The sequence below is a fragment of the Gopherus evgoodei genome, chromosome 9, assembly GCF_007399415.2.
Source record: "Gopherus evgoodei ecotype Sinaloan lineage chromosome 9, rGopEvg1_v1.p, whole genome shotgun sequence".
Classification (NCBI taxonomy): Eukaryota; Metazoa; Chordata; order Testudines; family Testudinidae; genus Gopherus; species Gopherus evgoodei.
In genome coordinates, this window is record NC_044330.1 from 6,879,367 (window position 1) to 6,940,314 (window position 60,948).

A 60,948-nucleotide genomic window follows, 5' to 3' on the forward strand; every position below is an offset into this window, starting at 1 on the left:
CGAAACACCAGTGTAGACAAGCCACAAAGAGTCCTGTGGCACCTTATAGACTAACAGGCGTATTGCAGCATAAGCTTTCGTGGGTGAATATCCACTTTGTCGCTTTTTACAGATCCAGACTAACACGGCTACCGCTCTGATACTAGTGTAGACAAGACAATTTGAATCCTGCTCAGAGCAGGTCTAGATGAAAAGGGTTAAAATCACCTGTGCTCTGTCTACATTAGGGCTGCCACTTCTGTTACTGTTCACTGCATCAGGGCTAGTGTGATGGTGGCAGATTTCAGAAAAGGCTCCACACACACACACACACACACACACACACACACACACACACACTCTCTTTCACAAGCACGCTCACACACTGTCTGGAGCAGAATAATGTGGAAAAACTGGCAGCCTGGCTTCCTGTCCTGATGCAGCCAGGAAGAACAGGAATTAAACTGGAACCATCTATCACTGCGGGGACTGAGCTGTGGATGGCTTCCTCATTGATAAGAATAAACTCGCTTTGCCCATCTGCAGCACCATTTGCCCAAGGAGCCCAAACTGCTTCGTATCCGTGCACCAGGCCTTGCCATGCACACAACCACATCTGCCCCTGAGGCCAGGACATGGGGTGGCTTCCTTTATTTCAGGACCGAGCATTGCATGAGAGGGTTCACCTTTTTTCCTGCTCCCCACTGTTACTGTAGATATTCGATCTTGGGAAAACGGAGGGCCCAGTCTAGCAGGCGAGAAGCTCTCTCTCAAATCCTGCCGGAGGGGAGTCATTTTACAGCTTGACTGACGTGCACAACTTGGGGATTCGTTCACAGGCATGTCACTGTATAATTATTGCTCTAATAGGGCATAATTCTCCTCTCCAGCGCACTGCAGTTAAGTCACATGGGCAAAACGTGTGGTCCTGGTTTTGTACTAAGATCACTTGTGTCAGATGTTAAAGAAAAATGAAGTCAAAGATCAGCCCTTCGGAACGTTCCCAAAGCAGCTGGGCCAGACAGAACTGGTGAGTGTCCATCTGTGGGACCCCTGGCCAGGACCCAACTCAACCAAAGCTTCTCATTGCTCGATTCAAGTGGGATTTGGGCTCACACCGCTCAGTCAGCTGATAAGGATGGGAGCAAGCTAGTTCAGGGCCGCCCAGAAGATTCAGGGGGCCTGGGGTCTTTGGTGGCGGGGAGCCCCTGCTTTGGCGGTAATTTGGCTGTGGGGAGTCCTTCTGCTGTGGAGCAGAAGGACCCCCCCACCACCAAATTGCCATCGAAGACCCAGAGAGGAAGAAGCTCCGGGGGCCCTGGCCCTGCAAGAGTTTTCTGGGGCCTCCGGAGCGAGTGAAGGACCCTGCTCCAGGGGCCCTGAAAAACTCTCGTGGAGGTCTGGGGCAAATTGCCCCACTTGCCGCCCCCCCCCCCCGACAGCCCTGAACTAGTTTGGAGACTGTGTTTTAGACCCAAAACAGGTTTTAAGCTTGGATCCATCCCTGACCTGGCGTGAAATTTCAGCAAACCTGGCTGGTTTGAAACTCAGTGTGGAGTGGACCTTTGTGCGCTGACAGGAAGCTGGGGGTTGATGGTGAACTAGGCATACGCACACTTATGCACACACACTTATCTTCTCCGTTCCTTGTCAGTTCTTTGCACAAAAATTGAAGCCACTCCCAAAGGAGCTGCTGCAGATCCAGGGGCTCACAGTTCACCTGCCATGTATGTGCGTATGTGCGGGGGGGGGTGCATATGTGTGTATGTGCACAGGCATATTGGGGTCTGAGTGGGTGTGGCTGTACATGCATGGGGGGGTGTATATGTATTTGTGTGTGTGCATGCACAGGGTCCAGTCCTTCTGTTGCCGGTTGCTTGGCTGGGTTGTCTTTGCCTGGCACTGTTTGACCACCAATGACCTTGCAGCAGCCTGTGTGTGTATAACCCATGCTCAGGTGTGCACATGCAGGCGTTTGCTTGTGAACCTGGAAACAGCTTCTCCTGGGCTTTCCTCCTGCTCTATTTAATTAGGCACCAGGGGACCGGGACAACAACCATCAATTAGATGAGCTGGATAAATGCCCTGGTTTCACAGCCTCTGTGCTCATAGGAGCCCTTAGAAATCTCTTTTCACTGAGACAGGAGAGGGTGGGGTGAGAGGAGAGATGGTTTGGGAAGAGATGGAAAGAAGCCACTGTCAGCTGGGAGAAGCAGGGCAGGGAAGGTCCTGTGGGTTAAATTGTCCTCAGTGGTGGTGGTCACAATCCAGAGCTACTCCCTTAATCTAGATTCACCCCCACGGCCCAGCCAGTAGAGTCTGGATCGCTGTATTTAACAGGCAGAAAATTCCTCCCACTATCCAGAGAGGAAAAGCCCCTCTCAAAACACAGCCATTGTCCCAGGGCAACAGTCACATGGGACAACATTCCCGAGCAAAGGCTCCAGGATTTCACCCAATAAAGCTGCAGCCTGTAAAGGGATTAAACCCATCTGGAAACTGATTGGCAGCTAGCTCTGAAGTCACTGTCCCTCCCCCCAGCAATGAGCTGTTCCCTCACTGTCCTGAAATCACACAGGGAGGGTGAAAAAGCCAGAGGGCTGGCCTTAAAAAAGGATCAGGTGAGGGTCCATTGGGCCAGGAGCGCCGCACGTTGCTTTGATAGGAAATAAGAGCAGTTCTGTGCTGTCTGTGCTACAAGGCAGATTCTGCCCCTTGTTCTGTACACCCAGCCCTGGGAGCAGCAAGGTCACATGGTGTGATGTTTGGACCCTATGGTGATCTTATGGCGTAACGCAAAGATCTGGATTCTGGGTTCAAATCCCAACTGACCTGGTGCATTGGGTGCCAAGCAGCTTCCTTGGGCAGCCACGCTGAAAACTGGAAACTTTCAGTTAGGAGTGGATTCACTCACCACTGCCCACGTGCTTTGCACTGGCATCAGGGCCACTGGCTTCTCCAATAAGAAATAGCCCAATGATCAGAACGTAAGAACGGCCAGACTGGGTCAGACCAAGGGTCCATCCAGCCCCGTATCCTGTCTGCCGACAGTGACCAATGCCAGGTGCCCCAGAGGGAGTGAACCTAACAGGTAATGATCAAGTGATCGTGCTAGTTATACAGACCGGCCCTGCGGGGGGACAGGTCTACACTGGCTTCCAGGCTGTTTCCATTGCCAGTTCCAGGGCTTGATCCTGCTCTCCAAGATCACCAATGGGGTCAGGACCCAGCTACATCAGCAACCAGTGCATGTACTCCCAAGACAGCTGCATGAGAGTCTGAAATAGATCTTGCTGGGTCAAGGACCCTCAGCTGTGGAATGAGCTTCCAGAGGAGATGCGACTGAGCCAGAGCACACATGGTCTGACCGCTTCAGCACTGTGGGGCTGGGAAGCAGTATGAGAACCTGGATACATACTCAGAAGACCTCATGATATGCTACTGCATAGGCCCAATTCCCCCCTCAGTTATATCTGAGCAACTCCACTGAAGCCAGCCTAGGCTGTAACTGAGAGGGTAACACTGCTTTAGAGATCCCTGTTACACAAAAGGACCGGCCTGCATCGCTTGGAATATGAGAAAATTGTCAGCATCCCATTGGAGCTACCAGTCAGCTGGGGCTGAAGAGCTGGAAGATTTTCCCCTCAACTCCTCACTGACTATCCAGCTGGGAAGGTCATTGCAGAGACAATAGAGGGGCTGTCAGTTAACGAAGATGCTGGGCAGTGATTGTAGGCTGAAATGGTGCTCAGTTAATGAGTAAAGCTGGAGTTTTCAAAGGATCTTATGGAAGTTTGGTGCCTAAATCGCATTGAAAGTCAATGGGAGTAGGACACCTAACTCCCCGTTAGAGCGGATCAGAAATTTTCCAATGAAACTTCGTTTTGTTGGGCAACGCCCATTGGCAGGACAAAACGTTCTGTCAAATCTAGTACAGAGGCAATGAAACTTCTGTCAAACACTGCTCCCCCCCGCCAGCTCCAGGGGGCAGAGAGGCACAGCGACTGGGCACCCTGTCTCCCCCCACCCACCAGCACCTCTCAGTCTCCCAGAGCTGGAGGGACAGTAAAGAGGCAGAGCATCCAGGTTCTCCACTACTGGGCTGAAAGGATGTCATTTTCACTGAAATTGACATGAACCTTCCCCAAGTGCAGACAGAAGCAGAAATATTCCATCTCAGCTCTTCTGAAATAAAATTTTTCTTTTCAATTTGGATTTTAATATTTCCTCCCCACTGTGGAATGAGACTTTTTCCCTTCAAAACTGTGAATATTTTTACAGGGAGGGATCCCTCCTTTTCAGCCAGCTCTGCTCTTGTGATGGCCCCATTGAAATTGGCAGCCTAAGTCTTGACAAGGCTGGGGACTCCGGCAGCACTCTCCATGTCTGGCAAAGTGAACGCTGCCAGGATTCTGGAGACGGGACCAACCAGGAGTGGTTCCTACCTGGGTCCCATTATCCCCAAATCCCCTTTGCTCAAGGTAATTTGAACAAATGCTCCCTATTCTGGCTCACCCCTCTCCCAGATTCAGCCCTATATTTCAGAGGCAACCCAGACAAGTAGCCTGTCAGGGTGAGAGCTGGGCCTTTAACAGAAGTTCAAGCCCCAGTTCTGATCTGTCTGTTCCCCTTCCCCACCCCATCAATGGAATTCTGGGACTTGTAGTATAGGCACCATTAGAATTGTGGGCTGGAAGCAAGGTATTCTGGGAAAGGAGGAAGTGGAATAAAAGGCAGGCCACTTTCCCAGTGGGGAGAGAAACCCGGGGAAAGCAGCCTAGGGAGTGTGCAGCTCAGGAAGCATTGACCCAAGAGGGTTCCCAGCTGCCTGGAGCCCCTGCAAACTAAGGGTACAACTTGAGAATCTCTGATACAAGGAAAGAAGAGCTGCACCTCTACCCCCATGTAACACTGTCCTTGGGAGCCGAAAAATCTTACCGTGTTATATCGAACTTGCTTTGATCCACCGGAGCACGCAGCCTCACCTCCCCACCCAGAGCACTGCTTTACCACGTTATAGCCAAATTCGTGTTATATGGGGTGGCGTTATATCGGGGTAGAGGTATATTTGTAAACAAGTAAGAAGCTGGGGAAGTCCAAGGAGAAGTTGCAGGCAGTTTCCTGTCCAAGTGTTCAGAGGTACTGTGTCTGGAAGGGAGAGTATGTCTGGAAGGATAGACATGCGTCTGACGAAGTGTGTATTCACCCACGAAAGCTCATGCTCCAATACTTCTGTTAGTCTATAAGGTGCCACAGGACTCTTTGTCGCTTTTTACAGATCCAGACTAACACGGCTACCCCTCTGATTTTGGCAGGATAGTTATTTTGTGTGTGTTTGCACCATACCCAGGAGGGAAACTGAGGCACAGCTGCACCTGGATGCCAGAAAGTGCCATGCCCCAAATGCCACTTCTTAAAAAGCTAAACCCAGCCATAGTAACTGCCTTTGCTGGGTCAAGATTCACCCTCCACAACCCCCCCCCACCTCCATCAAAGTAAACTTTACTCTAACTCCTGATGGGTGGGTCTGGGATAGCTGCACATTCAGCGGGCTCTTTCCTGACGCCCTTCACTCAGTTCTGCTCAGGCAGATGTTCTAAGGTCTGAGTTTGCTGTCCGGACGTTCGCAGGTGAATGCTAGAGCGTGTTCCCAGAAAGAACTCTGATCCACAGAATTCCTGCCAGAAACCTGATCCGAAGAGTTAACACTTCTCCAATCAATGAACAGAAGCAACAGAACATAGCCAAATGCAGCCAGTCATAATTCCTACTGGATTTCTGATCTCAATTCCTCAGAACAAGCTGCCTGCCAAGACCGAGAACGATCCAGTAGCGCTCAAATAACAAATACAGGGACATAAGCTAGTGGATTGGAACAATCCTCCCGATGCTGCTGCCGTGGATGGGCACGTTACACAGACCCCTCATTAGCAATCTTTGGATTGTCTCTGAGTAATGCAGCTTAAGTGGTGATCATGGCCAGAGGAGAGTGATGTGCTTCTTAGCTAGTGCTAGTGAACTCCAGAGGTTACTGGGCTAGGGAACGCACCCTCCCTCCCGAGGCGAGCCGGCAGCAGCCCATTCAAAAGAAAGAAGCCAAGGATCTGGACTCTGAGCAGGTGGAAACTCTAGGGTCTGAATCCTGTGATTGAACCGAAAAATAGGCCCCTCTAAAGCCAAGCAGAGCGTGTTGTGCCGCAGATTGTGACATCCCGGCCACCCGCTCATCACAACCCCTTAGGGATGTCCTTGCTGGAAGTAGCTGGTCAAGAAGTACCCTCAGGAGTCATTAGAAGCTGTCGCATGTGCATTGCTGTGACAGTCAGTGTGACGGACAAACCGTGCAGCTAGTAATGGAGAGGGAGTCCTCTCTCGCCACTGGGGACTGGGACTCTCAAACGTTTGTGCTTGGCTGAGACTGAGAGGGAACATGGCATGTTGGGACCTGCAGTCTCTTCTGTGGGCCACGGCTCTCTGATACCGATGAGCTGGGCAGGCTGGGACCTGCAGTCTATGCTGTGGGATGCACAGCGCTCAGGTCGAGAGGGAGCATTGCATACTGGGACTTGCACATGGAAGAGAGGCCGTCTAGGCCAGCATCCTGTCTCTGCCAATGGCCAGGTGCAAGGTGGGCCATTATGGAATAGCCAGCCCTTAAGGTAAGTTTTATTCCCAGCCCTTTCTGTGGCCCTGAAGCATGAGGGCTTAAATTCCACTTAACTTTTGTTTTTTCGCTAGTCATATAACGGGCTGATCCTTCGAAGCCCTTGACCTGTTCTCAAGTTGCTGGGAGTTCCACAGGTTAACCATGCCTTGCACAAGAGCTTATTTCCGTGTATTCATTTTAAACGTGTTGCCATTCAGTCTTGCTGAATAGCCCCTCATTCTTGTACCATGACTGATGGCCCTTTTAAAAGAGTTCTCCTAGCTCAGCCACAAGCTATGGACTGGATATAGGGGTCACTGGGTGCGGTTCTGCAGCCTGTGCAATGCAGCTCAGACTAGATGCTCAGAATGGTCCCTTCTGGCCTTGAAACCTGGGTATCTATGAAAACGAAGGAGGGGAAATATCCATGCCCCATGCACTTTTCCCAAGCGGTTCGTTATTCTGTGTCCCTCTGCTCTCTTCCCGTTATCCATCTCCTTGAGCTTTTCAGCCTCTCTTGAAAGTTCACCATGCAGAGGTGCCAACTTTCTAATGAACCGGGGGCTCAACACCCTCTCTGCTCCAGGCCCCGCCCCCACTCCACCCCTTCTCCCAAGGCCCCACCTCTGCCCTGTCTCTTCCCACCCTGTCTCGCCTTTTCCCGCCCTGTTCCACCCCCTCTCCAGAGCGCACCTCCCCCTCACTCCTCCCTGAGCTCACAGTGCCTCCTGCACACAGTGGAACAGCTGATTGGCAGCAGGTGGGAGGCGCTGGGAGGGAGGGCTGCCGGTGGGTGCTCAGCACCCAGGGAGTTGGCACCTATGTGGTCCTGTTCTGTCTCTTCCAGTCAGAGCAGTGGGATTGTTCACTGCCGTGGGGCAGATGGACCCCGTCACCTTCACTCAACCCCGTTCCCCGTTGGCTGGAAACATAGAGTCTTCGGGTGAACGCATGCATGGCACCATGCTTGGAATGGCAGGACGCTACTAAGTGTGTGATGCAAGAAACCTGTCAAGGCAGGGTATTGCCCCACGCCAAGACCTTGCCCCAGCCCAGCGCCACTGCCATCTGCCCTGCGGCTGCCCAGAGTGACTCGGGGTTTGGCGTGGCTGGTTCGAGATGCTGTAGACACCTTCTCAAACCGGCCCTGATCTCCTCCTCCCCCTACTCCGCTCTCTCTCCCTCACACACACACACACAAGAATCCCATTTGATCTTGCACATCAAAGGCAAGCGAATGCTGGACCTGCAGCTCTGGAAGGATTGGGCAGCACTGACTGGGCAGCATTTGCAAACCTGGTAGGGCAGGAGTTCTGCAGAGGAGACCTCGCTGCAGGAGGAAGCGTGGCTGGACACATTCTGGCGCAGAGGCACCTCTGTCACATGCCAGCCAAAGACAGATGTTTGTTCTCTTCTGCTAACGGGAATTCCTTATCCTCCTTGCCTTTGTGGGGCCCAACCAGGATGGCTCATTGTCCCCTGGGGCGGAGAGTCAGGGTGGGGACCCAGTGTCACCAAGTTTGGGCAACACCTGGTTTAGAGGAAGGCCCAGCAGTAGGTCAGCTGAACTTTGCCCGGCTCACTCCACGGCCCGTCCACACTGGTCCTGTTTGGCCACAGGGAGTCGCACCAGAGTGGGTGAGTTGCGATGAGGAGAGAAGCGAGGGAGAAGGGCCTGGAGGGAGTTGGCCAGTTGGAGGGAGCTGATGGGGACGGGGTGAAAGGGAGCGGCAGGCGCAGAGTGGTGGGAGGGAGCCAGGCAGTTCAGGGCCTGAGAGGTCAGGCCAGGGAGTCTGGGTGAGAAGGGAAGGGATGGGTGGTCAGCGGCACGGCAGTGGTATGGGGCAGAGAGGAACAGGCAGATTTGGGATGACGTAGGAGGGATCCTCACCCAGCAGGCTCAGACTGGCTGGGAGGCAGAGAGGGGCGTTGATGGTGATGCCAAAGGCACCAGCCCGGCGGACTGGCTCCTCCTAAACGTGCCAGGAGACCTCGGGCAACACAAGTGTCCAGGGCCTCCCTGGAGTGGGGCAGGTTTCCATTCAAGCACTGCTGGCGTTGCCCCAGCTCCCCCCTGCTGTTCACTGGGCATGTGGGGGAAGATGCAGGGCAGAGCCACCCTTGCTAGAGTCCATACCAGGAGGACCCAGGAATTCACACCACATTTTTCTCCACTTGACTGGGGGGCAGACAGAGGGCCAGGGCTGGAGCAGCTGGCTCGGGGTTCGCAAGCATGCCCCGATCCTGGAGCAGCGCTTTGTGCTGCTTGAGCTGGGTGCATGGTAACCAAGGGCCTTGCCTCACCACTGGCCTTTTCCAGCATCTCCTGCCCTCTCCGACACTCTTCTAGTCTGGTCCCCTGCTGAGTTCTTCCCTCCCCACCTAGTGCTCCGCTGACCCCTGCCCACAGCCCCTCCCCACACCCTCTTCACCTGCACATCTGCCTGTCCTGGAAATTCACCAGTGGAAATTAATTGGGCGACTCCTAACCTGGGCCCTGTGCAGACACCAGTGCGCAAACAGCCAGATGGATCTCTGTAATCAGGGCGGCCCAGGGCTGTGGTAGCAAGGGCTGGGGGGGCACTGGCAGAGCTGGGTGTGAGGAGTGCAGGGCTGGGCTAGCAGGGGGCTGTGGGTCAGGGTTGGGGGACCCAGGGCTGGGTAATGGGGGGCTGTGGATTGGGGCTGAGGGACACTGGCAGAGCTGTGGGTGGGGACCCCATGGCTAGAACAGCAGGGGCTGTGGGTTGGGACTGACAGGCACTGGCAGAGCCATGTAGGGAGCCCAGGGCTGGGTTAGCAGGGGCCACAGGGGACTGTGGATCGGGGCTGAGGGGCACTGGCAGAGCTGTGGGTGGGGAGCCCAAGGCTGGAGTAACGGGGCTGCGGGTCAGGGCTGGGGGGCACTGGTAGAGCTGTGGGTGGGGACCACAGGGCTGGGATAGCAGAGGCTATGGGTCGGGACTGATGGGCACTGGCAGAGCTGTGGGTGGGGACCTTGCCCAGCACCTGCTCACACTCTGCCTGCCTGCTCCTAGCCCCTCATTTCCCTTAGTCTCCAAACATATAAAATGAAGGAAAATCCGCAGCAGGGGGAGAGGAAGGGCAGCAGCAATGCCAGGAACACCAATACTGGGCAGCAGCCGGATGAGGAGAGAAGGGCGGCGGGGGTGGAGGGAGAGGAACACAGCTGGAAATGGGCCTGTCTGGGGGAGCACAAGACTTCTCACTAAAACCAAACCGAGTGGAGCCCTCTGCCTGTGACTGGCAATAGCTGGACCTGGGTGGAAGCACATCCTGCTGCCAGCAGGACTCGGGCCGCCTGGCTAGAGGGGAATGGACACCTAGCTAGGTCTTTATACCACCCTCGTCACCACGGTGCCCTGGGAACAGAGTTAAGGCCATCCCTGCACTATAGCCTACCGGCCTTCTCTTGCGCCCCTCACCCTGGTATCTGATCGCCCCTGGATCCTCTCGTACATTGCACCCATCAGTGTCTTGCAAAGGGATGTGATTGTCACCCAAGCTCTAGGAGGGTCCCCAGAGTTACATCCTCCTTTGCGCACCCCCTCCCCCCCGCACATACTGTAAAAGGGGATGGATCTGACCCCAGGAAGCTGCAAGTAACCGCCTGATTTCCTCTCTGGGAGTGTCATTGCTGTATTTCCCTGCAGAGAACAGGTAAATTCCATATGGATTTGGGCCCCAGTACTCTCAGACCTGCATCTCGTACTCGGTGCAGTACGGTAATGTGCTGCCCAGCGCCAGGTGCTTGGGGAGTAGCTCCTGCTGTATTAGCTGAGCCTAAGGAGGGAGCGTCTGAGGCGTGTGGGCAGACGGCTGATGAGCCCTGCGCTGGGATTGGGGACTTCCTAGGAGCCAGGTGATGGCTCATACAAGCTGCAGGCTGAGAGACCAGGGCACTGTTTTCAAATGGCAGCCGAACCCAGCATCTCCTGAAATGCCGGGGGATGAGTAGGGAGGGCAGGCGGTCAGGGGGAACCACCTGGGTACTAGGGCAGCTGCATTGCCCAGGCAGCCTCAGCAGGGCTCCAGTTGGACTGGGAACGGACCTCTACCAAGCGCGGGCAGTGAGAAGACAAAGGGCCCGGCCCTGTTTGTGAGTGCCTGGATCAGAGCTGGCGAGGACTCTGTGCCAGGCCGGGTGGGCGCCCGTGCTGTGAGATTCACTGCTGGCAGAGGCAAGGAGCTGCAGGAAAGGAGAACTTTCCTTGCCTGACCACAACTGGCACAAAATGGACATTGGGGAGAGCAAAGTGGTTTGAGCATTGGCCTGCTAAACCCAGGGTTGTGAGCTCAATCCTTGAGGGGGCCATTTGGGGATTTAGTGGGGATTGGTCCTGCTTGGAGCAGGGGGTGGGACTAGAGACCTCCTGAGGTCCCTTCCAACCCTGATATTCTATGATCTGGGGCCAGCAGCGCGGCGACTAGGATCGGCAAAGCCCGGCTGCGCCTTAGAGGCGAAGAAAGAAACCCCGCTCTGCTCTGCAGCACCGGCAGAAGCAGACCCTGGCAGGGCATTGCTGTGAGAGGAGCTCCTAGCTTGGGCACAACCTGCAGTGTCCGGGGAGGCTGCACGGAGCTCGTGAGTCTTCCCCCAGGTCAGCGCCCGCCCTCAGGTCCCTGCCTGTGCCGGGGAGGCTGCACGGAGCTCGTGAGTCTTCCCCCAGGTCAGCGCCCGCCCTCGGGTCCCTGCCTGTGCCGGGGAGGCTGCACGGAGCTCGTGAGTCTTCCCCCAGGTCAGCGCCCGCCCTCGGGTCCCTGCCTGTGCCGGGGAGGCTGCACGGAGCTCGTGAGTCTTCCCCCAGGTCAGCGCCCGCCCTCAGGTCCCTGCCTGTAGTTACAGGGATTGGTGGGGATGATGCCATAGGCGGCCCTGGCAGACTCAGTACCACCACTTGCTCAGGGACCAGTGCTGCTGGAGCTGCTTGGTCAGTGGTGGTGTGAAACTCCAATCGGTGTGGTTCTTAAAGAGCCCCTGGTGCTTGTTGTGAGTGACAATGTTAGCTCCGGCGCCTTGGCCAAGTGTCACCTTGTCTGAGTCCAACCGCCTCAGCTTCCCTTGGTAGTTTCAACTGCAGAGAATTGTGCTTAACTTCCTGTCCGTAACCCCCTCTCCCCCCGATGTGGATGTATTGCCATGGTGGAGGAAGTGATTTCTTTGTACTTGTGGCCTTGTTTACACAAAGAAGTTGCTTAGGTTTAACTTAAACCGGTTTTAAACTGAATCAGTTAAACTAGTGCAAAGAGCAGTGTGGACCCTCTTAATTCGGGTTAAAAGCATCTTAATTTGGTTCAGTTTAAGCCAACTCATAACCGACTGAAGCCGCACCAAAACAAACCTGCATGAAGCGGGCCCACGCAGCCTCTGGCACTGGTTTAACGAGATTGGTTTGCGCTCACACCTGGCGCTCGGCCTGGGTGGTGCTGTGTGTAGCGGTGCCTGAGTGTGTGTGCCAGTCGACCGCCCCAACTACTCTGGGACCCCGGGAAGGGAAAGGCACTAGAGACAGTAAATGGAAGATCGTTCTCATAACAGCCTCCTATTGCCAGAAATCGCCTGCCCAAACATGCAGCTCTCAACCCGCCAAAAGGCTCAATTTGCTAAAAGCATCAGCTAAAAGGTTCTTTCAGGAAGCACCGTGGGTTACGCGCGGATAGATGGACTCCAGCATCCGTGGGAGGGGTTGGTGCACTCAGCCTATTACTGTCCCTGGCCCTGCGCTGCTGGGGGGTGTCTGGCAGGCTGACCTATAGCCCTAGTAGTGGGGTGGATGGGTTAAGCCAACCCCAGGGAAGAGGCTGAGAGAAAGAAGCACAAAAAGGGAAACCTGGAGGTGGTGTTTTAACTACCAGTGTTCCCAAGCTGGGATGCAGGACGCCAGGCCCTCCTTTGTAGAATGGGGGGCACCCTGCCCCACAGCAGCCTGCCTCCCCACCCCACCAGCATCCTAACCACCTGCCTACAAATGCAACGGGGTGATAGCCTGCAGCCACTCCGCCCACCCCATGCCTGCTCTTGTCTTATCTTAGGTGAGCGAAAGGGTGTGGCCTGTCTCGCCCCTGGATAGGAGACTGCGGATCCCAGGGTGTGGGGGTGCACGTAGGTCTGATGCTCACACTGCAGGGGGTGCCCTCCTCCATGCTGGCATGAGGGTCCTCACAGCCGAGAGCTCCTGTCTGGCAAGGCAGAGACCCTACTCTTCAGCGGGAGTGTGCTTGTATGCCAGGGCTCCACGTGGGGTGACACATGGCATGCTGGGACCTGCGCTCTCCTGCAGCCAGCCCTTTGAATTAAGTTTTCATGCCACTTCACTGCAGCCTCACGCTCCCTGGGACCCTGGGGGTGTCATAGCTTGGACATCTCCACTGGCTACGTCATGCCAGTCAGGAGGGGATTCAGAGCCCCGAAGGCCATGGTCCATGTTAACAGTTAAAATAATTTCCTGACAGTCAGGACTGAGCCATTTGTCACCGAGAGATGCTCAGAGCCCGTGCCCAGGAATTACCTGCACCCCACCCCCCGGCCCAACTTCTGAGCAAACTGAGTTTAAGAGACAAAGAAAGAGACTCATGAAGATAAGTGTGTGACACTCAGCCTCTTCCATGGATGCCAGTTATAACAGCTGCAGTCTGAAAAGAGCCATGTTGATAACAGAGTGTGTGGAATAGATGCAAAGAGCTGGCTGCTCTGTGTGTCATAGGTCCTATACTGCAAGCAGTTTAGGGTGATTCTCTTTTAGCTCAGGCAATAGAAACCTATCTTCTTGCAGCTCCGAGCTCTAACCCTGCCGAAACCCTGAAGTTCTAGGAGGCAGCGGCATGCAGCAACCCTGGGAAATCCTGGGGCGTTGTGGTTTGTTGTGGCCTTAAGAATTGGCTTTAGGATGCTCAGAGAAACTGGAGCTGGCATGTCTACATTGCTTTGTTTAGCCCCATAGCGTAAGCCCTGTGAGCCCAAGTCACTGGAGCCAGGCTCTGAGAGTCGCTGCCGCGTGGGGGTTTTACAGTATAGATGCGCCTTATTGAAACACCGCTTGAGGGGATGTAAAAGGTGAATGGGGGGGAGTGACACGGGGCTAGTTATTGCCCCCTGGGCTTCTCTCCCTTCCTTGCACTGTAGCGTATCGGGACCAGAAAGACAAGAAAGCTGCATCTGTGGCCAGAGGATCTCAGAGCACTGAGCCAGTGTGACCCAGCACCCGGCGAATGGGGCCAGGTAACACCAGTGCCCCAGCCCAGGGAGAGTTACTTTGAAAAAGAGGCTTCGCACCAGAAGCGAGCACTCTCGGATCGGCTCCGTGAGTCAGGGTGGATGGTGTTAATGTCACTGCGGGGCCAAGCACCAGGCCAGGCCTTCTGTCCCTGCGTGGTTAGGAACAGAGGTGGTCATGGGTGGTGGGTGAACACCCTCTTCAGGGAGACTAGGCCCTAGCACCGCCCCTTCCCCCTGCTCTCCCTTTCCCCCTGCATGACCACTGGAGCCCCGAGCGCCCCCTCCACCGCCGCCGGAGGAGTCTCAGCCGAACCGCCCTGACCCACTGTCCTGAGCTGAGCTACCACCGACTTTGGGGACAGGGGGAGTCCCATCCATGGGGCAAAGTGTGGGAGGAACAATGGCCTGGGTTAGGGGAGGCTTAGGCCCCCCCCCCCCCGGCCTATGACACCCACCACCCTGGAGGTGATGAATGGCCTCAATACAGCCTGTGGATTGTCTATAAGCACCTGCCCTGCATTGCCGCACCCTGATTGGACTTGTTTCATGCACCCCAGTGCTGGGAACAGGCGGGGGGTCAGGATCACCATGGGATTAAGTGACACACACCAAAGAGAGACAGTAACTTGTGTCCTCCTGCTAGGTCTCCTCGAAAGCTACAAAAAGGAGCGGCGGGGGGGGGGGTGTCACTGCATAGTTGGAGGGTCTCTGAGTCAGCAGAGGGCACTCTTCTCTCTGTCATTACTCACCCTGACGCCCCAGCCTCGTGGAAGGGAGTGGAGAGGTGCTGCCTTTCAGATGAGATTCGCAGGTGAGTTCTTAACCACTTCTGGTCATGAAAGGTGCCGTGACCCTTTGTGCAAGGGGTGAAACCTTGGCCCTGCCGAAGGCAGTGGGAGTTTTGCCCCTCCCTTCAGTGGGATCAGGACATTTATCCAGGCCACGTGCCATTCTGTAGCTGCAACGGGGTCTTTCTGTCCTACATTGCTCTTGGAGACAAGGACTGTTGTGTCTTCTTCTGTGTTTGTGCAGCACCATGCACAGTCAGGACTGAGGCCTTCACTTGCTGCTGTCATATGTCACGGTCTTGTTGAGTGCGGTTAAATCGCTGCTGCACCTCACCACAGAGGTGGCTGCCTTGTTTCAGCAGGGGATGACACAATCCCTGTATATTGTTTGTGAAGGAGCCTGGGGAGGAAAGGCGCTATAGAAATCCTTTGTGTTATTAAAATCCCATTGGGGTGGATTCTGCAGCTCCAGGGAGTGGGTCTGCTCTGGGTACAGATTTACCCACTGAGCTGAGGGTCACGGGTGCCAGCCACCAGCCGGAGTTGGAGGGAACTGAGAGCTGCCCGGCAGGAGCCGCAGCACAGCACATGGGGAGCGCTGGAGGGCCATCGGTCCCACACAGGGCTGCTTGGCCAAGAAAAGAAAGAAGAGCATAAAAGGGCAAATAAAATGCCTCTTGAATGCTGGGGCTACTGTGTGGCGGATCCCTGCGCCTCAGGCTGCCAGCCAGCCTGAGGGGGCCCTGCAGTAAAATCAGGGCCGGCTGCTATCTGCATCACAATGGCATTGCTCTCTTCCTGTGCTGCCCGGTGTGAACACAGGAAGCCGCTCCGCTTTCCCCAATCCCCGCTGTGCCTGGGCCCAAGCAAGGAGCCCCGAGCGAGAGACACTCCAGGCACTGCCTGTCCCCCCTTCCCAAACTGCCTGGGAGTCACCCACCAGCTCAATCGCTGGGGCTGGCTGCCAGGTTGCCACGGCCCAGGAGGAAGGCCCCTCGCCAGGCCGGGGCTGGGAGGCAGGCCCAAGCCATGGTCCCTCGCCAGCTGCCTGCTGTCTCCATCTCCTTCCCCTCTGAAAAGAGTGCACAGCTGTAACCGCATGTTCCACGCCTGCACCCCGCCCCCCCAGCCCCCGGCCTGCATGCGGCGCAGCCCTGCTGCCATTACACGCTGCTCTGCCAGTCGTCTGAAGAGCTGGGCTTGACCTGAGCGTTGGAAACCCAGCCACCTGCTGCACAGCCCCTTCCCTTTCCTGCCGTGGGGGAGGGAACCACCTGCGGGCACCCTGGGCAGGGGGGGTTGATCTGGAGGCTCATTCCCCGCCCCCTTCTCTCCGCAGCATCTGTTAAGCACACTGCCCAAGGGCTCAGCCCAGGTCTGGAGTAGCCCCAGCGGAATCGGCAGGGTGGGGGACCCCAAATTGCCATGGGAAAAGTTTGCAGATCCGGGTGCAGGGAAGTTGCACAGGCCTCAGACCCGGAGCCAAGGGCCTGGGAGCAGGCTGAATGGAGGATTCCTTGTAAGAGGATGAATGTTTGTGGCCAGCGGGAGGGGACCCAGCGAAGACTGAGCCGACAGGGCTCCAAGCAGTTTGGCTAAGGATCAGTGATTCCTTCCTACCTGCTAAGCCAGGGAGAGGTAACCCCAGCCAAGACCACTCCGTGGTGACTCCGAGCAGCTTGGCTAGCGAGAGGCAACACCCAGCTGAGCCCAGCTCTGCAGGGATCCCTACCGAAGGGAAGCCCCTCTCTGGCTGACCCAGCCGAGCTGCTTCCTCCAGCCCACACATGGGTCTGCTGATGTCTCAGCTGCAGTAACTGGGTGCTGAGCACCAGCCGGCAGACATGACCCCACGGTGGTGTCAACAGGAGAGTCAAAGGCCCCTCTGCTGGAGGAAACACCCTCTGCCTCCAAACACTGTCCCATCAAACCGGTGCATGGCCCCATCAGCCCCAGGACACGGCCAGCGGGGCCATTACACTGCACAGCTGCTGATTGCAATGTGGGGACGAATGGAGGAAAGAATAGTGCTTAAGGAGGGAGACAACTAGCAAAGACTGCGTCAGAGGGGGCGGCTTGGTCAGCTCCCACTGAGACCCGGCAGCTCCACTCCTTGCTCCCGGCAAGGAATCCTTTCCATGTGAACACCATGCTTCGGGGGCTTTGCTGGAGCTTGTAGGGGAGAAGCAGGAGGCCAGCCAGACGGGGGCAGCGTGTTCGCATCCCAGGGCAGAATTCAGGCCCTGGGATGGGTGGGGGTATCTGGCCTGCGGTTCTGGGACACGTGAATAAAATTTAAGGCCAGAATATTCATTATAATCATCCAGTCTGGCTTCTTGCTGAATTCCACCCACTGAGCCCGTAACTCCCAGGTGAGCTGGAGCGTCTTCCTGGAGAGACGTTCTGCTGGGCTTCGTGCAGCATCAGACAGTAGCAGTGTTTCTGAAGCAGGGGAAACAACAGGCCCAAGCAGGGCTGTGCCGATCTCCCCCTGACAAAAGGGATCCTGTGTTGGGACGGATGTAAGGAGCTGGAGCTGGGAATTGCTTTGGGGAGGGGAACTTAGTGTGTTTTATTGAAAACCCAGAAAGCAAAGGAGCAATGACCAAGCTGTGCACCAAGCAGCACTCTGCCTAGATGGCGCATCCTGTTCCCCCAGTCTGTCCCTGTGTCGTACGGCCGGCTCTTTGGGGTGGAGACAGTGTTCAGAAGTGCCCAGTCCATGGTGGGTACTGCTGCATTTTAATTAACACAATTAGCATAATATACACAGACCACAGTGAGCAGCCAAACACAAGGCTGCGGTTTCCAGACGTGATGACGGATCTGACCTCCCTTCCAGAAGTCTGGTTTCTTCAGCAAGTGCTGAACACCCGCCTCTGAGGATCCGGCCCCTTCAGTATGTCTCAGCTTTGTCACCCAAAATCCCTCATCACGTCTTAAGGTCTTGGCCCGTGGACCTGATTCTTCAAACCTTTCCTCACTTGAGCAGCCCCATGAAGTCAGTGGAGCAACTCGTGTGCACAAGGACTACTCCTCTGAGTCAGGATCAGGTCCCCAAGAGCAAGAGAGGGCTGACGGGTCAGCTGAGTGCACCTTTAAATGTTTAAATAATAAGTATCTGTGGATATAGATTTCCTAGGCCTGATCCTGAGCTTGCTCACGCTAATGTAGATGAAGAGTAACTCCACGGAAGTCATAAGAGCAGCCATACTGGGTCAGACCAAAGGTCCATCTAGCCCAGTACCCTGTGTCCCAACAATGGCCAATGGGGAATGAACAGATGCCAGGGAATGAACAGAACAGATAATCATCAAGTGATCCATCTTGTGTCGCCCATTCACAGCTTCTGGCAAACAGAGGTGAGGGACACCATCCCTGTCCATCCTGGCTAATAGCCATTGATGGACCTGTCCTCCATGAACTTATCTAGCTCTTTTTTTAACCCTGTTATAGTCTTGGCCTTCACAGCATCCTCTGGTAAGGAGTTCCACAGGTTGTCTGTGTGTTGTGTGAAGAAATACTTCCTTTTGTTTGTTTTAAACTTGCTGCCTATTAAGTTCACTGGTGATCCCTAGTCCTTGTGTTACGAGAAGGAGTAAATAACACTTCCTTATTCACTTTCTCCACACCAGTCATGATTTTATAGACCTCTATCATATCCCCCCTTAGTCTCTTTTCCAAGCTGAAAAGTCCCAGTCTTTTTCATCTCTCCTCATATGGCAGCCATTCCAGACCCCTAATCATCATTGTTGCCTTTCTCTGTATCTTTTCCAATTCCAATATATCTTTTTTGAGATGGGGCGACCAGATCTGCTCGCAGTATTCAAGATGTGGGCGTATCATGGATTTATAAAGAGGCAATATGATATTTTCTGTCTTATTGTATATCTCTTTCCTAATGGTTCCTAATATTCTGTTTGCTTTTCTGACTGCCGCTGCACATTGAGGGGATGTTTTTCAGAGAACTACCCACAATGTCTCCAAGATCTCTTTCTTGCGTGGTAACATCTAATTCAGACCCCATCATTGTATATGTATAGTTGGGATTATGTTTTCCAGTGTGCATTACTTTGCATTTATTAACATTGAATTTCATCTGCCATTTTGTTGCCCAGTCACCCAGTTTTGATGGGTGATGATGTCTTGCTAGCAGGATGTGTTTCAGCCAGACCCTGTGCCCACTGGAGTTGTGAGCAAAACTCCCTCATAAAAATATATATATATACACATGCCTATCTCATAGAACTGGAAGATTATTGAGTCCAGCCCCCTGCCTTCACTAGCAGGGCCAAGTACTGATTTTGCCCCAGATCCCTAAGTGGCCTCCTCAAGGATTGAGCTCACAATCCTTGGTTTAGCAGGCCACTTCTCAAACCACTGAGCTATCCCTCCCACCAGTGGACTTTAGTAAAGCAGGAACAGGACTTTGAGCCCCAAAGGTGCCAGAAATGCCAATTCCAGGCTGACAGAGAAGCTGCTAATTGTATTGTGCTTTGGGAGTGTGTTCACTTATTCTGTGTTCTGAGGTAGTGCCCAGATGCAGCAATCGGGAGCCTGCCCCGCTGTGCTTGGGAAACTGAGGCACAGTGATTTGTCTAAGTTCAGCCAGCAGGGCAGTCCCAGACCTGGGACCAGAACTCAGGTCTCCAACTCAGGTGACCTGCCCTCTGGACCGTGTGGCCTCTCCAGGTAACCTGTGCTTTGGCATCACTCAACCCCTAGAATCATAGACTATCAGGGTTGGAAGGGACCTCAGCAGGTCATCTAGTCCCACCCCCTGCTCAAAGCAGGACCAATCCCCAGCTAAACCCTTGTAGCCCCGATGTCGTATTGACTCGTTCAGAGCCCTGGAGCAGTGACGAGGCGCTCCACTCTGCTCCTGCCCTGTGTGGGGAAGAGGCCACCAGCTGCTGGATGGCACTGTGCAACTTCTACTGGAGTCCTGTGGAGGACCGGCGTGACCTGCATCCAGCTGGTGGGCAGGAGACTGAAAACTGAGCTACAGCTTTGGCTCGAGAGCACCCCCTTCTGTCAGGGGGCCCTAACGGACACACTGCCCATACCCCAAAGCACAGTGCATCTGCAGGGTGATCAGATGGTACTATAGAAGCCTGGGTAATGGCTATTAATGTTGTTTTCCTCCACTCTGCTTTGCTTCAAGTGAATTACCTGGGGCTCCCTGGGAATTATCCTGCAATTACTGTGGCTCTCTGGGTAGCCGCCAATGATTTATTTAACATGGAGCAGCACAAGGAGCCAGGCCTGGCAAGATCTGCACAACCAAACAAGCCCTGGAAGACCCAGCAAAAGAGACGGAAGGCAGAAGAGAACCAGTGTAATGACAAGGAGGTCACTGCTGTCCCCTCCGCCAGAGAACCGATTGCCGCCCCAATGGCCGAGCAAGCAAACAGTTGAATGAAACCAAGCTTAATGACAGCATCTATCCTGATCTCCCTTTACCCAGCGGAGAGGGGGCCAACTACAGACCTAGCCAACACCAGTACAGTCACCCATGCACCAGTGGAGTCACACGCCCATCAAGTCTGAACCAGGCCCAGAAGGGTGAATTTAGTTTCTTTCTCCATCTAGCTCTGCGGTTTTAATACATCCATCTCCCTCTAGTCTTCAGTGTTAACATCCTCAATTGCCTGAGGGTGAATAACATTCCCGCCCCCAGAGTGTCCCAGCAATGCTGAGCATTGGGTGGCAGAAGGCCCGTCAAACCAGGCCAGGCAAAGCATTAGAAGAGCGTACGTGGGGTTACGGTCCTGCCTTGGGAGCCAGTTTAAATGGTACCTAGCTTCTTCACTGCTGATTTCACCTGTTCTGTGACTGCTTGGGCTGAGCCAAGGTCAAAGTGGAAAGAGAACAAGTGACTTCGGTCGCGTGGTTTTAGTGGATTGCAGGGCGTTTCCTGCAGCGTGTTTATACCTCACTGTGATCACGTAGGCTATGTCCACACTGCAGCTGGAGCCCGCCTGGCAGCCTGGGGGGACAGACTCATGCTAGTAGGAGCCTGCCTGACCCCCCAGGCTTCAGAGCCCAAGCTCCAGCCGGCACATCCACTCTGCTCTTTTTGGCGTGTTAGCTTGAGCGCCGCTACCGCAAGTCTGCCTGCCTGGTCCGGGAGGCTTGCTCCCAGCTGCAGTGTAGACACCCCCAGTGGAGCTCTGTCCGGGGAGCTGGGCGGGGTGACGGTCCAGGCGTTGGTGCATGAGACAGAGCAGCACATTGCCACGAATCTTTCAGAAGGGTAGCCATGTTAGTCTGGATCTGTAAAAGCAGCGAAGAATCCTGTGACACCGTATAGACTAACAGACGTTTTGGAGCATGAGCCTTGGTGGGTGAATTCCCCCGTGGTCGCTGGTGGCGTGGTCTGTTCGCCGTGAGTTCTTATACAACACCCATCACTCAGCTCCTTCCAGCCATACACTGAGCACTGTGGCTGAGGTCTGTCCCATCCTCGCCCCCCGGGAGAAGCGAGGGTCTTGTTATGGTATCGTCTCCGCTCCAGGGACCGTGCAGGGAGAGCCCGCAAACAGCCAGCACCAGCAGCTGGGAGGCTCCTGTGGGGTTCAGTGGCTACTGGCTAGGGGTTGTGCCAAGCACTCGTTCATGGCAACCCTGCAGTCTTACAAGGTGCTGCATCCACGCAGTCTGCTGTGCCGCTAGGGAGGAGAGGAAGGTTTTGTGGTGGCACTGAGGGAGGGGAAGTGTCTCTGTCTCTCTCTCTCCCTTCACCCAACCAGCCAAATTTCCACACCGCGCCCATCACCACAGGATGTGAGCACGTCCCAGCCTGGTGGTTTGAATTGAACAAATGGGGGAGCTCCATGTCCCCCAGCTGCCTTCTCCTCCCCCACCCCCCAGCAAGCCCCAAGCCTCCTTGGGAGGGCCAGCAGGGGCCTGTGAGGAGAGAGGTTTGCTGGCTTCCCTGACCTGAAGGCTCTTTGAGTAGGTCTCAGGGTCAGTGCAAATATTTGCCATGGCTTCAGTGACCCCCTCTGTGCAGAGTCCTGAGCAGGGGACAGAGACCAAAGTCAGAGAGTGTTTCAGGGCTTAAGCCACCCTCTGACTATGAGGGGGAGGAAGAAATGTCCCCTGGGGGCAGGTTACCCCATAACTGTCTTCTGTGGGGCCCCTTCCTCTAAAGCAGCTGATGCTGGCTAGCTTAAGAGACAAGATGCTGGGCTATATAGACGCTGGGTCGGATCATACTGGCATTTCCTTGGCACTATTGAGCAGGCTGCGGGTGAAAGCCCTCCACTTAGGAACCAGGCGTTAGAGAGGACAATGACAGTGGAGGACAGGGGCCTACTCTCCAGCTCCTGGACCAGAGACGAGCCAGGGTGGGTAACGGCAGGGAGTGATTAAGGCCTGTGAATAAGGCTCTCAGCTCAGAGGAGATCGAGGCCATGGAGGAATTCTGTCCCTGTTTCAAGGAGGTGACCCCAAGATCTCTGGCTCAGGGAGCAGGGGCAGGGCGAGTGGCTGCAGGAGGAGGGACTGGAACAGGATCAGGAGTCATTGAAGTATTTGGTGCCGTGGCCACAAGCTACAGGGATCCGGACAGGGTGAGAGCCTGAGACGAGGAAGTGAGAGAGAGGGCCTGGGGGAGGCAGAGCTGTCATGATCACTGGACCAGTGGGACATCCCAGAGGCAGACAACAAAGAGAGGAGGACAGAGCCTAGCACAGAGAGGGAGGAGAGTGCTGGAATCACCTGCTCCTGGAGGGCAGGATAAGCCACAGCCCAGCAACCACCAGGAGCTCAACTAGGACAGGCGGAGGAAGAGGCGTGTGGCCTTAACCTAGAAGCTGGTTGCCTACCCTCTGTGGACGGGTGGTCACAATGGGCTGGAGGGGTCAGCGCCAGGCTGCTAGCAGTGCAGGTGGCTGGGCTGGGAGAGGTGAGCAGAGATCTGTATCAGAGGGGTAGCCATGTTAGTCTGGATCTGTAAAAGCAGCAAAGAATCCTGTGGCACCTTATAGATTAACAGACGTTTTGGAGCATGAGCTTTCATGGGTGAATACCCACTTTGTCAGATGCATGTAGTGGAAATTTCCAGGGGCAGGTATATATATGCAAGCAAGCTAGAGATAACGAGGCATCCGATGAAGTGGGTATTCACCCATGAAAGCTCATGCTCCAAAACGTCTGTTAGTCAATAAGGTGCCACAGGACTCTTTGCTGCTTTTACAGAGGAGATCTGTCTCCAGGGCCTCGAGCAGGAAAGGGCGGCTGGTGCTGAGAGGATAGGGGAGCAAGAAGGGGCCACCCTTACGCCCAGTAACCCAGTGTCTGCAGCCCTCACATGGTGGGTGGGAGACCCACTTGGCCTGGTCTGGAGCAGGGATTAGACTCCCACATGAGCACCCAAGACACTGGGATAGTGGGGATAAGGGGGAAGGTTAGGATGACCAGATGTCCCGATTTTATAGGGACAGTCCTGTATTTGGGGCTTTTTCTAATATGGGCACCTATTACCCCCTACCCCGTGTCCCGATGTTTCATATTGCTGTCTGGTCACCCTAGGGGAAGGGAACACAACCTTCCCCGGCTGGCTCTGTGTGCTTTAGGCATACTCAGAGCACACCTACTGGCTTGGGTCCCACAGGCAAGACAGGCAGGGGAACGCCACCTCTGCTGGGGCTCGGGCATGAGCTAGGTGGTGTCAAGAAATGTAAGTGCCTGGGGGGGCTTTACTGCGGGAAACAGGGGCACCTGCAGGGCTGGGCAGCAGCTGAACACTGGTTCTGTGAATGCCCTGGTGCCTAAATGTTGGAGTTAGACGCCCAAGTCCCGCCTGTGACTCTAGCCCTGAGTGTGTTTGATTTCAGCAGATGAGAGGTGCTGGCAGCCATTTGGGGTGCTCAGAAGTGAGCCAGGGAGTGGAGATGGGGGCAGGCCGGTTTCCAGGGCAAGGAAACAACTGGGGCTGATGCCGGGATGTCAAATCTCCATACTTCTCAGTAGCACAGAGCCCAGCTGGGTCTGTTCTGTGGGTGAGGGATGAGCAGGGAGGCACTTCCTGCAGAACTTGGCAAGTGCCCCGTGGATTTTTGTCCCCATCACAAATCCATTCGGATATTCTCGAGAGCAGGTTGGGCTGGAGGATCAGGATTGAGGGACATGGAGAAAGCTGTATGTGTGGGGAGTCCAGGACTGGACTAGCAGGGCACTGTGGGTTGGGATTGATTGAGGACAATGGGCAGGGCAGAGCATGGGAAGCTGGCATGGCCTCTCCCTGCGCAGTGCCCCGCACTAGCCAGCACTTGTAACTCTTCGCTTTCATAAACACTAAATCCGTGGCCTGGGGGTTCCCAGCCGGGCGGTTGGGGAGGGTCCTCCCTTCCCCCACTTAGCAGCATCTAGACTTTGTCGCTTTAACCCCAGCGGCAGTGCCCGTCCCACTCCTCTCTGTGCGGCGCAGACAATGCAGCAGGCCGGGGCAGTAATGCAGCGTGAAGCCCACGGGAGGGGCGCTCAGAAAGAGCCCAGCCTGGGGAAACAAAGAGCCCCTGGAAGCGAATGAGAGAGCCTGTCCTGCAAAGCCGGAGCACTTTCCTCCAGGGGCTGGCTGGCCCAGCGCAGACACCACGGGGGAAAAACCTGCCTGGCAGGGCGCCCGTGGAGCGGTTACTGCCCCCGGGCCGCAGAGATCTCAGAGATGCCCAGGCGACCGGCAGCAGCCGACAAGCCAGACGCAGGCCCTGCCGGGTGCTCGCAGTCACACAGGGGGTGCCGTGCTCGGAGGGCCCCGGCCCCTCGACTGGCTTCATGGCAGGCTCAGCAGAACACTTCGGGCCACCCTGTTCTCGGGCAAAGGCCTGGCTTTGTGCGTGGGAGGCTGCCCTCTAGTGGCGAGCCCACAGACATGGCGTGGGACCCACAGCCGCTCCTCTGAGCCCCAGCGGCAGAGGCCTGTCCGCATGGAGCTGATAGATGAAAGTCATTCCCCCCTCTCACCCCTCACCCCCTGCAACCCGTGACGTGCTTGTGTCTGTGACAGGGTGACACACGCAGGCCCCGCTCCTGCATGGCTGTGACCCACCCACCCCAACCCTGATAGGCCCAGAGTTGTTGGGCGTTGGATGAGTCTGGTAGCTCCACACGCGGACCTGTCACCCCCTCCCCAGCACGCAGTCCCTTGGCCCTGTGGATGAGATCTGTCTTCAGTTGCTCTGGTGCAGCCATGGGCTGGGCAGCACCTGGAATGAAGATCCAGGTTTTGGAGCGTGTCTCAGCCACCTTCACTCCGTCAGGGGCAGCTCTAGACATTTCGCCGCCCCAAGCACGGCGTCATGCCGCGGGGGGCGCTCTGCCAGTCGCCGAACCCGCGGCTTCGGTGGACCTCCGAGTCGCGGGACCCGCAGACTCTCCTCAGGCATGCCGCCAAAGGAACCCTGCCTGCCGCCCTCCCAGTGGCCGGCAAAGCGCCCCCCACGGCTTGCCACGCCAAGCACGCGCTTGGCATGCTGGGGCCTGGAGCCGCCCCTGCACTCCGTCAAGGCCTTCCCCCACCTGAGACTGTCCGCAGTCCCCAGCATCTCTGCAGGATGGGGACACTGTTCAGTGCATGAGAGATGATAGGGCCAGGCCGCTGGGGAGGAGATGCAGGGGAGCAGATGGGGCCAGGGAGACGGTGTGGGGTGGGAAGAGGCGATGGAGCACAGGTCTGACCCCAGCTTGTGCCGCTCGTCATTAATCTCCCATAGAATTGGTTCCCATGTGTGCCAGGGGAAGGTAGCAGCTGATGGGGAAAATCCTCCCCTCAGCAGTTATTGTGCAAGTTGCAACATAGCTGATTTACAGCAAGGCCCAAGAGAGGCAGAAGCAGACAGGCCAGGTGGACGGAGCTACGTGGCAGTGAGGTTCACAGGCTTACCCCCTGATGTCCATCTCCTTCACACAGGGCCTGATGTACAGGAGAAGCTAATTAGTCAGTGAAGCTCCAGCCCCACGGACTGTACCTGGCCCAGCAGTGTGTGATGCTGCAAGTAAAGAAAAATCCCTTCCTGATCCCTGCAGTGACTGAGCAGCCAGTACCTTGGAGCATGAGGGTGGAGGTCACTAGTGCTAGCAGTGCACAGTAACTACAGGCGCTGTGTCCCACGGTGATGGGTCTGGGATGACAGACAGCAGTGGGGGTGAGAGGTGCAGCCCCTTGCTTTGAAAACAGGGAGCCAGGAACAGCAGAGTTCTGATACCAATGCACTGGGAGACATTGCACAAGTCGCTCCCTCACTGTGTGCCTCAGTTTCCCCTCCCACATCCCCATGGATCCTGAGCCCAGTGTGTCGTGGGGATCAGCCACTCAGTGTTTGCAAAGTGTAATTAATGCACTAAAAATTGTAGCCAGTACTCGTCCTCTCCCTCCTGCCTCATTGTGGCTTTTCCTCTGAGACTTGCTGGGTTGGGCAGGGAAAGGTCCAAGCAGTACAAGCCTAGCATGCACCATGTGGGGCTGTTTTACTGCCTCTTACTGCCAGTCGCTTTAGAGGAGCCAACGTGTACATGTGCCGAGCGCTGTCCTGATTACCAAGCTGTCTGGGGCCACCTGAAACCTAACATCTCCACCCAGCCAGGATCATACCAGCACACCCCACCACAAGCCACACATACCCCGTGATTTATACACCCCCACAATACACACACACACACACCACAATGCACCATGCTCCTCATGCACACACATATATACACCCCATGATACATATGACCCACCCACACACCACAATACACCGTGATCCTCCTCACACACACCCACGCTACAGACACACATACATACACCCCATGATGCATATGATCCATGCACACACCCCCTTGCTACACACTGTTTGTACACCGTGGGAGAAGGAGGTGCACTTCATGGTGCTACAAAGTTTTACAGCTCCGGAACCACCACATTACTCACCAGTCTGTTTTTAGTCTGTGTCCCCCGCCCCCCCATCTCAAGTACATTAGCAACTATGGAAACAATGATGTCATCGCTATGGGCGGAGCTTAGCAACATCCGCCAATACAGTATATAAAGTCCTGTGGCCAATTTCAGATCTCAGTTCCCCCGGCTTGAATGTGCAGCGAGTGTGTTGGAGGCAATGGGGTGACTCTGGATTTACGCTGGAGCCTGGTTTTCAGTGCTGGTCAGGGCTTGTGGATGGCTAGAGGGCCAGGGATGATCCAATTATCCCATATGTAGTATAAATAGAGCATATGGTGTGGATCTACTGTACACATGGAATAGATCTCATAAGTCTGTCCGGGGTGGCCGGGTTATTCTTCACCAGCAGGAGATGAGGACTCCGCAGTTGGTGAGCAGATAAATGGCCAGTCCACAGTGCACTTGATCACTCCTGGCTATTTAGACTGTGCTTGAAAGTGTCCTGGGAGCTGAAACCCAGGGGCTGCAGCTGCCTGTTCAGTGATTTATCTGCAAAAGTCAGAGGAGGGTGGAAGTCGCACAAAGGGCTCGAAGATGTAGCCGCAGCCAAGGGCATCTGGCGAAAAGCTGAGCGAATATTGGGCGAGATCCACGGTGCGCGTAGCGACACCCATCTGCTATTCCGGCCAGGAAATCAAACCCTGGAGAAAGAGGCAATGTTCATTCCTGGGTTTTATGAAACCTGTGAGGCCATAGTATCCAATGCTCAGCACCCACAATGGGGGCTGGATTTTCCCAGGGCTCAACACCTGCTGTGAGGGGCCAGATTTTCAAATAATGTCAGCTGAATAAGTTCTGACTTTTCAAAGTGCTCAGTCCCCAAAAGGGCGCACCATGGCCTCTCTAGCCAGCTTTTTGGATGGGCACAGCACACAGAATGCTGAGATCTCTGGAAAATCTGGCCCCCGATGGTGAGTTCTGAACCCTTTGGAAGAGCTGGCTTTGAGAAGCAGTGAACAGGGGAGGTGCATTGGGACGAGGGAGAGAGGAAATTTCTCAGCTTATAAATAAGACTGGTCTGGGCTAGGAATTAAAGGTGTGTCACTAGCCTGTGTTAGCTGACACATTCTAATGCTAGTGCAGACAAGGCAGCGTGTGCATGTTTCTGTTAGCTTGTGTGGGCCAATGTGGGCTAACAGCACAATTTAAATTCCAGCCTAGGCAAGGCCTCAGTCAGTGATTGCAGCCTTCAGACCTTGAGTGGAAGAAGAGAGAAAAAAAGAAGATCTGGAAAGAAGAGAAGTGATACGGGGAGATGAACAGGGGTCATGAGAGAGCTGCTAGCTGCACTGCGCTTCCATAGATCTAGGAGCAGAGATGCTGTGTTCACATTGTGTCTGTCTGATGACCAAAACCAATGTCACTGTAGCTAGAGCGATTCACACTGTAGAGTCAACCTTTGGAACTCACTGCTGCAAGAGGTCACAAAAACAGATTTTCTGGTGCGATTTTGAAATGGGGCTGGATGGTCTGACTTCTAATGACATTTTCAGCCATGTGTGTTAAAAGGATGGTCCCTCTTGTTTATATAGTGTCTTGCATTTCTCTAGTGCTTGTCCTCTTGAAAGAGCCTAGTCATTACTATGCTCCACAATGGGGCCAGTGAGAAGTTTGTAGAGGCAGCTGGATTAGAATTCAGATACTCTTCTCCAAAACAACAGGTCCCAGCCACTTGAGCTAAAGGAGAATCTCCATTAATAGTTAGCAGTATGGGACCCATGACACACAGTTGAATCATTCTGATTCTCTCTGATAGATGGCATTGCTGCACATACATAGTGGCCAGTTCATTACACTGTATACAGAGGTCACTTCATCAGTGAGATGCAGCCACCTCTGAAATGTGAAACATGGTAGCTGTCAAACAGTATAGAGCAAGTTACACACCAATTTAGCACACGGATATTTAAAAAAAAGACCCTCACCTGTGGGGCTGAGGAAGGAATCCTGCTTTCTCCCCTAACCCTACCCTACCACATACAGTATGGGGTAATGGGCCCAGTGCATTATGGGTCCTCTGCCACCTTCTTCTGTATCATCGGGTACTAGCTACTTCCAGAGGCAGGATGCAGGACTAGGTGAATCAGTGGTTTGTTCTAGTGTGGCAAAGTCTTTTAAGAACTGATCGGTTGATGCTTTTTTTACAGGGCAAAAGGGGATTCAGCTCACTGATCTTATGGCCAGAAGGGACCGTTATGACAATCTGTTCTGGTTTCCTGTGTAACACAGGCCAGAGGATCTCAGCCAGCGATCCCTGCCTGCAGCCCAACTCCTTGTGGTTGAGCACAAGCGTGTCTTTTAGAAAGAGGTGTCCAATCTTGATTTAAAGTCACCAAGCGATGGAAGAAACCACCATGTCCCTCACTAGGTTTTTCCAATGCTTAGTTTCCCTCCAAGCGCTGGAGAAGCTCCCATGCCCCATGGTAAATTGTCCCAATGGCTAGTTCCCCTCACTGTTAAAAATGTGCATCTTATTTGCTGCCAGCCACTGGATCTTAGTTGGCTTTTGTCTGATGGTTTAAAGAGCAGAGCAGGGACGCTAATGTACATGGCTGATTGTCTGGGGAAATGATCAGTACCTGGGCAGGCAGTTAACTGATGGAGTTACATTCCTAGGGCTCCTAAACACTGGAGGGCTGTAAAAATGAACCTGGTTCCACAGCAGATCGTAGCCATAAGAAGTGAATGATTATTCGAGTGTCTTGTTTCACTGAAGGATTTGAATGAGCCAGATACTGGATAAACCCACGCACTCAGCTTTTGGTTGGATCCTTTCCTTTGCAAGGTAGGATTAAGGATTATTAATTAATTACTTGTTATTTTTGTATCTGTATTACAGAAATCCCTGGAGTTTTAGACCCAGATCCAAAGCTGACCACAGTCAATACAAGTCTTTCCGGTGACTCTGGGGCTTTGGATCAGGCTCTGGGGCTTTTGGATCAGGCTCTGGGGCTTTTGGATCAGGCTTGGTTGTACAGTTCTTTGTGTTTCATTATTATACTTTAGCCGGACAGTTCCCACCATATTTCTTTTCCTGTTCCTGGGTGGGTGAGAATCAAACCATTTCTATTTCCAATAAGCCTGAACTTGCTCTCCATTTTCCCCCCATCCACCCCCGGTGCATTAACCCAAGAGGGCCCTGTCGAGATGGCGGCTGGCCGAGAAGCAAGCAGAGGTGACAGCAGCGCTTTAGGGCTCTGTGTGCAGCCTGAACGAGACTTGCTGCAGGGTGGGTAAAACAGTCCCCTGTGCAAAGGCCCATGCACCAGTTATGTCCCACCAGGGCCACGGGGTGTAATGGAGCATAAGTCTTGAGTCAGACCTCTGCACCAGAGTCAGTTTCATCCCAGAGGACTCATGACCCTGGTTTGACTGAGCTTAATTTCACTGCAAATTGTCAGTGACAAGGTGTTAAGCTGTGTATTCGGGGTCCCCATCACTCCCTCATGCTGTCTGTTGTTACCCTTCCACCTCTGCTCATGGCATGTGCATGCCTACATTCCCCCTGCCCTTTTGGCTGCTTGTGGAATTCTTCCCTGCTGTGTATGGTTGCTGGATGCTGGTAAACAGCCACTGTGGTCCACCCCAGAGGTAGCTGCAATTTCAGTGATTCTCTATGAACCCCTCACCTGCTTCCTGGGGATGTCACAAGGGTTAGTTAGATAATGAGAATGGAATGCGCTATAGCAGAACACACTGCAGAGATTGTGACCTTATGAGGGATCCCACCTAGGGACTAGCAGAGTGGGAGGTAGCTCTCAGCTCTGACCTCCTGCAGGTGCCCCTGAAGCAGGGCTGAGGAATGAAGGACTAGTCATGCACTCAGACTAGCAATTGCTGCACTAGCTCCTGTGTGGGATGGGTGGGGGGGGGGGAAGAGCCTGAACCAGCCCCCACCTCTTGACCCCCAACAAGAGGGAGCAGCCCAGCAGCCAGTAAACTTGCCTCCCAGCAGCTCTGCAAGTCCCATCTCTGTCATGCATTCAAACATTACGCTGCTTTCCAGTCGCCTGGGAAAACTGGCAGCCCCAGCTAAGATGCACTAGCATCACAGTAGAGTGTGAAATGGAGACAGGGAATATTTATTCTGGGGATGCTTGTTTCAGGCACGTATTCTTAGGGAGTCAATATTTATTGAACTCTTTAACATACCAGGATTAATCTCCTGAAGCTGATCTAGACTATGACAATCCCTTTAGCAGCATCTCTTACAACACTAATAGAGCTGTTGGGAGAGAACTTGTTGGAAAACCAAAGAGCTACAAATCCACTAGCCTTGGTGCTTTGCATCCTGGAGGGCTGGGGCCCCAATCCAGGAAGGCATGTCAACACGTGCTTAATTTCAAACATGAGAACAGTCCCACTGACGTCTGTGGAGCTACTAACATTAAAGTCGAGCACATGACATGCTTAAGTGCTTTGCTGGGGCAGGGACTATGGGAATGAACTCATGAAAGTGACAGTCATTTCTGAAAAATCCTGCATGATTGCACGGCGGGAAGAGATCAAAGGAAAACAAATGTGATATCAGCTTTCAAACAAGCCAAGCAAAGTGATCCTGGCAATTACTGTCGTATAAATCTAAATGTTGACCCTGATAAATAATGGAGCAAATACCGTGAGAGAAAAATTGCCAGCCATCTAGAGAATAATAGAAACATTCAGTGAATGGCCAGGGCTTTATAAATCTGGTGAGATGGTTATTTTTTGGTTTGCTTTTTTAGTATAGAATTTTAAAAATATGAGTGGGTAGTATGTTTGGAGCCTAGTAAAGAATTTGATACAGTGTTTCATACAATCTTACTCTGACAATTAATTCAGACCAGCTTGAGTATAAATACTGGGGCATGGATGGAACACTGGCTCAAAGGACGTAAATCCAAGGTAGCAAAAAGCAGCAAAGTGCTGAGTTGCGGAAGGAATGATTTGGTGTCACCGGGATTGGTATTAAGTCAGGGCAGCTTGTTTATTACCTTCTTAAATGAAAAAATGACAAAGTGAACGAGCTTGGAAAAGCACAGCTAATCCATTCGGCACCCTTGCAGCCTTGTCATTTACCGATATAACCGCTTAAATGTGGTTTGTGATGGTTCTCTATTCTGTGTACCAAACTGCACCATAGGATCTCTAGGGATAGAAATTCCACCCTTGAATAATAGGAGTACAGTGGTAGGAATGAGTGAATGACTGAAATGAATGAATCCCTTGAAGACCTGGACTTCGCAGATGATATCGCTCTCCTATCACATACCCAACACCATATCCAAGAAAAAACAACTCGACTCAATGCAGTCAGCCAGCAAATTGGACTGAAAATCAACCGCAGTAAGACAGTTATCATGACCTTTAACATTGCCTCACCATCAGCAGTACGGATAGAGGATCATGTTCTCACCAATGTAGAAACATTCACGTAGTTGGGTAGCACCATCAGCCAGGAGGTGGAGCAAGCCAGGACACCCGGAACAGAATCAGTAAAGCCAGGAACACCTTCAGAAGCTTAAATACAGTCTGGAAATCATCAACATACAATACCAAAACCAAACTCGAGATTGATCAGAGCTGCATACTTTCAACACTACTTTATAGTGTGCAGCATGCTGGGGAATGAGAAAGTCTGACATGTCCAAACTGTCTTCGTTCCATACAACCTGCCTCAGAAAAATCCTCCGTATCTTTTGGCCTAGAACAATCTCTAACCAAGATCCACTGGCACAGTGCAGCCAGGAGGATCTGGGCATGATCATTGCCAGGAGGTAGCAATAAGATGGACACTTGAAGGCAAGTGAAAACAAGGCCATCCGAAAACAACATGGCGAAGAGCTCTAGAAGCCAAGCTGAAAAACATGGGGCACAGCTGGGGAACCACTGAAAGACTTGCCAGAAACAGACAGGAGTGAAGAAGCTTCATCACTGCCCTAAACGCCAGAGGTGTAATAGGAACATGATGATGGTGATGAGTGGTAGGAATATGCTACTGACCACCTACCAGGATGGCGACAATGATTGTGAAATGCTCAGGCTGATTAGAGAGGCTACAAAACCAGAAAACTACCTCCATATTGACTGGGTACATGTCACCTCAGGATGGAACGCAGAGATAAAATTTCTAGACGCCATTAATGAATTCTTCTTGGAGCAGTTTGTCCTGGAACCCACAAGGGGAGAGGCAATTCTTGATTTAGTCCTAGGTGACACACAGGATCTGGTCCAAGAGATGAATATAGCTGAACCGCTTGGTAATAGTGACCATAATATAATTACATTTAACATCGCTGTAGAGGGGAAATACCAAAGAAACCCACCACTGTAGCATCTAACTTCAGAAAGGGAAACTACACAAAAATGAGGAGGCTATTTAAATGGAAATTAAAAGAAACAGTCACAAGAGTGAAATGTCTGCAAGCTGCATGGAATTTTTTTTTAAAACACTGTAATAGAGGCTCAATTTAAATGTACACCCCAAATAAAAATAAACAGTAAGAGGACCAAAAATATGCCACCATGGCTAAAGAACAGAATAAAAGAGTCAGTTAGAGAAAAAAAGACATCCTTTAAAAACTGGAAGTCAAATCCTACTGAGGAAAATGGAAAGGAGCATACCTGGCAAATAAAGCGTAAAAGTATAATGACGCTGGCCAATAAAGAATTTGAAGACGAACTAGCTAAAGATACAAAAACTAACAGCAAAAAGTTTTTTATGTACACCAGAAGCAGGAAGCCTGCCAAACAAACAGTGGGGCTACTGGACGATTAAGGTACTAAATCAAATCAAGGAAGATGAGGCCTTTGTGGAGAAGCTGAATGAATTCTTTTCATCAGTTATCACTGCAGAGGATGTGAGGGAGATTCCCAAACCTGAGCCATTCTTTTTAGGAGACAAATCTGAGAAACTGCCCCAGACTGAGATGTCAGTAGAGGAGATTTTGGAACAAACTGATAAATTAAACAGTACAAAGTCCCCAGGACCAGATGGTATTCACCCAAGAGTTCTGAAGGCACTCAAATATGAAATTGCAAAACTACTAACTGTGGTATGTAACCTACTGCTTAAATAAACCTCTGTACCAGAAGATTGGAGGGTAGCTAATGTAACGCTCATTTTTTTAAAAGGCTCCAGAGGTGATCCTGGCAATTACAGGCCAATAAGAAAAACTTCAGTACCAGGCAAATTGATTAAAACTATAGTAAAGAACAGAATGATCAGACGAACACATAGACACATAGACGAACATGATATACTGGGGAAGAGTCAACACAGCTTTTGTAAAGGAAAATCATGCCTCACTACTCTATTAGAATTCTCTGAGGGGGGTCAACAAACATGGAAACGGGGGATCCAGTGGATTTAGTGTATTTAGATTTTCAGAAAGCCTTTGACAAGGTTCCTTACCAAAGGCTCTTAAGAAAAGTAGGCCATCATGGGATAAAAGGGAAGGGTCTCTCATGGATTAAAGTTAAAAGATAGGGAAAAAAGGGTAAGACTACATAAATTTCACAATGGAGAGAGGTAAATAGTAGAGTTCCCCAGGGATCTGTACTGGGACCAGGGCTGTTGAACATATTCACAAGAAAGGGGTAAACACTGAGGTGGAAACATTTGCAGACAATACAAAATTACTCAAGATAGTTAAGTCTAAAGCTGACTGCAAAGAGTTACAAAGGGATCTCACAAAACTGGGTGACGGGGCAACAACATGGCAGATGAAAGTCAGTGCTGATAAATGCAAAGTAATGCACACTGGAAAACATAATCCCAACGGTAAATGCAAAATGATGGGGTTTAAATTAGCTGTTACCACTCAAGAAAGAGATCTTGGAGTCACTGTGGATCATTCTCTGAAAATATCTGCTCAATGCACAGTGGCAGGCGAAAATGTAAACAGAATGTTAGAAACCATTAGGAAAGGAATGATAAGCTAGAAAATATCATGGTGCCACTGTATAAATCCATGGTACACCCACACCTTGAATATTGCAAGCAGTTCTGGTCACCCCATTTCAAACAAGGTAAGCTAGAATTGGAAACAGTTTAGAGAAGGGCAAGAAAGATGATTGGGGTATGGAACAGCTTTATAGGAGAGATTAAAAAGACTGGGACTTTTTATCTTAGGAAAGAGATGACTAATGGGGGATATGATAGAGGTCTGTGAAATCAGGAATGGTGTGGAGAAAGTGAATAGAGAAAAGTTATTTACCCCCTTCATAGAACACAAGATGGGGTCACCCAATGAAATGAATAGGCCACAGGTTTAAAACAAACGTAAGGAAGTACTTCATCACACACCACACAGTCAGCCTGTGGAACTCATTGCCCGGGGATGCTGTGAAGGCCAAAAGCATAACTAGATCCAAAAAAGAACTAGACAGGTTCATGGAGGACAGGTCCATCAATGTCTATTAGGCAAGATGGTCAGGAACCACCCCCATGCTCTGGGTGTCCTTAAGCCTCTGACTGCCAGAAGCTGGAACTGGACGGCAGGGGATGGATCACTCAATAAATTGCCCTGTTCTATTCATTCCCTCTGGGGCACCTGGCATGGGCCATTGTCAGAAGAGAGGATACTGGGCTAGATGGATCATTGGTCTGACCTTGTCTGACCATTCTTATGTGGACAGGAATTATGGTAAGTGCCATAAATAATGGTCAAAGTGGTAAATGGCAGGTCTGCATCTTCACCCGTAATCATCTGAAATGTGGTGGGCTGAAGGGTCTTGGAAAGCAGCAATGGCTGAAAGGGACCCATGGACAGCCAATGCAACGTACGTCTGCTGTGGGAGGAGGCGGCTGCGCCGAGGCATCACATCATGGAACAGGCAGGCAATAGAACACTTTCTAGGCATAATACTGTTGCCAGTCGGATTGCATCTAGCACACGGTATGCAGCCTGGAGAAAAGCTGGGGCAAACTGCAGCCAGAGAAGCCATTTGCACAAGTTTTATGGTGTTACAACCCCCAGCATCTATGCTGCATATTCTTCAGCGCCATCTACTGGCACTTTATCTACTAACTACCTATCTCCAGAGAGAGCGGAGCACTGCTGGACCAGGCACCTCCTCAGCAGAGGGATATTGACAAACCCGAGGGGCTTATTAAGAGAAGAATGACAGTAATGAACAAGGAGCTGGAGAGACTGAATTATGAGAGGAGACTAAGGATTTTCAAATAAGTCTAAAGGAGCTAGGCGCCCAGCTGCCGCTCAATTTCAAGCACCCTCCTTTGAATCCCCAATCCTGCAAAGGCTTATGCACATTCTTAATTTTAAGCATGCTGGTAAATATTTGCAGGACCAGGGCCTAACAGAGCTTGGCGAAGACATGATAATACTATGCAAGTATTCAAAGCATGTTAACAGCAAGGAAGGGGATGAATTATTTTGGATGTAGAAGTATAACTACAAGTGGTGGGAAGAAATCAAGAAGGGGAAAAATTTAGGCTTACTACTGGCTGTGGACAGAGGCAACGCGAGGGGAGGGTGTCAGGCAGGGTCACATGCCCCCCCCCTTCCAGATTTCTGCCAGGGTTTATATGCCCTGCCCTGAACCCTGCTGCATACTACCAGAATCTGTAAATTATGCCTCCCCACTATCAACAATCAGGCTTGTCCCTGGCTGTGGGGAGAGAAGGGACAGCTTCTTAAAATATTTGAAGCAGTGAAATGACATAAGCCATGTTAGTTAAAAACACACTGGGCCAAACAGTGGGAAAAAATGTGCCAGCCTCTAGAACAATCCTGCCCCCAGAGACTGGACTAGGAGCTGGATTCCCCTCTTCCATCCCTGCAGATCAGGAATATCTCCACTGAAGTCATGCCAGCATAGAACAGGTGTGAGTAGAAGGAGAACCCAGACTGCTCATTTCTGTTCATCTCTCACATCTTGGTAATTACTGGAGCTGGCCAAACAGAACCAGCAAACTGCCACCAATCTGAGTTTCCATTTGGTATTTGCTGTGGCCACCAGCAAGCTCCTTTTGCCTCTGCTTTGCACAGGCGTTCGTGTGGTTGAGTTTCACTGGTGGCAGCCTCTGCAGGGAGTGTGTTGCAAGATCACCAATGGGAGTGTTGTGTTTGCACAAAATGAATCGTACATGGGAGGGCCCAAGCATTCGCCTGCTCTTCCAGTGAAGGGAAGCTGTCCAATCTGCACATTATAACTGTGCAAAATCCCATGTTTGGTGAGGAAAGCAGGCGAGAGTTCTCTGTTTGCTTGAAGCTACCGGGAGGTTTGGAATGCTAGAAATAGGGCCAGCAGAGATGAATTGATGGGCAGAGTGCAGGTGAGGCAGTCAAAGGTGCATGCTAAACTATTAATCATTATTCTTTGTATTGCTTTCTCGACACTGACCCAAAACACGATGATACAGTCCCTGGCCTGAACAGCTCGTGCAGTTTATCAGCTGGATATCAACAACCCGTGAGTGTGTGGTGTGTATTATTATTCATTATTATTATTACTGGATGTTCTCCATCTGTCTATTAACAAGCGCTGCGTTGTGTTGATCACTAAACATGGACCCAGTGTGAGAAACTTTCCAAGTTATATTTTCATGACCTCCGTCGCTGGAAAGGCTTTTCTCCCCAGCTTCAAGCACTTTCAAGTGTTTCATCTGGAGCAGGTGGGGGGAAATGAATAACTAGTTTTCTGAAAAATGTTGATTTTTTATTGTTTTGGTCATTCAGAGGCTCCAAACTGAGCCAATTTTTTTGCAGATTTTTTTTGTAAATAAATGTTTGGGAACTATTGACGCTTATCAAAATTACTAATTTGTTGGAACTGCAGGTTTTGGTAGATGAAAAATGTCAATAATACAAATAATAAACATCAGCCTTTATTTGCAGACAGCAAGAAGTTTTGACAAAATCAACAATTTTTCATTCTTTTTAGAGAGTATTTTTTGTCACGACAAACATCTTCTTAAAAGTGGAATCAAATATTTACTCTATTTTAGGTAACAATATAAAAGACAGATTAAATACTGAAAAGAAAAACACATCTAATGTGGGAAGATGTGCTATATTGCAGCCTTAAAAAGTGATTGGACTGGAATATCTCTTCCTCAACACTATCTTTCTCTCATTGGCCTCCTCCCTCCACCAATCATATCTTCTAGTGGCCCTGCCTCCTGGTGGATGTCCTTCATGCACCACGTTCTTAATGTCCCACATGGAGCTCTGAAGACCATTCTCTTCTCCCTTAATGCTCTGTGCAGGCCCCTAGGAAGTCCCATGTCACAGCCCCAGCCATGGAAGAGTGGGTGGGACTCATATCAGCACTGCTCCTTTAACTTGGATGTGGATCACTTGGTGAAGTCCAGTTCGCTTTCAAGGTCTACTGCTGGCATTTAAAATATCTGCATTGGCCCCAATGCCTCACACTTGGGTTTCTTATCACTGTATATGATGCAGCCATCCACCAGAAGGCATATCGTACAGGAGTCCTCCAGCATGTCACAGAAGCCAAACCACGCCCGGTAGAACCCGTATGCTAGGGTGATGCCAAGTGTGTTTGGTTATTCAGAAGTCTGACTATGCAGGGGAGAGGTGAGACATACTGGTAGCACATCAAAAAAATGTGTGTTTATTTGTGCATTTGGGGTTCTCGCTCATTTCTCGAGTGGTCCTCATGGCAATTCTGTAGGACTTTGTGGCCCTCAGTTACTGAACTGCCTCCAGCCACATGGCCTTCAGCCCTGAGTGCTGTCCTTGCATATGACCTTCTGCTCCAAACCTATGACCCCTTACTACTGGAGGTCAGGCATGTGCAGATAAATTAGGACATGTCTCTTGTATTGGCTGCAGCCACTAGAGGGTGACGTAAAACACACATTGGAACACGTCTGGCACTCTGTCCAGTAGTGGGCAGTGCTCTTGCTCACACGCTCCCTACATTCATTGCAACCTGCAACACCAAGAGATACCCGGCGCAAGGTGTTGCAATGCTGATGGTTCTGGGATGACAGCATTGGACGGAGAGAGAGGTGGCTTCTATTTCTATCTCTGCCATACACTTCCTGTGTGACCGTGGGCAAGTCATTTAACCCCTTTGTGCCTCGGTTTCCACATCTGCAAAATGGAGCCAACCGCTTCAGGGGGGCGTTGGGAGGAGTATTTCATTGGTCTGTGAGGTGCCCAAGCACTATAGTGATGGTGAAAACCCATATATGGCATTAAATTGGTACAGTATAGAGCTCCCAGCTACACTAGATGTTCTTGTGCGCATTGAATGTATATCGAATGATCATTGTTAAAATTAACGAAGGCTAGTTGGACCCTTTTCTTACCCCGTGGGCCCAATCTTGCCACCCTCTGCACTTTCAAGCTAAAGCCATGAGGCACGATGGGACCTGTGCGCTGTTGCAATAATGACAGGCTGCAGCAAGTTGTGAAGCAGAAGGCTGGAGCCATGCGGGTGTGTCATTGTTACACAATAAACAACACACGCCCTAGAGCATCCCATTGTAATTACAGGGGGGCCTGGTTGTGTGAAAAGGGAAAAGGAAAGGAAAACGTCTTTCAAATGAGGCGCCTTTTCGTAGGAAAATAATTCAGGGAAGAACAGATCCGTATCTTTCCAATGACAGTGTCTGAATCGCTGCCCCAGGCCTGGAGTTCCCACAAGATCTAAAAGGCTGTCAAGTGGGAATATTAATTAAATAATTAAACTTCTTAGATAATTAGTAAGATTAGTTTTCCCTCTTGTGGGCGTATTGATATGGCATGTGGAGACATAGGTGCTGACTCTGTGGGTGCTCCAAAAATAGTGGGTGCTTAGCACCCGCCAGCGGGCCCCACCAGTCAGCCCTCCCCACCCCCAGTGCCCCTCACCCACCGTGGATCAGCTGTTCAGTGGCCTATAGGAGGCACTGGGGGAAGGAGGCAGAGCGAGGGTGGGCACACTTGAGGGAGGGGGTGAAATGTGGCAGGAAGCGGCAAGCGGGGACAGGAAGAGGCCTTGGGGGAAGGAGTGGAGTGGGTTCGAGCACCTCCAGGGAAATGGGAAAAACGGTGCCTGCGTGCGGAGATGTGATTAAAGAGTTTCAAGCCCTGGCACTACCATCCAATAAGAACACTGCTCATAACGTTCATCGGCCAATCAGCTAGGTCAAATGGAAACAGCTTGGGACTTAAGGGTCAGGAGACCTGGGCCTGATTCCCTGCACTGCCATTTACTTGCAGTGTGACTTTCTGTACATCACTGCCTTTTGTGTGCCTCAGTTTCCCCATCTCTTACCTTGGAATATAAGCGCTACAGGCTGATCACCTTGTTGTCCACGCCACGGTAGGTGTTTGTGCATGTTCTGCTGGCACATTTGGAGCCCCTGCTGCATCGGAAGATAGGCTTTATGTGGAACAGGTCCACATTAGATGCCATTTCGGCCCTCCGCTCATTTTCGGAGATACACAGTGAGTTCAAGAAGCCCCTGCATGTGGTGTAGGTCAATCTCAAGGCTACGTTTGATTCATTGACTGAGTCACGCTATGGAAGGCCTTAAAGGATGTAGGTGTCCCAGCCATTCTGCTGGACTTGATTAGCAAGCTGCATAACGGAACCACTGCTCGTTTACCTCTCGGGAATCAGATGTCGGCACCTTTTAAATCAGTATCTGATGTCAGGAAGGGCTGGGCCCCTGCGGTCTTTTGTCAGGCAGTGGATTTCCTAAGGCAGCATTCCATCAGGTCCATAGGCATTAAGATCAGTGATCTCTCGCTCTTAGACCTTGACTATGCTGATGACGTTGTTCTAGTACAGAGCCATGACAGGTTTCCTGCAGCGTTCCGGCAAATGGAGGAGGAGTCAGCCAAGGTCGGCCTCCATGTTTGGTGGCCAAAGACAAAGCTGCAAAAGCTAGAACCAGGGCCCCCTGCGACTCCAATCTCCTTGAATAATGAAAGTGTCAAAGCAGTCTCCAGCTGTTACTATTTGAGTTCTATACTCATCAGTCCCTCCAGCTCTCACATGGGGATTCGTCACCAGATTGGCGTCACAGCGTCTGCCATGGGTCATTCGCAACGAATATGCAATCAACCTCATCTCGGCACGACAACCCAGTTCAGGAGCCGTACGATTGTGAAACGTGGACACTCAAACTGGGCAAAGCTGGAGGCTTTCCACACAAAATGCCAACGTCGTATAATGGGGCATAAAATGGAACGACATCATTCATAATCCAGACGTTTACGGTCGCTCTGACCTACAGGCTCCCAGGGTCACTGTCCACAGAGGACACCTTATGCATTTTAGACACGTCGCCAGAATGCCGCGACACGTTCCCGCGAACGCCATTCTCCGGGTGGCTTGTAACATCTGCGATAAAATTCCAGAGGGGTGGAGGTGACCCAGAGGCAGACCTGATTACATAGGTGCATCAGGTCTGTCCTGACGTTGGACTCTTGGCCCGTCAAGCCCTTGCAGCTGCACAGGAACAGACCAAATGGCAAACGATCACTATGGCTGACCATTTGGCCAAGTGTTGGAGAAGTTTCCCCATCTGTAAAATGGAGATAGTGGTATTGCCCAGCCTTGCGAGGGTGTAGTGACGGCTGATGTGGGAGGAGAGAGACTGTAACCTCCCATCCTTTAATATTTTTGTTGAGTGTGTGCATCATTTTAGTCCTGGTGAAAGGTACTGGAACAACAGCCCTGGGAAATGAAAGCACCTCTCCAGTTGCAGAACAGGCATAGCACAGGGAATAATGGCTCATCGAGTGAAATCCGCTGGTCGCTATATATTACACCCTCTCACCCCATGCAGATCCACAGAGGATGTGACTCCGTTACAGCTCTTGCACTGTAGAGACTCATGCCTGTAGCTCTGGAGGTCCTTGGTTCCGTGCCTGGTGTGTCAGTCAAGATGGTGGCCAGTGCTCAAATGTCCCCCTTCCAGCTCCTCCTAGAGGGCTGCTCAGTCTCCATGGCATCTCTGCTAAGATGGGTGGCAGGGATAGTTCGGTGGTTTGAGCATCAGCCTACTAAACCCAGGGTTGTGAGCTCAATCCTTGAGGGGACCATTGAGGGATTTTAAAAAAAAAAATCTGGGGTAGGGGGGTGGAGTAGATGATGTCATGAGATGCCTTCTAACCCCTGATATTCTATGATTCTAAGACTGCCAACCAGGAGGCCAGTTCTGAGCAGCATCTTTCCAGTTGCCAACTTCTGTCCACTGGAGGTAAATGCTACTGAGCCAAGCAGATACTTTTCTCTAGATAAAGTTCTTCTCCTAGTGCTTCTGTTTTGAGACCTCGTCAGGCAGTTGAGATTGGGGAACATTAGTAGAAGAGGGTCGTGTCCTGGTTTGGGGCATCATCGGGCTTTCTGCAAAGCCGGAGTCTAGCAGCGTGTCTGTGACATCGCTGGGAAGAGGAGAGCAACTCTGGTATCTGTACACTGATGCAAGTATTAATTTTAATATCGACAAGCTGGATTTCTGCTGGGCTGAGACATTTCAGGGACTCATAAAAACGGCGCTGTAACCCGGCGGACGTAATTCTACCTAGAGCAGTGGTTTTCAAACTGCGGGTTGCAACCCAGTACTGGGTCACGGAACGTAAGGCATGGGTTGTAGCAGCTCTGGTCAGCATCGCCGACCAGGCCATTAAAAGTCCCATTGGTGTTGCTGCCTGGCTAAGGCAGGCTAGTGACTACCTGTTCTGACACCGCGCTCCGCCCTGGAAGCGGCCAGCAGCAGGTCCGGCTCCTAGGTGTGGGGGTGAGGGGGTGAATCACGGGGTTCCGCACGTTGCCCCCACCCCCAGCACCGGCTCCGCATTCCCATTGGCCAGGAAACGGCCAATGGGAGCTGGGGGGGGTGCCTGCGGGTGAGAGCCACGTGGAGCCACTTGCGCGCCTCTGTCTAGGAGCCAGACCTACTGCTGCCTGCTTCCAGGGAGCAACGTGGTCTGCGGTGCCAGGACAGAGGGGAAGCCTGCCTTAGCACCCCAGCTGCAATGCTGACCCGAAGCTGACAGAGGTAAGCCCACGCCCCGATCCCCTGACCCAGCCCTGAGCCACTCCAAACCTGAAGTCCCTCATGCACCTCAAACCCCTCATGCCCAGGTCCACCCCACAGCCTGCACCCCTAGCCCAGAACCCTGACCTCCTCCTGCACCCCAACCCTCTGCTCCAGCCCAGAGCCCCCTCCCACACCCTGAACCCCTCATTCCCAGCCCCACCCCACAGCCCTCATCCCCACACCCCAAACCCCTCAATCCCAGCTTCGTTGGGTCACAGGCATCAATAATTTTCTTCAACTGGGTCCCCAGGAAAAAAAGTTTGAAAACCACTGACCTAGAGTGCATGTAGGAAAACAGCTGGTGATTGGAGAACGCAGGGCCCCTTCCTGGGATCTGCAGTACGACTAGGGAATTGACAGCTGCCTGCCCATCACCCTTGGTTTCTGTTTATACTATGAGCGCTGGTGGAAGGAGCTGGACTGAGATCCTCAAAGAATGGGGGCTTCTCTGTGCCTGCAGGATGGGGAGCAGGCCAACCAGCGCATCTCAGAGCTGTCCTAGAGGGGACGCTACCTGGGGCCGGAAACGGGCCAGGGTGGATAAAATCAATGATTTTTTTATTTTTTTTTTAATTTTTAAGGATTTTTTTTATTTAAATCGGATTTTTTTGATAAAATGCTCTTTGAGGAAAAAAACTATCTAAAGATAAATTATAGCTCAAAAATATCTCATCATAGAATAGGGATTACCAATTCTAATTCTATGGTATGAGACAATCTATTCATGTCATGTGTAAGAAAAGTTCCAATAGTCATGGATTAGGGACCCAATTTTATGGGGTTCCAGGGGCTTCTGTATAGATTATTTGGGTTAATCTTTCTATCTACCCAAGGGGACTCAGTGCTCAGTCTAGAAGATACCATCAGAGATGCTTAGTTTTGCAGTTCTCAGACTGGATTTGTGTCTCCAGAGATAACATGCTTGTTAACAGCAAAAATGTTTTTAAATAAATAATATATAGAGCTGAGAAATAACAGACCTTAACCCTATTGTCCTTATGTACACACAGTCAGTCCCTTAACACTCTCTAAAAGTGCAAAGTTTCAAAAAGTTCAGTGAATAGAAGATTGTTGGGGGTGGATAGATCTGGACAAGGAGAAGGCTGGAGATAAATGTGAGGAGGGAGGGACAGGCCGTAGAAACAAAAGTGAAACTCTTTGAGCAGCATATTCCAAAAGTCTTGAGGTCTTTGAGTGTAGCCTTCATTGATTTGAGACCTACCATTCTCTCACTAGAAGGGAAAACCTATAATAGCAGCAGGCCGCAAAAGAGACCCAGTTTGGGTCTCATCTATCTCTGAGTTGTGCAGAATATGTATTAAGGTTATAACAACCAACAAGACGGCACTTTTCTGTAGAAATCCATGATTAAATCTAGTCTTCCTGACCCACCGTTCCTTCACCTCTGTGCTGCGGCTGCGCCATGTTGCAGTGGGAAGTGGACAGCAGGCTGGGAGCCAGCCATTCGTTTCAGAGGTGTGAGAGATGGCCCCTCCTAACCTGGCTTGGATGTGAGCTGGTGATGTAGAGGTGAAAGGCTCCATCTCCGATTGCCAGCCAGTCATTCTCCACCGCCCCCGCCATTATCAGACTAGTCGCTCTAGAGCCGTTAGCCATTCAAGAATCGAAACAAAGAACGTGGATGTATTAGTCCACAGCTCCGTTACCTTCGCTAGGCTATTTTTAAACACCTGGGTTTGCTTCCCCCCCCCATCACCATGGAAATAATTCCATTGTTTTACATGTTCCGTTCAGCACATTCAGGGCAAGGGAATCAGTTCACTGCATGTTCCAGATTGATTTTTGCATTGAAACTGCCACTCCCCCCCCCCGCTCCCTTTTACAACCCAGGCCAACACTCCAAAGAGAAGCAAAGCAGAGACCGGACACCCATAGCACACCCGTCCCGCAGGGAGGCAGGAGCTGCCATGGCCAGAATGTTGCCTCTGCCGGCTTCAAGTCCCACCCCACCAGGCTGACCTAGAAACAGTAACACAGCTCATGCACTGGAGCCCGGGGATGCTCAAGGCTCATCCCTCTGTTTTCCAGAGCGGCTGAGTGACAGTCGCCCCTCCCCGGCCGCTCCAAAGACCGTAATGAGAATTTCCTCCTCGAAGCAGCTCATTGCCATGGAATAATCGCTCTAGCAGCAGGATCTTTGCCGAGGATTAGAGAAACGCCAACTTGCTGAGCTAGTGAAACGCTCCCCCCCTACACACCATCCTTTGCTGGAGAGGAGGTGAAACGCCTACTGCCTCCTTTGCCTCCTTAATTAATTTGCCAAATTTATCGCCTACCATGGAAGAGAGCAGCCCTGCCGTCGCTCAGCAGTTCCAAGCAAAGTTCAGCCCTATAAACTTCTGTTTTGAAGTTCCCCTTCTTCTGCACACACTCCTACCCCCTCTCCGTCATCCTCATTCCTCTCTGTCACTCGCCTCTCCTGGCGCAGGCTAGATAGAGGGGTGGGGAAGCGGTAAAAGAGCAGCTGCCTTTTACAGGCAACAGTTTTGTTGTTGTTGTTCCTCTTTGGACTGCTGAGGCATAAAATGTCAAGCTCCGTCTGTTTCTCTTTGACACACATGGGTCAAGTCATCCCACTGAGTTGAGCGACTGTAACTAAAGGACGTGAAACACAGGTGGGCTTCTCACTTGGCTTGTTCTAAGGTGGCCTTCGTTTTAGTCATCAGTCCCACACGGTGGTTGTTGTTTTTTTTAAAGTGTCCTGGTGGGAATGTCATTTGCAATTTCAAATTTTTCTTTTCCAAATAGCCAAAGTTCCGATTTTACTCTCTCTCTCTCTGTGTGTGTTCTTCAGACATAGACGTTTCATCCTGAAAGAGCCTCCCCTGCCTGAGAAGGAGACCTGCATGAAATGTTAACATGAAGTTCAGCAAAGGAGCTTTATTTTTTTCAGTGTATTTGGAGCATCACCAGAGGCAATCTCTGGACTTTGCTACTGCAGAAGGCACTCAGAATTCCAGCTGCATTGACACCCTGCCGCAAACCCAAAACCACAGTTCACTGCCGTGATCGGAACCGACCGCTCCTCTTGGAATGTAAAAGAGGCAGCTTGTGGAGACCACAGATCCTTGTATGCGCTGCTCCATCTAGATCCAACGTGAGGCCCATAGAGACAGCTGCACCTGCTCTGCAGTGCTCCTGATCCAAGCGGTCACACTTTGCAACATCCTCTGCTCAGATCAATATGAAACATCACTTTCTGGGATCTGTTTTCTGAACAGGCTACTCATAGTTAACTCTTTGTACAACAGTCACCCCTAGAAGCTGAGAGCACAGTGCCATTGTGTGAGACACCGTATGTACACACAGTGATATCTCCAATTATTAATTAATTAATTTAATTAGCACACAACCTAAATAGACAAAGTGTGAGTGGGGAATCCAGGCACAGGCACAGAGAGATGAAGTGTTCACTAGGTCAGGGGTTCTCAACTCTTTTCTTTCTGTGACACCCCCCAGCATGCTATAAAAACTCCACGGCCCACGGCTATAAAAACTCCCTGTGCCACAACAACTGTTTTTCTCCATATAAAAGTCAAGACCGGCATTAGGGGGTAATAAACAGGGCAACTGCCCACGGCCCCACGCGGCCCCTCAAAGCTGAGTTCCTCAGGCTTCATCTTCAGCCCTGGGTAGTGGGGCTCAGGGCCCCAGTCTTCAGTCCATTCGGCTTTCTGCCCTGCACCCCATTAACTCTAATGCCAGACCCCCTGAAACCTGATCACGGCCCCCCAGGTGGCCCCAGACCCCTGGTTGAGAACCATTGCACTAGGTCACACAACAGTAACAGAGCTTAAAAGAGAATCCAGGTCTCTTGACTCCCAGTCCAGCGCCCTGCCCATTAGATCACACTGCCTTCTCTAAGGCCACCTCCTTATTCAAGGTGAGACAACCATGGTGCAGTGGGCTGATCCCCACTGGGGATCCTTTGCCCACCCTATTTTAACAGTCTGTTGTACCTAACCCCAGCGTTGAACATTCGAGTCCCACAGGCACGATAAACCAAAGTGGAGATGAGCACATTTCCAGCTAGAGGTGAAGATGCTAGGAATCCGGGGCACTTTTGAATCTTGTTGTGAATCTGCCCTCAGGTCATCAATGGAGCTAGTTTGGGGAATGTTCTCCTGAAACAGACACTCCTTTCCAGCCCCAAATTCAAAGCGAGTTGTTGAAATATTTAAACTTAAAACATTGTTTAGAAGTTGGCTGGTGTGTAGGCTGCATAGCGATGGGTATATCGGAAAGCCAAAGATCCATGTTAAAATAGCTTCTTTAGCAAATTTAACAGCGACAAGGACACTGGAGGAAAAGTGCTAAAAAATCCCATGCCATTGTTTTTCTTCTTAAGCAGCTTTGCTGAAGTTCAGGCAGAGATGTGTGTCAGGGTCTAACAGCAGCAATCATGGAAATGCAGGGCTGGATGGGACCTCGAGAAGTCAGCAAGCACGGCCCCCTGCGCTGTTGTAACCGGCTAGCTGCAAAAACTCGATTAACAGGGCTACCTGGTTCCTTTTCCCTCTTCTCTGTACAGCCGCTGAGTCCATTCCACACTTCTACTGTGATCTTATATCCGGGTTTTCGCAACCACTCTATCGAAGACGGACAGGAGCGTCGCTCAATAAGAGGGCGCAAAGCGTCAACATAGCGTTCGCTCGGGGTTGGTAGCCAATCCGAGTCGCCTGAGTTCTATATCCCGCCTTCCGAGGCGAGACTCTGCCCCGGCCCAACGGCCATGTTGAGTGTGGCAGAAGCACTGCTCCGCCCGGGGCTGCCCCTCCGCTGGCTCCGATCGCCCCATTCTTGCAACAGGCACCGGGAATTGCCTTATGAAGGTGCTGCGGTGGCGGCTGGGCCGGATCCGGCCTTCTAGAGCCCCTGGCTGGGAGGGAGAGCCGAATGGTTGCCCCATGAAGGGCTGCGGGCGCCATTTTGAGTGTGGCATGTTCCTCTACCCACCCCCCCTTCGCTGCTCAGCTGCCTCCATTGAGCTTGAAACGGGACTTTCTGCCGGTTCGACTGCCCCCGGCCCAGCTGGGAGGGGGCCGGCGTGTGGGACAGACGCAGCTTCGTGCAAAACGTGGGGAGTGCAAAAAAAATTGGGCGATTTTCAAACAAAAAATTGCAATGTGGCTTTTAAAAAAATGCAAAAAAAAAATTTCGATTTCCCCCGTCTCCGTCCAATTTGATTTATTCCACTGTGTGATATTAAGGCTGGGGGATTCTCTCTCTCTTTCCCCTTCCCACCCCATTTGCAAAGTTACGGGGGGGGGAGGTAGGGCTCTAGCAAAAGAGGAAAAAATCCTCCATGCGGGGGTATTTTTTTAAATTCTTCACAGATTAATTTGTGTAAATTTCTTGCTTTCGGGGAAAATAAGTTTGGGGTTTTAAATGAGCTTTAACAGGGTAATGCGGGGTGAGAGCGTTTATACCCAGCTGGGAAAGAGTCTAGATTCCTCCCCCCCAAAAGAAGTGTGAAATTGGGGGGAAATCGGAACTGTATTTTTTTTAACTGTAATTTCCTGGTTTTTTGGGGGGGTGGGGGTCTGTTAATGGTGTGGCTGGATCGTAAAAGGTTCAATCACCGCTAAGATAAAGGGAGTGTGTGGAGCGGGGAGGGATTGCTTATTCGGTCGCGGCTTGTGGATTGAAACCCCGACCTCCTCTCCCTTGAGTTGGAAAGTCCCAGCCCTAGCCCCGTGTGAGGTTTTTCCTAGGGACTAACGCTGCTCTTGGGTTTTAATCAGCCAAAGGCGGAATAAAGCTCCCCCCGCCGCTGGCACGGGTGTAAAACGCGCAGCTGCTCTTTGCAGGGGGGCGCTTAAGGCAGAAGCGGATTTCATTTGCATCAACTTTTTCAACCCCCCCGCCCCTTGCAGAGTGGGGGTTGCTGCCCTCATGGCAGTGTCGACATGCAGAAGCCGGCGGCGGCACCGCGGCTGCAGGAGAGAGACGGGGGAGGGGGGGCGTTTCTGCTCCTGCTTAGTTCCTCTGTTCCAGCCTGGCGCTAACAATGCAACCCAGGGCTCTGCGTTTTGCACGCGGCGTGCGGAGCCACTTCCCTGCGGAGGGGAGCAAGGGGGCGGAGAGGCGCAGCGAGGCCATTGCCGCGCTCCGCATGCTGAGGCCGGGCGCAAACTCATTGCAGCCGCGGGGCGGCTCTGCCGCTTTAAGCGGCCTTGCCCATTGTTTGCCCCCCGACCAATGGCCGGGCCCAGCTTCCCCGCGCCTGGCCAATGGGGATGGCGCAGGGGAGTGAGCGCGCCGCCCACTAATCTATATTAAAGCTAGTGGCGCCGCGTGAGTTCTCCACTGGCTCTGGCCAAAGCCATCTTTGCATTGTCTCTGCCCTGCTGCGCGCCGCTCCTCGGGCTGCCGGACCTGCTCCTCGCTTATTTTTGTATCAGATCTATTTTATATACACCTCTCCCCACGCACCATGTCGGACACAGCCGTGGACACCAGCGCGGAGATCTCCACCAAGGTGAGGCTCCACACCCAGCCCTCCGCTGCACTCCCGCCCTCGTTTTTTCCGCTTTCTTTCTTTTTTTTTTTTACTGTGTTCCCAAGTACCGTTTTGTCTTGGGGGGGGGGGGACCTGCTGTGTGTATTTTTTTTTTTTGCTTTTCTCTTTGTCTGCAAGGGGTGGGGGAAGGGGGCGTGATTTGTCTCAAATGTTGCAAACCTAGAGTAGTTTGTTTGTTTGTTTATTTGGATGGGTGGGGGGAGTCTTGTAAAGTCTTACGCTGGAGGGGTTTTGCTGTGTGTGTGTGTCTGTGTGTGTGTGTTTCCACGGGGCATTTAAAAGCGCGCTGTAATTTTGTTGATGTTGCCTGTCTGTGGAAATCTCTCTCCATTCAAATCGCCTCGCCGCTTGACAGCCCCCCGCCTCCCCAAATCAAACTTGGATCCCACTTTAGTCCTCCTGTCCAAGAGAGGGGAAATAACCTGCCTGGAAAGTAGGGGGAAAGGATCGGGCCCGAAACACCCACTTTTTAATGGGGGTTGATCCCAGCCCCCCCCTCCCCCGTTCTTTGAAATGAAGCGGGCGAGAAACGAAACGTTTGTTTGGGGGGAGTCGGGCATTTAATAACACCATCACCCAAACAAACAACCCGATCACTTTAATTGCCTGGAAATAACTTTACAACTCGGTGGAGGCGAATAATCGGAAGCGATTTCCTTGGCTGGCCGGCGGGGGGGCGAGACTTGACTTTGATGGGGAGACGCTTGGATCTGACTGCAAATGTTTGTGGTGATCTGCGCGGGTTCTTTGTTTAATGATGCCAGGAAGCGAGCGTGCCGGGCCGGCGAAATAGCGTGGCTTTGCCTCTCGGGGGTCGCAGCCGCAGATACCTGCCGGGGTCCCCCAACCCCGCCACTTTCAGTGTCAGCCTGGCTCCCTAGCTGGGGACGAAGCCCGGCCCCCCCTCAGATTTTTCCTTTTTAAGCGGGTTAAGATCCCCATCCGCTGCAGGGTTTTTAACTCCAGTTAAAGACCGATTAACCTTGTGGGGCAAAAGGAGGGAGGGACCCCGCGCTGTTTTCATCAGAAGCTTAAATCACTGGCGCTCTGGGGTTTGCTCTCCGAGCTGGGCTCCCCAGCGGATGGGGGGCTGGCGAGCAGCGGGTGTCCCAGGCGCTGCCGCCTTCACGGAGGTGAAGCCTAAGGACAGAACGTGGCTCGAATGAGGAAAGATTGTCAGGGAGCCCACGCGTGGGAGTCCGGGTGGGGTGGGGGAGTGTGAACCTTCCAGCCACAGCTTGTGGGGGGGGGGGGCGTTTGTGAGCCTCCGGCCCCGACTGGCAGAGTCCGAAGTGGCCGGGCTTGGATACAGCGTAGCGAGCGGTGGATACAATGTAGCGAGGGTCACCCCACGCGGTACCACCCCCCCTTTGCTTGAGGGATCGCGGCTTCTCCCCGCACTCCGGCCGATCACTGCGGGGAGGGAGAGTTGCGGACATGGCTGGATCCCCAGCGGGCTGGGGGGGCTCTTCTATGGCCCCAGGAAGCTGGGGGAGGAGGACGCCGTTCTCCTCTGGGCATTTGTCTGGGTTTCAAGGTGTTCCGCCCGCTGCCGCCGCCCTACACCCACCGGGGCTGGGAAAAGGGCAGCGCCTTCCCCCCCCCTCCCTCCAGCCCTAGGCAGGCGCTACAGCCGGTTACGGGCTGCGGGGCTAAGCGCGGAGCCGCCACGGGAGTCAGCAGCCCAAAATCCTGCTTGCAAATTTCGTTTTCACTTCTGTTTTCCCGCTTCTGCGACTCGAGAGTCCCCGGACCCCAGCCCCCGCCGTGCGGAGCGCTTCCCACCCCCCGTTTCCCTTCTGCCCCCTCCCCCCTTTGCTGAACTTTGGCTCGCTCGGGTCCCGGCCGTGGCCAGGGGGTCCCGCCCAGCGGATGCACCGGGGCGGGGGGTTGTTTCCTCGCTCGCGCTGCCCCTCCAGCAGCCTGTTTCGGAGGGATCCCGGGGGTGGGGGAGAATCTAATTAACCTTCCTCTGCCCTTTGGGGGCGGGGGAAACTTCCCCGCTGTCCGTCCCCCCCCGGGATTTGTGTAGCAGCCTCCTGCGCTTCCCCCGCGGGACTGCACTTCTGCGGGAGGCTCGCCCCGCGCTGGGCTAGCGGCCCCCGCGGTACGAGCTGCCCTACAGCCCGGAGGGGGGGCTTGGCCGCTGCACCCCCAAACCTTCCGGGGACCCGGCTCTGGAGGGGGGGGAGGCGGCGCTTTGCACCTTCCCCAGTCCGGGTGGGGCTTTGAGTCCACCTGCCTCCGGCCCCCGTTGTGTGACGCGGGCCCTAGTCAGCAGGACTCCCCCCCCCCCCAATTCCCATGGGGGTCCGGCGGGGGAGCAGATCAAGGGCGCAGGTCCCGCGCGCTCCACGTCGGGACACTGAAATAAACAAGACACTGAAGATTTATTCCGCCGGGTGGGGGGAGGGGTCCCATAGCTGCCGCCTCGGCTCCCGGACGGCGGCTCCTCCTGCTCTGCTCGGCGCCGCCCCCCCCCGCTTCGCAACAGAGCTCGCTCATCACCACGTGCTGCCGCCTCTGCGCGCTCCTGCGCTCGGGGCCCCATGGGAGTTGGAGTTCTCTCCCCGCGGGCGGCCTTGCGCCGGAGGGCCGCGGAGACTACAGTTCCCGGCAAGACGCGAAGGGCGCGGCTTGCGTGCCGGCGCTGGGCCAATCAGAAGGCGCGGAGAGTGGCGCGGGGTTTGAAATGGGGCAGGGCGCGTGGCGCTGAGGAGCCGGCGCCCCCTGCTGGCGGGAGGGTTGCTGCAGCCACAGCCTGGCTCTTTGAAGCCGCAGTAAGCCCCATTGACTGACTCAGAACACTGGGAGGTTGCAGGTGGGCTTTGGGGATCGCAGAAGACTGGCAATAAATAAATAAAACAAATGCAGCTGCCGGTTCCCTTAGAGTCCTGGGAATGTTCAACTTTCTTTTGCAAACTGCTGATGTCACTGAAAATTGAGGCCCCTTAAAATCCATCGCACCGTGGAGTCCATGCAAACCACTGCCTCCGAGTGACCGAATGGTGTGGCTAGAACTGAAGGGGCAGGTGGCTCTCCTGCAGCAGGGCAACAAATCACATGAACAAATATTCCAGAAGTACCTGGGACTGGACCAATCTTTGCAGTTTGCTGGCCATATATTTTAGGCCACTTTTAAATGATCAGACCTGACTTTTTTTTTTTTTTTTTTTTTTTTTAATCTGTCTGTACTGGGATTAGCTATGACATGGCTTATGAATGTAGTTGGTTTTTATGGTTTCTAGTGTCCGTTACTACTGTGCCAAATGGAATATTCAAATTCACTTTTTGGGAGTAGGAGAAGGTGGAAGGTAGGGCTTCCCTATGACTAAACATCCCTGCTATTTTATGGACAAACAGTCCTGCCGCACCTATAATTGGAGGCTCCATCAAAGCATTAAAACTGAAGTAATACTGCTACATTGACTCCTCATCTGTAGTCTGGTACAAATTTGTCTATTTGCATTGGATTCGTTCTTAGGAATGGAAAAAGTTGTAGTGTGCATTTCCAGCAGCACCGTCGCTATGCAAATAAGCCTGGCCTGGTAACTCAATTATAATTGAACTGAAAGTATCTTTAAGTGGAACACTGACGGCTGATGCCTCGGATTTATTAAACTAAAATTAGTAATAACATTACTGCTCCTCCTTAGCCATGAGAACCACTTGTGTTTTACACGTTACTTCTCAAAAAGCATTATGAACATCGTAACTGGTGACTTGGAAATTTTGACTATTTCATTTCTTCTATGTTAAACTTGGGGTATCTTAGAATTTCCTTGTAGGTCAGTTTAAAATTGTGTGCTGCTCTAAGTAGTTATGGCATGGCAGCAAATAAGAGTGAGGTTAAATGCTAGCATCTCACTCCTTCAGTAATGACTGATAGGAATCGGAGATGGTCAGTTCAGAGAAACTGCAATTTGCATGGGATTCAAATGTTAGGAGGAAGTAGATCTGCACTTCTGAACAGAAGATTTACTTGACTAGGGTCTCAGCAACAGGTGTAATAAACCCCAGTGCTTGGTATGGCAGAGGATGCCCTTTCAAGGCATCCAGGGCTAGGTTGCCTTGGGATAATGCGGTCAGACTTTATTAATCCTTGCTTGCTTTATCCAGATGCCTGGGTATCTGAAAGGCTTAAGTAGTCCACTGTTCTAATATGCCTTTGCTGTTGACCGAATAATCCAAAGGTTATTTTCATTCAAATAAAAAGAGAGAGATGGGCATATTATTCGGGGCTGGCCATGCCGTGACACTGACAGAGAGGAAGTGACACCAGCTCTGAGGGTGAAAGTGACATGCTTCCATCCAGGCTGAGGGGCTTGTGGAGAGGCTGCCAAAAACCAAAAAAACACAGGTTTGGTGCTGCAGCAGAGTAGGAAGCTGCCAAAAAGTTTCCAACACCTCGTGGTCTTTGTTCAAGGCAGACTGCCTGGCTGCCCTGCAGCCCTGGTGAAAGGCCCCTTAACTTTCCTTGGCAGGGGTAATAACTTCTCTCGTGGCAAGCAGGATCTAGCTGCAACTGATGCAGTAACATAAGGGGTGGATGATGCAGACGCGGGTGCCAGAGCGTTCTTTTTAGCCATGTGCGGGAACAGAAAGTTGGATCCTTTCAGCCTGTTTGCCTAGTGACTTGGCATGACGTCTCGACAGTGATCAATAACAAAAACATACGGGCGCCTGCTCTCTCCTGCCTGTGCTTGTGGTTCGGATTTAAACTGATCTCGCAGTGTTAAATCTATCGACGCCATGTTCCTTGGAGTAATGTGGAAAAAATAGCCGTCTCCCTGCTGTTTGACTAAGAGTCTTGAGATTTATCCTGGAGTTTCCACTCTGTGACTACAAGTAAGAGCAGGCTGGTTGGGAGAGACACCACAAGCTCAGCTAATAACAATTTGGGCTCAGTTCTCTACCCTTCCCTGTTGTGAAGGCAGCAAGTGGCTGTGCGAGTCTGCAGACTCTGGGGTGACTGGTTCTGTAATTCAGCGTGCGCCAAAGGGCTATCAGTGGGAGTGCAGCCGTTTCCCCTGAACACGATAAGGTGGGAAATGAGCCAGTGCTTTGGCTGCAAAGCAGACGCAGGAGACCAGCTCTTGACGTTTGGAAGATCCTGGGAGTTCCTGAGTTAAATGTGGCCACCTCATTTAGTACCAGGAACCTTTTGCTTTAATAAAGTCTACTTAATACAAACTTAAAATATCTCCCTGGTTCCAACCCCAACAACAACTGTCTAGAACAAGTTGCTCGTGCAAGGGGATGTAAAGGGTAATTGTCTCCCAGACCTTCCCCCCCCGCCTCGCTTTATAACTTTCCTACCATGAGGATTGTAGGCTGGAATCCTAGTGACTCACTGGTTATTTCTGTTCCTTTAAGGATCTAAAAGAGAAGAAAGAAGTTGTGGAAGAGACAGAAAATGGCAGAGATGCACCAGCCAACGGCAACGCTGTAAGTATCGCTAGACCATCCTTCGGAGATGGCCCTTTGCTTGCTGCTGTTCCCGCGGACTCATTGTTTGGCATTCTCTGGGAGGAGGAAACATTGCATGCAGCAGCACCCTGCTGCGTAACCCCATTGTGAAAGCAACATGCTGGTACAGTTTCAGAGTCGGGAAAGGCCTCCAGCCTGGGGGTGATTTCCAGGTGTACGGGCGGGAAGGGGAGGTGCGGCGGGAGCTCTTGGGCTGACTCTTAAATCCCGCAGAGAACGCTAGTCTTCAGTGCCGCCTCCTTCTAGAAGCCCTGGTTTGGTTTGAAAATGTGGCAAACAGATGGGTGGGGAAAGCCTTGTACACAAGCAAAGCTGGGGTTTGCTTGTTTTGTTGTTTTTCTAACAACTGCCAGAGCGAAACTGGCAATGCTGCCTTTTAATCTGACACGATGTCACAATAGACTTTAGATTCCTGTCTGAGGCTCAAGATGCAGCCGCCACATTACCATCAAATTTAAGTCCTTTATCTTTGTTTCTGCGTGAAGTGTGGACAGAATGTGGAACAGCCTTGAAGTGAAAACACACATAGCTTGCATGTCAGCCCGTGGGCACCTGCTAGGAAGGCTGAGGGGGGAACAAGATGGGGGCCTGTCTCCTCAACTGCACTTGCTGGATGGGTTCCTAGATCGCTCGATCTTGGGCTGCGGTTCTGTGTGTGGGGATGGGATGAGGAGGCGAGCCATTTCCCTCCATGATTTTTTTTTTAAGTGAGTGTCTTGTCTTGACAAGGAGAACGAGGAAAACGGCGAGCAGGAGGCTGACAATGAAGTAGACGAAGAGGAAGAAGAAGGCGGCGAAGAAGAGGACGAGGAGGAAGAGGGTGATGGTAATTTTTCACCCTGCTTTCTCACCTTAGAGTAGCCAAATCCGGCCCTGAATGGTGACCCTTTAGCAAGAGGCTTGAGTTACTGCATGCGGCCAGCGAGTGCCAGTAGCAGCATCTCCCCCTTGTGGCTGCTCTGGGCAGTTCTCTGCTTGCTGCAACTGACGGCCAGCCAGCCTTGTATTGTCCCTCCCCTGCCTCCTAGCGGCCCCGGTCTGCCAGCCCAGGTCTGAAATCAGCCCGAGTTTGTTCTAACAGGTTGAGGACAGATCGCTCCCCCTTCTAGCCATGCTGCGTAATGCAGAGGCCCTGAGCAAACGCTTTAGCTCGTAGCACGTAGTTGAAAAACCCGCCCTTAATCCCAGGAGCTGTGCCGGTCCCAGCGAAACAGCAAACTGACGTCGACTGCATGTGGCGGGCGAAGCCACAGTCTCACTGGCCTGACCTGGCCAGGGAATGAGCCAGGGCTCTGGGGGTCTCCCTTTGCCAGGCAGGTGAGGAGCAGAGCGCATAGGAGGTCGATGCGGGGACTGCGTGAGAGCGGCATGTGCTCCTCAATCATACTCACTTCCCAGGCTAATGATTCATGCTAAGCAGTTGGTTCCACTTAAGCAGATGCATGAACCTTTAGCTCTTTCCTGCAACGCGTCTTATCTGCAGCTAGAACAGGAGCAAATGGCTTATTTAAACTTTTTTGAAATGTCTCCCCTTGCAGCTCCCATCTCCCCCCGGTTTCCTAGCATAACCCGGCCTGCAGGCGGGCATCAGTGGACCACCAGTCACTTCCCTTTTCAGCCTTCCCCGCTCCTTGTCCAAGATCCACTTGGCTGAATAAAAATCTCTCTTTTTAATCCCAGTTAAGGCTGGGAGGAGGCTGTGAACCATTATTAGCAAACCATGCTTCTTGAGCTCAGCCTAAAACGAGTCCTTTGATTAGCTATTCCTGGTTAATCCCCTGCAGTCTTGGGCGGCAGCAGTGGGTTGTGCTGGGTGTGGGGTTTTGAGGCTGGGAATTGAAGGGCTTTAAGCAAGCCCCTGTCTGAATAGAGGAAAGTCTGGGCTCTTCCTGGCAGCAGCCCCGGGGGAATAAGTGGGACACGGCGCTGTCCGTATAGGAACTGGTTCCTGGATAGCTCACTGGAGATACACCAACAGCCTCAGCCTTGCAGAATGGAGGTTTAACCTTTGGAGTTGAATTTCACCTCAGCCTCGTGGGAGCCTGGGCCCATCCGCCTTTTCCAAGAAACCCTCGAAGGGCTGCCTGCTGCTTCTGGGTGCTTTGCATAGCTGGGCTTTGCTGTGGGTGTGGGGTGTTGTTTAGATACTGTGGTGGTGAGCGTGATGCAGCCCCCTCTGCTGTCACTCCCCCACCCCGCAAAGAAAAGCATGGATACGATTCAGACCACTGAGCCACCTGCACCCCTGCTGCACGGCTAATGCCTGGCATGGGGAGGGAAGGGGGGAAGAGGCAGGGGCTCTCCAGGATTTCAGGAAGGTTAACTCATGTCTTTCCAGCCTAACCCTCGGTAATCTCTGCTTGGAAGAGGTTCCTAAGGGGCTGATCCGAGCAGCCTGGGCATTGCATAGGAGAGAGAAAAGCCAGTAAGGGCTGCCAGTGACTCTCCTGCCTCCTGCTGGTTTGAAATACTTGGAACTAAACTTCAGCCCAGAGTCATCAAATCCATTTTTAAAGATCCCTCCCTGCCAACCCCATCCCATTATTTGCTTGCTTAAAGAAGCTCAGGCAGCTAAATATGCCCCCAATCAGCTTGACTGCGGTCACATGATCCACCCAAGTAACCCGGTGCGTGAGCTCGCTGGCGAAGCTTTGCAGCTAATCTGGCAGCTCCAGAGGTGGGGGCGATGCTGGGTCTGAGCGTATGCTGGCGGGGGGGCGTGCCGGGTGGATGACCCTAATCCCCAGCTGTCTGTACGTGCGACTCATGGTGACATTTAAAGACAGCTTACTGGCCTGAATGCTGTCAGTTTAGCAAAGCCTCCCGTTATGCAAAGGACTTAGACTGGTCTGGTTTCCCCTCCCCAGTCTCACTCCCCTCCCAGTTGGCGACATTGTTCTGATCCACTGGCTGTTTGAGCTCAAAGTGGGTCACGTCTGACTCTCTGCCCCCTTGCTGGAAGGCTGCAGCCGGTCAGCAGAATTTGTTGGCCGTTCTGATCATTAGGACGTGTTCTGACTCGGAACTAATGCGCTCTGGCTCTCTTAACTCATTAAAGATGGACTAATCGCCGCGAAGCAGAAGTAATCGGAGCAGTTAGAGCAGCCGCTAGGAAAGGCTTTCTTTTTTTAAGCAAATTTGGTGCTCGTCACTCTATTTATCCACATAAGGCATGGGCTCCCTCCCTGCCCCCGCCAACGAGCCCCACTCCAGATGTGGAGGGGACTGTCTCTAGTGTCCAGGTGGCCCACTCCGCTCTTGGCCCCTCTGCTGAGACCCTCCCTCCCCCGCTTCCTCTCCAAGAAAAGGGCCGTGCGATGGTGATTTTGCAGCCCAGGCACCTGTGGCGATCGGCATCGGGGCCCAAGCAGCTGTCAGGTGGTAACTGCTCAGCTAGGATGCAGCTGGCTTTGAGCTAGTCGTATAGCGGCCCCATCTCCTATTCCCAGCCGCCGTCTTTTGTAATAATCTCCACCCTTCTCGTCCCACCCCTGCGCGGGGGACGTGCTGATTCGCTGTGTGGCTGCTCGAGCCGGCGGAGCCCCAGGGTGTCTGATGCCAGCCGAGGGTGGCGTGTGCCAGCCCTTGCAGTGGGGGGAGGGCAGTTCTGGGCGCCACAGTGGAGACGCGTGCTGGGCCACGAGCCGCTGCCTGTCTGGAGGGGGCCTATGCAGCCCGGCCTGGGCAACACGAAGAGCTGGTGCTGCCCTTGAACGTCCGAGGAGCAGAAGGACAAGCCCTGAGTTTGTCCAGTAAGGGTCGGGTTCCCAAGCCAGCAGGTCTCTGCCTAGTCTGGCGCTTTCCTCACCTGCCTGCCAGCCCCTGTGTCGTTTCTATGTCAGGCTGGGCCAGCGTGAAGCTGCCACCAAAGGCTCACGTTCCTTGTTCTTCCTGCCCTCCCCCCAGGTGAGGAAGAGGACGGCGATGAAGATGAGGAAGGCGACGCACCCACAGGCAAACGGGCAGCTGAGGATGACGAGGTAGGTGGGGTGCATCAGGCTGTGAACCCCAGAGAACAGGACACTGGAGGGTCTGGCACTGGGCCAGCGAGCCCTCGTGGAACCACAATTACTGGTCCGTTGTCGTGTTCTCCTCCCACCAGGCCTGTGCACGGGCCTCCGGGCCCCGCCCTAGTTCCATTGAGACCTGTGGCTGGGTTAGAAGCCAGCATGGCTACAGGGGAACAGCCAGAACTACTGCGCCTGGACTCTCTCTAGCTAGATGGGAACCCTCTTAGCTACTCCGATGGCTGGGGGAGGAGGGGGATTGGCAACAGTGGTGCTGGGTGCTCTGGGAAATCCAGGGGTGGATTATGGGTGGTGGGGAAGGGGGAGGGAGGGCTGGGCAGCCAGCTCCCAGGATTGTCCTCAATTTGTCAAGTCCTGATGAGCGTGGGAGCTGTAGTGCTCTGCTAGAGAGTAGTGTGCCCCCCCCCACTTTCGCTTGGATCTGCGCACAGCCAAGCTGGGCGGAGGGGGAGAGCCGCTTGCCTGAACTCTGGGTGGCTTTCTACGCTGCACCTCTTAACCCTCACGCCTGACTCCAGCGTCCGCTCTGACTGTTCAGCACGAACTTGGTTTCCAGCCAAACACCAAAAGGAAGGAAATGCTGGGAGCCTGTGTGGGGGCGGGGGTAAATAGGGCTTCCTGGCGAGGGGGGTCTCACTTGGTAGCCAGGGATGTGTCTACACTGCACATTAAGCCTGGATTCTGATTCAGATTTGAGCCCAAACCCCAGTTCTGTTACACACACATCAGTTCAACTCGCAGCAAGCACCCAGGTCCTAGCACCGTGCTGTGGGGCGGGATGGGTCAGAGCCCACTTCCCGCTGTGACTGGGGGATAAGCCCTGTCATCTTGCAGTGTGGACGCAGCTCGAGCCGCAGACCCGAATCAGAAGGTCCACAGGGTGCAGTATGGATGCGTTAGTGCTGCAGTGGGCAGGCCTGTGTTTCAAAGGATCTGGTCACTGGCGGGGGCCGTGGGATGGGGAGGCACAGGCAGGCAACAAAGATATTGTGGAGAGGAAACCTAAACCCCTGCCACTACGAGCAAATGCCAAATCCCTTCTCGCTGGCCCAGGCTCTCAGCCTGTCTACCCTGAAGCTGCAGGGCTCATCCTGAATATAGCCATGACCGGAGGGACGAGCGCTCCACCCGCCTTACGTGCCCAAAGGGGCTCTGGCGGGATCCCCCCCCCCCCGCCCAACCGTTCCCGGCATACCATGAAATCCACCCTTCCCGTGCCGCCTGGCAACACTCAGCTGCACCCACTGCTGCAGCTCCCTAACGCCTCTGCTCTTCCCCAGGACGAGGACGTCGATCCCAAGAAGCAGAAAACTGACGAAGATGACTAGGCAGCACATATATATATTTTTTAAAATAAGGAGAAAAACAAACAAAAGGCCAGCGCGACCTGTTCACTTTCAACGTCCCGTCGCAACCCCCCCGCCGTGGTCACCCTTCCCAAGTAGAGCGAACCTGCCCGCGAAGCCGCCGCCACTCGGAACGAATGCCCGAAAAGATTCCCCCCCATCAGTGGGGCGAGAACCCCTCTTTCCCCAGCACCAAAACTTCAAGGCCCTGCTTTCTTTCTTAAAAATACTTTAAAGGAGAATTTGTTTGTATTTTTTATTTACATTTTATATTTTTGTACATATTGTTAGGAGGTCAGCCATTTTTAAGTGATCTCGGATTGACCAAATGGGGGGCTTTGAAGTGTGTCTCTCTCTCTCTCGTTACCCATCTCTGACTTTACTTGTGGTGTGACCGCGTCCCAACAAACCATTCTCCCGAAGGAGGAAAAACGACCTTGTAAAAAAACAAAAACGCAAAAAAAAAAAATTTACAATCTTATTCCGAGCATTCCAGTAACTTTTTTTGTGTCTGTCCTTTAGCTGTACTATAAGTAGTGGGTTTGTATGCGATGGCAAGGCCAAAGAGAAAAGGGTTTTTTTGGTTTTTTTTCTGTCTATGAAGTTGCTGTTTATTTTTATTTTTATTTTTTTTTTTGGCCTGTTTGATGTATGTGTGAAACAATGTTGTCCACCAATAAAGCGGAATTTTATTTTGCTGAGTTGTTCTAACGAAGCTGGCTCCCAATCGCTGCTTTGGTTTTTGGTTTGATTTTTTTAAGTTGTTTTCGTTTGTCTGATCAGAAGCTGGGCTGGGTCAGAGCGGGAATTTGGTGGTGGTATTTGCTGGGAGCTCCAGGCCTTCCCTGTATTCAGCAGGCTCCTTAGTTTCCATGACCAGATGCTGGGCTCCTCTGAGCTGTATAAGGCGGGTCTGTAGAACTTCCCAGAT

The 60,948-nt window shown here is 52.5% G+C and overlaps 1 protein-coding gene across 3 annotated transcripts; it reads left to right on the forward strand.

The window, feature by feature from the left end:
• Positions 1-48,913: 48,913 nt before the first annotated feature.
• On the forward strand, positions 48,914-60,732 carry PTMA (prothymosin alpha). 3 transcript variants are annotated; one of them, XM_030574694.1, is made up of 5 exons: positions 48,914-49,111; positions 54,530-54,601; positions 55,373-55,463; positions 58,550-58,623; positions 59,952-60,732. In XM_030574694.1, exons 1-5 carry the CDS (start codon positions 49,067-49,069, stop codon positions 59,997-59,999), a joined length of 330 nt encoding a protein of 109 aa, XP_030430554.1. In that variant the 5' UTR covers positions 48,914-49,066; the 3' UTR covers positions 60,000-60,732. The 3 variants fall into 3 exon arrangements, with proteins under 3 accessions (XP_030430554.1, XP_030430552.1, XP_030430553.1); XM_030574692.1 differs by having other exon boundaries at positions 48,917-49,111; positions 55,373-55,469; XM_030574693.1 differs by having other exon boundaries at positions 48,917-49,111; positions 55,376-55,469.
• Positions 60,733-60,948: the final 216 nt, after the last annotated feature.

Coding starts and splice junctions, on each gene's coding strand:
- PTMA (XM_030574692.1), top strand. CDS start 49,067: ATGTCGGACACAGCCGTGGACACCAGCGCGGAGATCTCCACCAAG. Junction 54,602..55,372: donor CACCAGCCAACGGCAACGCT/GTAAGTATCGCT, acceptor TGTCTTGACAAG/GAGAACGAGGAAAACGGCGA. Junction 55,470..58,549: donor CGAGGAGGAAGAGGGTGATG/GTAATTTTTCAC, acceptor CCCTCCCCCCAG/GTGAGGAAGAGGACGGCGAT.